Source organism: Glycine max, chromosome 19, assembly GCF_000004515.6.
Source record: "Glycine max cultivar Williams 82 chromosome 19, Glycine_max_v4.0, whole genome shotgun sequence".
Taxonomy (NCBI): Eukaryota; Viridiplantae; Streptophyta; class Magnoliopsida; order Fabales; family Fabaceae; genus Glycine; species Glycine max.
Genome location: NC_038255.2, coordinates 22,474,671 through 22,546,759, shown reverse-complemented (window position 1 = coordinate 22,546,759; position 72,089 = coordinate 22,474,671). Strand labels below are relative to the sequence as shown.

Genomic DNA, 72,089 nt, shown 5'->3' with positions numbered 1-72,089 from the left:
CAAAGGGAGAAGACCACTTTTAGGTCATGGTTTCCTTTTCTTTCTTTTGTTCATTTGGTGACAATTCTGCATTGTTCAGATATCGTCTGGTCCAAGGACCTCCCGACACATTTCTTCTGGTTTCTTTGACCAGGAGCTTTCTTCTTTTTTATTTCTCTTTTTTTCTTTCTCCCATTCTTTGATTGGGAATTTTCTTTCTTTTCTTTTTTCCTTTGATTGGAAATTTTTCTTCTCCTTTTTTTGCTTCCGAGGGTAAGGATTATGGTGAGTCAGGATTTCGGCTCAAAGCTTGTAGAATGGCTAGACATGATACATGTCATGGTTTGGTTTGGTTCAAGGATAAAAGGGATGCCCCACATTATTTCCATGACACAAATGCAAAAATGATGATTTGGAAACTTCATGCAAAACTGGTCATGCATGCACATATGTGGACACTCAAGTGTCAAATTTTTATGGTCATGGGATGCTAAGGCTCAGGATTCATTTCCTCTATTTTAAATCAACCCAATGTTTCCAAAATATGTTCTTTTATCCATTTGTGCATTCATCCGAGTCCATTTCGGGCGTCCGGGGAAATTTCACAGCATTCACCCTTCAGGTGTAGACACATTTTCCAAAAATTGGTTATGATCAATGAATTTTTTTCAAAGAAAAGTTGGAAATCATCTCTTTTCAAAAGCATGTCGGTTTTTCAGCTAGACAACTTATTTTTCTCTTTTTCCCATTTTTTTTCTTACTTGCTTTCTTTTTCCTTATTTGCTCTCTTTTCCATTTCATTTTTTTTCTTTTCTATTTTTATTTTTATCTTGATTTTTGTTTGTTTTGCATATATATTTTTGGACGATGTTCCTAAACGAAGAACTCTACACGGTTCCAGAATTTCAAACATCATCGATAGTAATGATATATAAACACTAACGCAACAATCCAAACAAAAATGTATGCGCTGTACAAATGACAATCGAAACAACAAAAACAAACATTAGTCTCTCAAGTCAAAACAATAACATAACATAAAAAATGATAAAAGAAATATGAAAGAAAAACATGAATCTGGGGATCTCCCAGTCATGTATCTCCACTCCCTCCCAAGAAGTCAAGCAAATCGGCCATCTCCTCGTCCTCGTGGGCCTCTTCTCCACCGCCGGGAGCTTCTGGGGGTGCCTCTCCTGCTTGGGCCTCAGGCCAATCTCCGGGCCATGCGACCTCTGCCCTGAACTGGTCTGGAGTAGGGCATGAAAAAGAAGCGAAGCCCTGGCTCTGCATGCTGAGGCTCATCTGGTACAGACAATCATGGGTCTGCACATGTGCCCGGTGGTTGGCTGCCTGCTGGCGAACCAAATGCCGTAAATACTGCTCCATGTCAAATGCCCCAGCCTGGCCAGCCTGATGAGGTGGTGGTGGCGCGCCTGCGGCCTGTGGAGCATCACCCTGAGCCTGTCTCTGGGTACAGTACTTCTCAATAAAAGCCCGAGTGATAGGCGGCCGAATCACCTTGGTAGGTGCAACGGGAACTCCGAACGACTGGCAGAGTCCTGTGATCAGTGCGGGAAATCCCAGGGCCCTGTTGGACTTATCTGGATCCAAAGGGTGCCTGGTAGGCGCCATACCTGCAAAAATATAAATGGCATCAGCGATTAACTGAGCCACATGGACGCTCATCCGCGTCAGGATGGCGTACACCAGCTAACACTTCGGCAGGGGGAGGTCGGAATTATGATCGCTGGGCAGGATGTTGCTGAGGAGCAACGTCATCCATATCTGGGTCAGGGTGGTCATGTTGGTGCGCATGATTCGCACTCGCCTCCCAGCAGCAGTCCGGGCAAAATCCTGCCCCGGTGTACATAGCAGCTGGGCGATGGCCTCCTCATCGAACCCGTCAGACCGGTTCCTCCTCTGGCCATACTCGCATTCCTGGCCCTCTTCCAACACCAACGGATATCCCAGGAGCTGGCCGATAGCGTCGGCATCAAACGGGATCCAAGCATTGGCATAAAACTCAAGGACTATTTCTGGATCGAACTTGGCCATGGGAGTAACCAGTGATGTCCACCGCCGGCGCCCTATTTCCTCCTGGAAATCAGTATACTCGTCGTCCCTGAGCTGGACGCGTCACTCCCGGAGAAATGACCATCCCTTGATGGCCTCGAAGTGCTGCTGGTGTACAGCGCTCCTAAAGCGGTGACTGTCATACTCCGGAGCGGAACTAGTTCCTTCGGCCGCCTTGTCCTTCCTGGACCTCTTTGAGGCAAGCTTCCTCGGGGCCATTTCCTGCGAAGGCAAACATTTGGAAAGTTAGTTTTACCAAGGGATGCTACTCTTAAAACAAAAATGGCATACAACCTCCTCCGATAAATACAAACATCAATGTAAATTTAGAGCAAGCTTATGCGCATACTTCTTTGCGAACGTTCACTTGCACAAGACATTCTCATAACTAAGAAAAATGCACCCATATACAATCAAGGCACCTTCGTTACCTAGATTATTTATATGTACTTCCAAGGTGTATTTGTTACCTACATCTCATGCACTTCCTTGGCTAAATTTACATACATGCGTACTCAAAGCATTTGGGGTACCAAAAATTGCACATGTGCACATTCCGGTATTTCTAATACTTATGCATATACAAACTTTGTGATGAATCTTGGCTATCTACACAATAAGGTGATACATTTCATGCTTTACTCAAGTTTTTGCTACCTAAAGCCGCATGCAAATTCAAGTATATTTTCTTTTGCTGACTAAAATTGTATTCAAATTAAAAGGTATTCTTGTAAGGTATTTTCTTTACATAACATGCAACGTATATATATTTTTTGTGAGACATTTTGACTACCAAAAATTACATGTACATACATCCAAGTATTTTGCTACTACACCCAAAGTGTAAATTGCCAAAGGTATTTTGCTACCTATTCTAAACCTACACGTTTATGATGAGCAAAATTCCTAAACATCTAGGCGTAGGGAAATTATTGTAGCGTGGCTCATAGCTGATTGATGGCCAAAAAGGGTAACTTTACCCAACATGCACCTCCTCTTGAGTTCTTTTGCATAAAAACTTTGGTTCCTAGGCCTAGGATATATGTGAGGCAATTATTCTAGCCTTTTTCGGGAATGAACGCACGTCCCAAAAAATAGAAAATATGTACAAACCAAAATGCCCCATGGGTTGTTTCCTTACAAAAGTCACGCGCTAATGCCATTGAGGCATTTCACCGAACACTTGGTGGGCGCGCGTTTAGGCATCAATAGCAAGAGAACGGGGACAATGTGGCATGCCCCATTGCTTCAAAATGCATTATAGGCCTAGGGCCATCCCATACAAACCCCCAATTCAACCTAATCAAGCAAGAAAACAAACCAAAATTGCCCCACATATTTGAGCACATTCCCACAATTTAGAGCACCAAAAGGAGATCAAAATACACCAATGAAAAGCTAGAAAGCTTAGGGATGGAACACTTACCTGTTGGTGATGAACAAAGGCACAAAACGGAATCAAAAAATGCGAAAAATGAGGACCCTAGGGCTGCAAACTCGTCAATCCCGTGGGTATGGCTTTTGAAAGGGGGGAAAAGAAGTTTTTGAATGTAAAAACTGATGCAAGCTCCATTGGAGCTTGTAGGCCTAGGATCTTCTTCATCAATGGATTCCTTTGCTTCTTGGAAGATAAATGGCAGCGGAATGGAGAAGGAAGAGAAAGATGAGACGCCACTTCAAGGAGAAGATGAGTCTAGAAGAAGCTCACCACCATAGGAGGCCATGGATAAGAGCTTGGAGGAAGAAGGAGATGAATGAAGGAAGAGGGAGAGAAGAGCACGAAATTTTGTGCTCTAAATGAGCTCTGAAATCTGAAGTTAATATTCAAATGATCAAAGTTGAAAAAAATGCACACACATGACCTCTATTTATAGCCTAAGTGTCACACAAAATTGGAGGGAAATTCAAATTTCACTTGAATTTGAAATTGAATTTGTGGAGCCAAACTTTGGAGCCAAAATTTCACTAATTATGATTAGTGAATTTTAGTTATGGTTCAGCCCACTAATCCAAGATCAATTCCAAGATTCTCCACTAAGTGTGCTTAGGTGTCATGAGGCATGAAAAGCATGAAGGACATGCACAAAGTGTGACTATATGATGTGGCAATGGGGTGTAGTAAGCAAATGCTCACCTCCCCCTCTAAAATTTAATTGGATTGGGCTTCTACCAATTCAATTAAATTTATTTCCAACCACACACATCAAATATCCACTTAGTGCATGTGAAATTACAAAACTACCCCTAATACAAAAACTAGTCTAGGTGCCCTAAAATACAAGGGCTGAAAAATCCTATATTTCTAGGGTACCCTACCTACATTATGGAGCCCTAAATACAAGGCCCAAAAATAATGAAACCTTAATCTAATATTTACAAAGATAAGCGGGCTCGTACTTAGCCCATGGGCCCGAAATCTACCCTAAGGCTCATAAGAACCCTAGGGCCTTCTCTTGCATCTCTGGCCCAATCTACTTGGAGTTTTTCTATCCAATGCCCTTGCGGAGTAGGATTGCATCATTCCCTCCCCCTTGAAAAGGATTTGACCTCAAATCCTGAGGTTCTTGATACTCTGGGCTCCTTCCCTTAACACCTGTAAAAAGAACAAAAACATATGTATTAGTGGTGTTTAGTATGTTGAAGTAAGGTAACGTCTGAAAACTCATTTCCTGGGCATCTTCCCATGAAGGAACATGGTTCCTCACCAACTCAATGAGTGGTGCTACAAGTATAGAAAAATATGGGGCAAACCTTTTGTAAAAGTTTGTTAAGTCTTGGAAGCCCCAAATTTTTCTTACACTTGGTGGAGCGGGCCACTCAGGAATGACTTTTATTCTCTTAGGGTTCATGGGAACCCTTTGATCACAATTTAAAAAATTAAGAAAAGTAAAGCAATAGAACATACCTTTTTCTGTATTTTCATGTTGATTATTCCTACCAAAAAGTATGACAAACCTAAGGTGTCCCATATGAGTGCCTAAGTTTGTATTGAAACTAAAAATAAGAACAAACCTACCTAATGAGTCCCTATGTACACAAATCATGAAGATGTTGGGTGCATGAGTAATTTTACAAAAGAGTGTTGCACCACCCAAAGCATTCATCACACCACCTATTTTAGGGATTTGGTGCCTAATAATACCTATTTTGGGCACCAACAAAGCACAAGGATTTAATCTCTTGCGAACCAAACCCTCATCCAACAACTCCTTTACTTGAGGAATAAACTCAAGCCTAAGAGATGTGGCAATGCTAACAAGTGTCTTTTTACAAAGGAGAAAATGTGGAGGTTGTCTAAGAAGGGAAATTTCTTTAATATTTGTCTTTATTTCAAAATGTCTTTCCTTCTTAGCTAACCTCTTGGAGGAGACACTTACCTCCTTATACTCCTCCTTAACCATTAAAGGTTGTCCTTCTTCTTGGGGGTAGATCTCTTCACTAGATTCTTCCCCTTTTGCTTCTTCACTTTTACTAGAGGAAGGTGAAGTAGTAGCCTCATCTTGGCTACTATAAATGTCTTGGCCCCTCATAATCATGGTTTTTGTGGTGGGGCATTGAGAAGTAATGTGTCCTCTTCCAAGACATTTAAAGCACTTCATGGAGCTAGTCTTCTCTTGCATACTAGCCTTAAGGGGTTGCTTTTCTATTGTCTTCCCCTTATCATCTTTGGGCTTAGAAGGTCTCACCCCTAAGATTCCTTGACCTTGGTCTTTCTTTGGATAAGAGTGAGAGCCATAAGATTTTGAAGTAGACTTCCTTTTAAGTTGTTGCTCTACCCTTATTTCCCAATCTAAATTGGCCTCTACATTGTCCTTCCCATGGAAGTATGGGAGTTTAATGTTAACCTCTTGAGGCTTTCTTTCATTTTCTCTCCTATGGGAGTGAGGTCTAAGATGTGACCTATGCCTTCCTTCATAATAGTCACGAAGTTCTTCACTTAGGTTCTTGCAAGAGTTATGACTACTATAGGAGACATGTTTTTCTCTTTTCATTTCTTTCATTATTTTTCTTCTTTCTTCCTCTCTTATTTTCTTTCTTTCATCTTGACTTATTTCTTCCACTCTTTTTTTTACGTTTTTCTTTTCTCTCTTGTTTTTCTTTCCACAACTTAAGGGATCTCAACTCATCTAATATCTTATACAAGGGGTCCTTAGGAGTAGAACCCTCACCATTAACACTAGATGAAGAATGAAGACTCATGTTGGTTCCTAAGTTATGGTTCTTTCTTGTTGGGGGTTTGAAAACAAAAGGTAAAATAAACTATGGTTGAAACTAGCCAAAATAAACACTAAAAGAGGTGTGAAAGATAAGGTAAAAACTAATTAGTAAAAGGCAAGATATCTAGGCAGTTTGACAATGGAGGGTAAAGGAAATAAGCTATGAAAATAAGCAAGAAATTAAAGTGCAAGAAATGCAAACTAGGCGGATCCTAAGAGTGTTTGGATGACCTCATTTAAGGTTCCCAACAAAACACTCACTATCCTAAGGGGAAATTGCCTAAAATTATTACACACAAATGGAAGTAGGGTGACCTAGCGGAGGCTCCCAACTTACTTCCAATGAAAGGCCTTTTTGTTACAAAATTTGAAAGCAAAGCAAATTGCCAATTACAAAATTACAAAGAAAAAAGTCCTCAATTGTGGTGGCTATTCTCTCTTTAGTGTTTCACTCAATTTGGAGTGCTTCTTAGTCCAATAGCTCTTAAGGTGGTTGGCCCCTTGCTTCTTGACTCAAATTCTTCAAGATATGGCACCAATCCTCCTTTCCAATTCCCTATATGGCAACTCACAAGCAAGGAAACAAAGAGACAAGCAATAACCAAAGACAAAAAAAAATGAAATGAAAGCTAAACCAATAGAGTTTTAACAAGACAAATTTCCAAGGATTATTCAACAATTAAAGCAATGAAAAGCACAAAAAGCAAGCTAGGACTCAAAGAGAAACCTAGAATGGCTCTAGAGTAGAGTAGAAAAACTCTAAAAAAAAAGACTCAAGAAACCTCTAGTTTTGGCACTTGTTTTCACAATAATGTTCAATTGAAATTTCAGAACTAGGATTGGTATAAAATATGCACCAATTATAGAACAAATTTTGAGCCAAAACAACAAGCACACTTTCCTTTCACTTTTCTTTTTTTTCCTGGACACTGATTTTTCTGCCAACTTGTGAGATTTTTATTATGGTCCAAATCGCTTGATTCTTTTTTTATAATTTTGGTCCAGATGTCTAGAAAATTCAGTAAAAGTTTCAGCTCAAAAAACGTAGTTACCAATTCCCAGTAATTTATACAAGTTCGTATGTTCAAGCTGCCAGCACCAGCGATTTCAGCCTAGAAATCAAGAGTAGTGTTTATGTTGCTTAAGGCTTGGATAGTTACAATTTGTGTTTGCTTATGCTCAATTATCTTGAATAACACAATTAAAGAGAGCTTAAGACTTATTTTGATTCACAAATCCAGCCACAACTCAGCACCACAACTCAACTTCATCATAGGCATCATGTAGGAAACTTAGAAAGCAAAAAAAAAAGTTCAAGAACAAGACTACTTCTAGGAATTGATTTAGAACATGTTATGAACTAAATAACATGCATGAATTAGACTCAAAATTCAAAAGATAGGCTAAGAATGACAAGAATACATGAACAAATGTATCTATAATTCAATCAACAAAATAAAATTCAACACAAACTTAGAACATAATGTGACAATTACTATGACTAAACATGACTCTAAGACAACATGGATTAAGTGATTTACACTTAGATTTTTGTGTTTTTTTTTTTCTAATCAATATTTTGGAACAAAATTTAGATCTAAAGGTTCAGAACAAGAATATTATGAATGAAAATTGATAGAACCTAAAATCAACACAAAAACAAGATTCAAGAGTAGATCTACAAAATTTGAACCATAGAAATGCAAGAACAAGTGTAGATCTAAGATTTAATCGGTTTATTTTTTTTTAATCTACTCTAAACAGCACCAAACCACAAGACAATGGAGGATATACATGGAGAATAAGATGAAGAACAAGGAATTAAAGAGAATTCACCGAACAAAAAGATAGAGGAAGCAAAAGAACATCACCTAGATGAAGATGCTCTGATACCACATGATGCAAGCTCCATTGGAGCTTGTAGGCCTAGGATCTTCTTCATCAATGGATTCCTTTGCTTCTTGGAAGATAAATGGCAGCGGAATGGAGAAGGAAGAGAAAGATGAGACGCCACTTCAAGGAGAAGATGAGTCTAGAAGAAGCTCACCACCATAGGAGGCCATGGATAAGAGCTTGGAGGAAGAAGGAGATGAATGAAGGAAGAGGGAGAGAAGAGCACGAAATTTTGTGCTCTAAATGAGCTCTGAAATCTGAAGTTAATATTCAAATGATCAAAGTTGAAAAAAATGCACACACATGACCTCTATTTATAGCCTAAGTGTCACACAAAATTGGAGGGAAATTCAAATTTCACTTGAATTTGAAATTGAATTTGTGGAGCCAAACTTTGGAGCCAAAATTTCACTAATTATGATTAGTGAATTTTAGTTATGGTTCAGCCCACTAATCCAAGATCAATTCCAAGATTCTCCACTAAGTGTGCTTAGGTGTCATGAGGCATGAAAAGCATGAAGGACATGCACAAAGTGTGACTATATGATGTGGCAATGGGGTGTAGTAAGCAAATGCTCACCTCCCCCTCTAAAATTTAATTGGATTGGGCTTCTACCAATTCAATTAAATTTATTTCCAACCACACACATCAAATATCCACTTAGTGCATGTGAAATTACAAAACTACCCCTAATACAAAAACTAGTCTAGGTGCCCTAAAATACAAGGGCTGAAAAATCCTATATTTCTAGGGTACCCTACCTACATTATGGAGCCCTAAATACAAGGCCCAAAAATAATGAAACCTTAATCTAATATTTACAAAGATAAGCGGGCTCGTACTTAGCCCATGGGCCCGAAATCTACCCTAAGGCTCATAAGAACCCTAGGGCCTTCTCTTGCATCTCTGGCCCAATCTACTTGGAGTTTTTCTATCCAATGCCCTTGTGGAGTAGGATTGCATCAGGTATGACCACTTAAATTTTTCTAGAGCTTCCGTTGTTCAAGTTCGAGCATCTCGATATATTATGTCCCCGAATCGGACATAGGAACATTAACCATGTCCCCTCCTTCCTTATGGTTTAGCGTCTTGCTTAACTTCAACTTACTTAAGTTAGAGTTAGGCGTTGATTACTTATTTTTTAAAACAAACAAATAGTAAGACAACTGCGAATACAAAGGATACGGGGCTGCCTTGCAGCGACGTTCTCTGCTTGTCTAGCGCAGAGAAAGGGCAACGATCAGTCGGTCGTGACCCCATCCCCACTTGCATCCGTTCCTAAGTACCTGCAAGTAATAAACAACCAGGTTCGGCTAATCTTGACCGCGTCATTGTCTTACCTTGATTGGTTTCTGCTGTCCACATTTGGTCCTCACCCTAGAAGGTAGCTCAAGATGATCCTGCCCCTGTCTTGCCACAACAATATGCATGCGTATGCGTATGCATGAATGTTTTCAAACGCAGCGAATCTTAGCAAAAGTTGGTTTAGGTTCAGTTTTAATTAAACGCTTGGGGCATCCCACGAACTGAGCGGAAGGGCTCAGGTGATCACAAATCAAATGCAAGGTTTGAAACCAACGTGAGGACTAAAGCCTTGAATCCACGTTCATTTCTTTGAAAGATTGTAACGAGAGATACAGCAGACGGGAAATCCCTGGGGGAAATCTAGAAAACGCATAAAGATAAAGAACATGCAGCGACATCCTTAATTGCCCCAGCTTCTAAGCATAATATCGCTTGACGACATCAGAATTCACGGGTGAAGGTAACTCTTCACCATCCATGTTGGTAAGCACCATGGCTCCTCCGGAGAAAGCCCTCTTCACAACAAAAGGCCCTTCATAGTTCGGGGCCCATTTCCCTCGATTGTCCTTGACAGCATGGGACATTTTCTTTAGCACAAGGTCTCCCTCATGGAACTTGCGCAAACGTACTTTCTTGTCGAATGCATTCTTCATTCTTTGCTGGTATAAGCGCCCATGACTCATGGCCGTTAAGCGCTTACCCTCAATGAGGTTGAGCTGGTCATAGCGCGTTTGAGCCCACTCTGATTCCTTTAATCCGGATTTTGCCAAGATCCTTAATGACAGGACTTCCACCTCAAACGGTGACACAGCCTCCATCCCATATACCAATGAGAACGGCGTTGCCCCAGTTGACGTTCGCACTGAAGTTCGGTAACCGTGTAACGCGAATGGGAGCATTTCGTGCCAATCCTTGTATGACACGGTCATCTTTTTGATAATCTTTTTGATATTCTTATTGGCCGCTTCCACAGCTCCATTCATCTTTGGCCGGTAGGGTGTGGAATTGTGATGTTGGATTTTAAACTCCTCGCACATTTCCCCCATCATCTTGTTATTCAGGTTGGTGCCGTTGTCCGTGATAATCTTCCTTGGCAAACTATATCGGCAGATGATCTCTTTCTTAATGAACCTGACCACTACACCCCTCGTGACACTGGTATAGGAAGCCGCCTTGACCCACTTGGTGAAATAATCTATCGCTATGAGGATGAAGCGATGACCATTCGAGGCCTTGGGCTCAATGGCCCCGATGACATCTATTCCCCACATGGAGAAAGGCCAAGGGGCGGACATGACATTCAGAGGATGTGGTGGGGCATTGACATTATCTACTGTGGCGTCCCTAAATTAATGACTGGTTTAATAGTAATAATTTAAATAACAAAGTCCATGGTAAAATTATTTTTTTTTCTTCTTTTTCTTTTTCATTTCTTTCTCTTTTCACCATAACTAGGTTTAGAAGGAAAATCCTCACCATAAAGTCCTGAATGGCCAGTTCACAACTCTATTCGGAGTCATTTCTTTCTTACCGCTCATAATTCTCTAAATTATTTTGTTGTTTCAAAAGGAAGAATATACCAGCCATTACTTTAGGTCGTCACGTGAAAATAAAAGGATAAAATACAGTCGATAAACTCTTTTACAAATAAAGTTGCTAATGCTTTCTTTTCAAATAACAAGATCGATCATAAATGCATTCATCATTTAAAGCTGTCCAAAATATGGGAGTTTTACAAAATACAGTGTCATCTAGAGCAAAGGTGTCCATAGTGGTGGCTTCAGCCACATGTATACAATCATCAAATTCCTATACATCAGGTCTACCCATACAAAAGCAAAAGAGTAAACCTAACAGTCAGTCCTAGATACACCTACCCTCAAAAAGTATACAAAACTAATCCAAAAAGCTGTCCACTAGGATGAAGAGCCTCCGCTGATCGCCATCTCCCTCGGGCCACTATCCTCCGTAGAGTCTGCCTCAGATGCCGACATGACTTCCTCGGGAGAATCCACCTCAAGAAGTGGATCCTCATCACCCTCTAGAAAGTCAAGGGCATCCACAGCAGGCTCAGGAGGTAGCTCCTCCAGGTCCTCCTCAGGGTCTTCCTCGGATGACGTTACCTCGATCACTTGAACGGGCTCCACTAGACGATATGGTGTAGGCGTGGGTAGTATCCACTCCACAGTGCACTGAAGCATCCGTGCAGGTTCATCTGGATGCACCAAAGAAGTAGCCGTGAATCGAATGGTGCCCCGAAATCGGCACCTCGTGTTGCCTTCGAGGGTCTCCCAAGCTCCCTCTAGGCACTCCATCTCTACTCGATCACAGATTAGCTGCGCCGCCATCACGATCTACAAGAAAGAAGAGAAAGGGGTAGACTCTTTCACAAGAATCTAACTGTGCTGCACACGATGCGTCTCATAAACACTACATGCAATAAAAAGGGGTATTTTAAGGCTTTCCATCTCTGGTAATCGATTACACAGCCTTGGTAATCGATTACCAGAGGCTAAACTTGAATTACATAGCCTCAGAACATGAAATATGCCATAATGCACTGTGTAATCGATTACACATGCCTGGTAATCGATTACCAGTGACCCATCCCTCTGTGTAATCGATTACACAGGCTGGTAATCGATTACCAGAGGCTCCCTTAGCTTCCTGACTTCGTTTTCAAGCCTGGTAATCGATTACATTCCTTGGTAATCGATTACCAGAGACCATCTTAGCCTCCTGTCTTCAATTTTAAGCCTTGTAATCGATTACCCACCCTTGGTAATCGATTACCAGAGGCCACAATCCACATATTACACAAAATTCACAGCTGGCCAGCCACCACAAGCCTCCTTGCTTTGTGGTCTTTGTTCCTTTTATCTGTTGACTGCCAGGAGCTCGCCTGCTTAGGTACATCACAGGTTCTCACTGACCGACTATGCCCGGGTTGGGTCGGGATTGGTCAAGCTTGGTTTTGGGCAATAGCACCCCACCTGACGTCCCCAAGGTCTCCTGACCCCCGCGACATATCTCCAGGTACCACTCTGTGGTCAACAATAAAAGCAGGAAGTTTCACCCTTCAACACTTCCTCATCTCAAGCTTGTAGGATTATGGGGTACCCATCACATGTGGTACTAGGTGGCGGTCGGGCGATGGTGCACAACAAGTTTTCCACATCCACAATGCGCGCATAAACCCACCATCCCCTGTTGCCCACCTCCAACTGAGCTCACGTACTCCCACGTAGCCCATATCCTCGTTTCTCTCAACACCGGGTCCCCATCAATCCTCCCAAGCTTCCACAACATCCAAGAAAAACAACATTCAAACAGCACAAGCTATCACAGCCAAGCAAAACAGAGCAAAGGCAGAAAACTATGCTCAACACATCAACCAAAATCACAGCTTTTCTCACTTAAAGACCACAGTAACAATTCCTTCGATCCAATTCGTTAACCGTTGGATCGACTCCAAAATTGTACTGGAAGTCTATAGTGCATAAGCCTACATTGTGACCGTTGGGATCTACTAGCAAACATCTAGAACTCATACTGCACTAGACTTTCCACAGCCAACCACACACAAGCATTTTCTGCACCAAGCTAAAATCCTGCTGCACCTATTTTGGCAGCAAAATTCTGCATAAGTGCAGATTTCGAAAATCACACTTCCCCTCATCCAATCTTGCTCAAATCAAATCCTACAAGTCCCAAATCATGTATCAAACATGTCTAAACCAAAGCCAAGCTTCAAACCACAGCAACACAAAATCTAGGTGTTCAAAACCCCTCAATTCAATGGATTTTCTAGGTTTGAAAAGCGAAATTTAGAATGAGGTAAATTTGAAGCAAACTCTCACCTCACACCAGTCCATAACATCTATTTAGACTTGTTCAAACTGGATTTACACCTAAAATCTCACCGAATCAAAATTTGGCCCTTCGACACCCAAATTTGCCCTAGAAATGGCTCTTTATTCACTTTGATCATTTGTTTTTCTCTCTAGCACAGTCCAAGCTTTCTCCCAAGTCCTAAATGACATTTCAAGCTAGTATTAACTCACTTTAACCTCCATTTACCACAGAATTCAGACTTAGCCTTCCCACTCTCAAAGCCTCACTCTTTTTCCACTCATAACACCACATTCTCACTTTCCAACCCTAGGTTAACTCTATATTTCATCTCTAACAGTTTTCCTTCAGAAACTTTAGCATACAAACGTCACAAACATCATCACAAAACCCTAAAACAGAATGGGTATGTCTAACTCACCCAAACATGGCAATTTCAACAAGCTTTCAACAAGTTCCTTCACAAATAATCATCACACAGCAGAAAACTAACAAAACCACCCATCATATCTCCCAAACCCCATACCCACGAATTTTAAGAGAGAAAGAAGTCCACCCAAACCTGAATTTTCGAAGTCCCACTCGTAGCCACGCACTTCACGACTCCAAAAGTGCCCTCCTTTCGCGATTTGGAGCAGAAATGAGCACCAAAGGTTGGAGCTTTGTGTGGAGCTTCAATGGTGAATGAGGGAGGAAGAAAAGCAACGTAAGGGAGAGGGAGAGAGAGCTTCTGAAAATGTGGGGCTGAGTGAAGAGAGAGAGAGTTGCTTTTTGGTTCTAAATAAAAGGGTTTTTTTTTCTATTATTTTATTCAAGCTCTGCCACATGTCCCTATTTGATTGGAGCAAAAAGGGCCCACTTTCTCTTTTTGACTGTGACCCATACTCAGTCACAAAAGTGAGAAAAATCTGACCTTTGAAATGCTAAAATCCTGCCTCGGTTTGCGTGCCGTTTCTCTGATTCTAGTTTCTCGCGTTTCTCTGCGTCCGTCGGGGCCAGTTTTCGAAAGCAAGCAATATATATATATCAAAACGCTCAGAATAAAACCCCGAGCGTGGTTCAAAGGTTGGTTTCGTTAAATTTTAAGTTGCACGCAAAACGATGATTTTTAAACTAATTAATTAAGAATTAACCCATAACCTCCCAGTTATGGATTTCTCTTCCTTAATTAGTCTAACCCGCGTATCTTGCCCCCCGCTATTCCTACTCTAACCAAGAACATATATGCATATACACTGAATAATACTTATATATATAATCATTCAAAATACATCGTTTCCAAAAACTCCGGGTAGAAATTTCCAGGATGTTACATCTGCGAACGCTTGACATTTGTAGCATTTCCTCACATGGACACAACAATCACTTTCCATGGTAAGCCAATAATAACCTGCTCTTAGGATCTTCCAGGCCATAGCATGCCCGTTGGCGTGCGTTCCAAACGAGCCCTCATGGACTTCCTCGATCATGTGATTTGCCTCCCTGGCATCCACACACCGCAGGAGTGTCATGTCGTGATTTCTCTTATATAGTATGCTTCCGCTCATGAAGAAACCGGCTGCCAACCTTCTCAATGTCCTCTTATCATTGTCGGCAATCTCTGGCAGGTATTCTTTGCTTACGACATATCGCTTGATGTCGAAATACCAAGGCTTTCCGTCCCGTTCCTCTTCTACTTGGCAACAATGCGCAGGTTTGCCACGACACCAAAATTCAATGTAGGGTAGATCCCCGTGCGGTGTTAGCTGGAACATAGACGCCAAAGTAGCAAGTGCATCCGCCATTTGATTTTCCTCGCGGGGAACATGATGGAAGGAGATCTCATCGAAGGTCTTAGCCAATTCCTTGATATAGGCTTTGTAGGGTATTAGCTTGGGATCTCTAGTTTCCCATTCCCCTCTCAGCTGATGGATTACCAATGCCGAGTCGCCGTACACCTTGAGTAGTTTGACATTGGAGTCAATCGCTGCCTGGACGGCTAGGGCACATGCTTCATATTCGACCATGTTGTTGGTGCAGTCGAATCCTAGCCTGACTGTGAAGGGTACACATTGATTGTCCAGAGAGACCAATACTGCCCCAACGCCATGACCTAGAATGTTTGACGCTCCGTCAAACCATACGGTCCATTTGTCCTGATCTTCGTCCAATTTTTCCTCAAACAAGGCCATGATGCCCTCATCCGGGAATTCAGGATGCATGGGCTGATAGTCATTAAGAGGTTGTTGAGCCAAATAATCTGCTAAGGCGCTTCCTTTTATCGCCTTTTAGGTGACGTAGACTATATCAAACACGGATAGCAGGACTTGCCACCGGGCGATTCGTCCCGTGAGAGCTGGCTTTTCAAAGATGTACTTAACCGGGTCCATCTTGGATATCAACCAGGTAGTATGGCTCAGCATGTACTGCCTTAGGCGATGGGATGCCCATACTAAAGCACAACACGTTCTTTCGAGCAAGGAGTAATTCATCTCACAGGTCGTGAACTTCTTACTTAGGTAGTAAACAGCGCGCTCTTTCTTCCCGGATTCGTCATGTTGCCCCAGCATACACCCTATTGACTCGTCCAAGATTGTCATGTACAAAATGAGAGGCCTTCCAGGTACTGGTGGCATAAGCACGGGAGGATTCATAAGGCACTTCTTGATCCTTCCAAAAGCTTCTTGGCAATCCTCATTCCAGCGATCAGTTTGGTTTTTGCGTAAGAGCTTGAACAACGGCTCACAAATGGTGGTGAGCTGCGATATGAATCTGGCAATATAATTCAAGCGTCCCAGGAAACCTCGGACTTGCCTCTCTGTACGGGGTTCTGGCATCTCAAGGATAGCCTTCACCTTTTCGGGGTCTACCTCTATCCCTTTCTGGCTTACAATGAAACCAAGCAATTTCCCTGATTTGACCCCAAAGGTACACTTAGCGGGGTTCAACCTTAATTGATATTTCTTAAGCCTTTCGAACAACTTCCGCAGGTTGACAAGGTGTTCTTCCTCAGATTTAGATTTAGCAATTACGTCGTCCACGTAGACCTCGATCTCTTGATGCATCATATCATGGAACAAAGCTACCATGGCCCGTTGATAAGTTGCCCCGGCATTCTTGAGTCCAAAGGACATCACCTTGTAACAGAGCGTCCCCCACAGGGTGACGAAAGTAGTCTTTTCCATATCCTCGGGCGCCATCTTTATCTGATTGTAACCGGAGAAACCGTCCATGAAGGAAAATAAAGCGAAATTGGCCGTGTTATCTACGAGGATATCGATGTGTGGTAAAGGAAAATTGTCCTTGGGACTGGCCCGATTCAGGTCCCGATAATCCACACACATTCGTACTTTCCCATCTTTCTTAGGGACCGGTACGATGTTGGCAACCCATTCTGGATACCGAGCGACGGCCAGAAATCCAGCGTCAAATTGCTTCTTCACTTCTTCTTTTATCTTTAAGGATGTTTCGGGCTTCATCCTTCTCAGTTTCTGCTTTACCGGGGAACACTCGGGATTTAGAGGTAATCGGTGCTGTACAATGTCAGAACTCAAACCGGGCATATCTTGGTATGACCAAGCAAAGATGTCTTGGTAGTCTTTTAGCAGGATTATTAATTCTTCACGGATAGGTGCAGTAATACCTGTACCTATCTTTACTTCCCTTTTTCCACTGCCAATTCCTAAGTCTACCAGCTCTGTTTCTTCTTGATGAGGTCCCATTTCTTGGTCCTCATGGGCGACCATTCTTTCTAATTCTGGGGGAAGTCCCACATCCTCGTTTCCTTCATCTTCCGTTTGACTCATTTCTTGCTCGAAGTCGATAGGCGGGTCCCAGGTATTAGTACCTTCGGGGGACTCGTCATCGGATCTGCCGTTTCAGAAAAAGAAGTAAACATGCAAATGAATGAGAATGGGTAGAGACGTAGGAACAGATGAAGAAAGATCCTTGTATTATAAATTCAAAAACAAAAGACACAAAGCCTTAACAAAAGGAAAAACTCTAAAGCCTAGGCCCAACTATAGAGCTTTTAAAAACCGTAAAGGTTTACATTATGCTCGTTGCGTAAATGCCGGGGCGTTCCTCCACTCGCCAATTTCCCAGCTGGAAATCAGGAGGGCATGGTCGTACCAAATCCAATGTACTTGGAACATCATCTTCGCATATCGCGACCACTTGACCTTTGTCTCCCAGACCCGCGATTATAAAGCTTCTACTTATGTGGCAGGGCGGGCTTCCTTCACTTTCTTGTCTCCAACGCGAGCTTTGACCACTGCTCTTCCTTCCCACGATGCTTCTTTTCATATCCGCCTGAGTGGGCTTATAGCCTAAACCATACTTCCCACGATTTCCTTTGGCATTTATCAGGCTAGTTATGCCGCCGTTGTCCTTGCCTAAACCCATTCCGGGTTCGTAACCGTTCCCTAACATAACTCGGGCCATCATTACTGCTGCATCGGACAGGCAAGGCTGCCCAGAGAAGGAGTCCACGGAGGAAATGCTGACCACCTCAAAAGACTGGAAAGCAGTTTCTAACGATTCTTCTGCGGCTTCCACATAAGGCATAGAGGATTGGCAGCTCACCAAGATGTCTTCCTCGCCTGACACGATGACCAAGTGCCCCTCCACTACGAATTTCAACTTTTGGTGGAGTGTAGAGGGCACAAATCCCACTGAGTGGATCCACGGGCGCCCCAACAGACAGTTGTAGGGGGGGTTAATATCCATTATTTGGAAGGTGACTTGACAGGTGTGAGGGCCTATTTGTACTGGGAGATCGATCTCTCCCCTAACCTCTCGGCGAGTGCCGTCGAAGGCACGAACCACCATTGAACTCGGCTTTAAGTGGGAAGCATTGAATGGTAATTTCTCCAAAGTGCTCTTAGGCATCACGTTTAAACTGGAATGTAGCAAACAGGAATCCCAAACACGTCTCCATGTCATGCAGCTCGCCGGAATGTAGCAAACAGGAATCCTCCTTACACCCACTATGGGGAATCACACCTCCCTTTTGTAGGGCCTCGAAGATAAACCTCCTAGGGGTTGCCACATCCCTTAAAGGTTTAGACTTGCGCGGTCTATCGGACTCAATGGCGTTAATTGCTCCCCCTCCATGATTGGCGAGTGGGTTGGTTCTCACATTGGGCCGATCCTCTTGGAAGGTCAGCCATCCAGCATCCATCAAATGTTGGACCTTGTATTTAAGGGCCAAGCATTTTTCAACGGAATGTCCCGGGACACCCCCATGGTACTTGCAAGTTGCATTAGGGTCATACCACTTTGGGAAAGGGGGTTGGAGGACCCTTCCGGGAGTTACCATGGCCAAATGATTGGCGATGAGGGATGGCAAGAGGTCTTCGTACGTCATTGGGAGTGGGGTGAATTCTTGAAATGGCCTCGGAGTGAAGTTCCTTGTCGTGTTGGAATTACCGGCCGGGCGAGTCGTGTTCGGAGTTGGAACTTGGGGAGCTTCCCTCTGGGTGGGTGCCTTAGGCTGCACGGGTGTTGAGCTAGAGGCATTCCCGGTATGAGCCGAGAAGCTCGGGTGATGTTGCGCGTACTGATGGGTACCATGAGGCGTTTGCTGGGGTTTGACCCACGCGGGTGTTGAAGAGACGGCATGGGCATCTCCTTCCTTCCTTTTTGCCCATGTTGCCCCGATTCTTTTGGCATTCGCACTCATGGAGGAAACGTAATCAAACTTTCCTCTTTTCAATCCTACCTCGATTCTTTCCCCGGCGAATACTAGATCCGCAAAGTTGGACGGCATGTAACCTACTAGCTTCTCATAGTAGAACACTGGTAGAGTGTCTACCATCATGGTGATCATCTCTCTCTCAACCATGGGAGGAGCTACTTGTGCCGCCAAATCTCTCCACCACTGCGCATATTCTTTAAAGGTTTCACCCTCTTTCTTGAACATATTCTGCAGTTGAGTGCGGTCGAGAGCCATATCAGAATTGTACTGATATTGCCTTTGGAAGGCAGTAATCAGATCCTTCCAAGTACGGATACGGGAAGCTTCCAAATTAGTGTACCACACTACCGCGGCTCCGGCCAAGCTATCTTGAAAGAAGTGTATTAATAGCTTCTCATCCTTAGAGTGTGCGCCCATCTTGCGGCAGTACATCTTGAGATGGTTTTTGGGACAAGTCGTCCCTTTATACTTGTCGAAGTCCGACACTTTGAACTTCGGGGGGATAACAACATCGGGTACTAAGCAAAGATCTATCATGTCTGCGAACGGATAGTCCCCAAATCCTTCCACGGCCCTCAATCTTTCCTCAAGGAGATCGAGCTTCCTCCTTTCTTCAGTTGCCGGGGATGGTCCTTCCGTGGACAAAACTATTGGTTGTGTTGCGATGTTGGGCTGAGGCAACGTGCTGGGTGCCGGCCCTTCAGGGATCGGGGGATAGAACTCGACATCCCTTCGAGCATAGTCTTGAGGGTCTTTGTGGACTTCTTCGGGCTGTTGAGGGGGCTCTCTTTCAAGGACGGGAGAAGCAATATGGCTCGCATCGTCTTGCAAGACGGGTGGTGAGTAGTTGGGCGGCAATCCATAAGGGTAAGCCGCTCGGTTGTATCCCAGGTGAGGGCTGCCATCGTGCCCCAGTGTGTCCCTTCCCCGTCCTACTATGTTTGAGGGAGGATGGTGCGCAGTTGCCAAGAGAGTTGGGTCTGCTTCGGCAGCCGAACTGACAGCGGCAGCGGTGGCCGCATTCTTCTCCATGAGCTGCCTCATACCTAACATGGCCTCCATCATGGAGGCCATTTGTTCTTTCAGAGCCGACATGTCGGCTTTCATCTGTTCCTGTGTCTCCTCTTGATCACCCATCGTTCTAGATTTGGATCTGGTGCGATAGGGATGCCTTGTGGCGCGTTTAGTTATGGTGTTTTTCCCTAAAAAACCAAACGTGAGGAGTGGGTAAAGAAAGAAAGAAAATGCATGCTAGAGATGAAATGTAGGAGTGATTTGATTTGCACAAGTTTTTTGGAGTAGAAACATGGGACCAACTCATTTTATTTCAAAAAGAAAGTCGTATCTAGTCAAGGTCTGAGAGACCATACAAGTTTCCTAACGATTTCTAATTATGTGGGCCATTAAGTCTATCATATGCTGACAATAGCCGAGAAGCCCATGAATCTCTTCGGGGGCGGAGTAGGTGTCCGCCATCGCCTTGGCCTTGGCTAACAAGCGGGGAAGTTCTTGACTCCCGTTCAAGGTAAGAGCAAACCGATCCATCCACATGGTTGCCTCTTGGTGTAAAGAGTCGATCACCCTTCCTCTAGCCTCTTTTTCTGGGTATACTTGAGCATACTCGTCCGCGATCCTATGCTCGTGGGCCGTGGCTAGACCTAACTCTTCTTGGTACTTGGCGATGATAGCTAGCATGTTGGTCTCCGTCTCGCATAAACGCTGAGACAAGCTTCTTTTGGACCTTGAACAAGCAACTAACTCCTCTTTCAGACCCATGCTATGTGCTCGCGACTGGTCCCTCTCTTCCCTTCGCAGCTTGAGTTCACTATTGCTACCCCATAGAGCTCCGCGAAATTTATTCCGACCATACTCTTCCTTGCGAGCCCTCTTGGTCTCTTTGTTCAAGGGCTCTTGCGGTAATTGCATTCTCTTCCCGTAACCCGGCACACTCCTTCCGAATGTGTGTAGCGGCCAACTTGGACTTCTCCTTTGCAAGTTTCGCCTTTCCTAACTCGCTTTTGAGAGCTTGGACTTCTTCGTCTTCTTTCGGTGCCTCAAAACTCTCTTCGCTGACGACTTTTAACTTGGCGAGCCAATCTAAACCTCGTATATGAACTTTCAGCCATTCATGGTAGCCACCAATGATGCCATTACGAATGCCTCTAAGTTCTTGATCTTTCCTTAACGGGGTTTCCCATGCCTTATGGATTCTTTGTATAGTCTTGGAATTTTGTGTGCCGAAATCCCTCACAAGGAAAGGAGACATGCTTTCTTCCATCGGTGCTCCCCTCATGGGGTACCCTAGTTGTCTTATAGCGAGCGCGGGATTGTAGTTAATACAACCCCTCGTTCCTACCAGCGGAATGTTTGGGTATCCTCCACATGAGAAAAGGACTCCTTCTTTTCCTTCCTTCCATTGGGGGAACCAATTGATTGTTCTACCTCCTATCCCAGCCAAAAGCTGGTCCCAATCTATTCTCTTCTTTTCAGTACACGAGCGATGGCTCAGGAGCGGACATGGATGTCTTGTGTCTTGTTGGAACAAGTGCGAAACCAACCAAACACAGAGGGCGGGCAAGCAACAGATGATCCGTGCGCTACTCTTTTCGCACCTTCGGTCAAATGTTGAAGAACGGTCGAGAATCTTCGCGTAATTACTCACGGAAACGTTACGGAAGCGCCTCGGCTTGGATTTTTTTCACGGAAACAATTTTCCTCAACAAATTTAAGAGAATACGAAATGCCAAGAAGGCTGAACCCTTTTCTTCTTCACTTCTCCCCCTATTTATAGCAAAATAGGGGAGGAGCTTGCCACCCAGCTCGCCCAGGCGAGCAAGGTTGCTTCCTCAGAAGCAACAGCCTTCTGGAGGAAGGATCTGGAAGGCCCAAGTGGGCCAGATGCTATTTGTACCCCCTTTTTACTAAATGCACCCCCCTTCTATTTTTTTGGTAATTCTTTTTTCGTAACGTTACGAAACTTTACGAATTTCGTAACGATACTTATTTTCCTTCCGCAAGATTACGAATCCTTACGGAATATATACTTACTCTTTTTTAGCTTTCGAAGAAGTTACGGAAACTCACAGATTACGCAAAAACACCTCTTTTCGATTTCCGCCACATCACGGAATTTCACGGATTGCGCTAGCCTGCTTCCTTTTGATTTCTGACACGTCTTGGGACTTCATTTATTGTGCAACAAAGGACGTCAAGTATCTCAAAGCGGCTAACCAAAGGTTGCATGTCAACAATTAATAATCCTCGGACGAAATTAGGGTATGACACAAGTCTTTCTTCTTCCTGAACACACATGGTCATGAATTCATTGATAGACCATTTGTCCTTATGTGAGTTGTAGGAAATCTTAAACGGCCCATATTCCGGCAGAAGGGTGTTTAGAATGAAGTGCACCAGGAAGGACTCAGACATATCAAGCTCGAGTTTCTTAAGTTGAGCTGAAATATCTCGCATTTGCATTATGTACTTACACACACCTTTAACACTAGTGAGCCGGAGAGAGGAGAACTTCATGATTAGGGTGCTTGCTAAAGTCTTATATGAAATGATGAACTGGTCATCAATAGTCTTAAGCAAGTCTTAGACCTTTTCATGTTGGTCGAAAGAGCCACATACCCTAGCCGAGATTTTGATCTTAATGAACATCATGTTGAACCAGTTGGATCGCTCCCACCGCTCATATAGCGCAACAACAGCTTGGCTACTTTCATCAGTGATTGTAGGTGGTTCATCTTTCCTTATAGCATAATCTGTGTCCATCCACCCCAATTACAAAAGAATTATCGCCTTCCATATCTTATAGTTATCTCCTTTGAGTTCAGGAACATCACATTGAATATCAGAAAAAACTAGCAGTTTGAGAAGCTGCAAAATCCAAAGGCTTATGTCAAAATTTGAGGCATATTGATCTTAATTGTATCTTTTACCAATGTAAACATACCAGAAAATTGAATCTTGTTGCATAAAAATTGCTTGTGGGCTAAATTTTTAATTCAATAAGAAACAATTAAACTTTCACTATTAGAAAATAGGCTTTTTACATCGGTTATTAAGGATTTTTAACATTGGTTATTAACCAATGTTGAAACTACTGACATAAGTATCAACGATAACATCAGTTGTCTAAAAACCGATGTTGTCAAGAAAGAAAAACATCAGTTTTCCTAAAAACCAATGTTGTTTTTTCCTAAAACTGATGTTGTTTTTTTAGGTTTTTTAATATCCTATTTGTTTTTTTAATTACCAACTTGTAATTATTCATATCAGAACTTATCATTCAAAGTTGTAAAATAAATACATAAAATAAGCTATGCACCAAATGTTATCAACATATGATGCACCAAGAGTAGTTATAAACATTTATAAACAAAATATACTACAAATGTACTTTAATTACAAATGTACACTAATATACCACAAAAAAAGTTATAAACATTTACATATTGATAATAGTAGAGTAGTAATGTACTTTAATTACAAACAAATCCAAAATAAATACAAAGTTAGAAGTTGCATCTGGGAACTCAAATATAATTTAAGTTCCAGCTTGCAAATTCTGTGATTACGCAAAATTCCACCATCCATTTCCAATTTTTGCAGTCTTCCTATAATGATTATAAACTATCATACACTCCGTAGTCCCTTCCAAGTTTAGATGGGTGAATCTTGCAGCTTTCATAAATGAGTACATGGTACTCGGCACATCTTCAAATGAACATGAAATCCATATTAGATATGTATATGATTTTAAAATTTGACATACAGAGGAGTGCTTAATTATTCACTAAACTACTGCAAGTCACTTTATATTCAGTCAATAGGACTTTAAAAGTGACTGAGTTAGGAACTTGGTGGTACAAGGAGTGCCATTTAGGGTAAGCTTTTGGTTCAGATGTGCTTTTGAAGATGGTGAGGAAGAAAACACTCTGTCCATAGTCGGTCAAGGTCACCTGATGATTTCTAGTGAGCCTATATAACTCTCTGAGTTTTATCCATCTAGCAAGTAGAGTTGGGCTCACCAGATCTTGGTTATATGTGACAATGTGCATGTTGCCACTAGAGTGTAGCAGATGCCAAGTAGGCTCTAGTTCATCCTTCCATCTTATAGCAAATGACCTACTAACTTCACCTTAAGGCTACATTTAACAAGCAAAGTAATATAAGCAAAATTATTATATCATGTCATGTTTATTTGAGAATAATGTTGAAATTTCTAACCTGATCCATAACATGAATAGTGTTGAACATTTCCTATACTTTTTTGTTAATCTTCATCATTGTGTAAGCCATTTCCTTCTATTTCTATTGATCTTTATCCATGGTTTCTAAACTACATTTAAAATATAAACATGACATTAAGTAGATTTTGTCAAACCATCTAAATCCACTAACTGATCTATGCAAAAACTGACTATGTAACATGCTTATATAAGAACTAGAACCATGCAAACAAACTAGAATGAGGCCTACGCTGTCGATAACAACCAAAACCAGAACCATGCAAACAACCAAAACACCAATAAATTTGCAAAAAAAACAGAATAGACAATGATTTCACTGGAAATTACTAAGTGCTCTTATTATGGAGGAACTAGAACCATGCAACATTTCCTCTCATATTTCCTTTGATATTTTACCAAAACCAGAACCAGAACCAGAAATAGAACTATGTCACCAAAGCCTATTTTCTAGTAGTGTGTACATGAAGCTACTACCATCACTATTGGAAAATGGGGTTTTAACATCGGTTAAGTATTTTCAACATCAGTTATTAACCGATGTTGAAACTATCGACATTAAAAGTAATAACATTAACATTGGTTTTAAAAAACCGATGTTAACATAAAAATGACAACGTCGATTTTTAAAAAACTAAGTAATTGGAAAAATGAGCACCATGAAAAAGCCAATATTGTAGGTATACATTAACATCAATTTTTAAAAAACCGATGTTGTATAGTAAAAAATAACAAAAAATGAAAGTGAAATCTGTACAAATCAATATCAGTTTTTACCAAAACTGATGTTAATGTATACATACAACATCAGTTTGTAGTAAAACCGATGTTAATATATACATACAACATCAGTTTTTAGGAAAATGTTGTGTTCTAGTAATCAACATTAGTTTTTACTAAAATCTGATGTTGTGGTTTGGTAATCAACATCAGTTTTTACTGACAACCAATGTTGTGTTATGCTAACCAACATCGGTTTTTAGTGAAAACCAATGTTGATGTTCAACAACAACATCGGTTGTTTTAAAAACCGATGTTGTGAGTCCAACTTAACATCAGTTTTTGAAATAACGGATGTTGCTTATTGGAATTTTTTTCTTAATATGTTGTCTGTTTTTTTAATTACCCCAAATTAACCTACAAATTTGAAATCAGAACCACACCAGATTGTTTTCAGTCTATTTTCAAACAGTTTTAAGCAGAAATTCCATAAATTTTAAAACTTACTATGAATTAAAATAATATTTAATGTGCTTACATGAAATTAATTGTAAAAAATGAAAATTAACTAAACTACAATTCTAAAATGACTTAAACACTAATTGTTTCATTTTTAATTTTCAAATAGTATGTTACCCACTGGATACGAAGCGCCTTTATTCTCTGTGATTCCAATGGTCTAGCATCATTGAAATACTGCATGATATAATAAAACATAAGTTAATACCATGCAATAACAATTATAACAAAATGAACTACGTTTGAATTAAAAAATTATCGTTTCCCAATTATTCTTGAAAATTCCTAAGATTATAGTTGACATCTAGTGCATGACGTAGTACCCGCACTCAATGCTTCCTTTTTGTCTATTACACTAAATGTTGGATCCCGTGGCCTCAGAATAATTAAGAAGGGGGGGTTGAATTAATTATTCCTAAACCTTTACTAATTAAAAAATTACTCTTCTAAGGCTTTTACTTATGTTGTTAAGAGATTATGGAGTAGAAGAAAAACTTAACAGAAAGTAAAAGCGAAAATTAAATGCACAACGGAAAGTAAAAGAGTAGGGAAGAAGGAAACAAACACACTAGAGTTTTTATACTGGTTCGACAACAACCCGTGCCTACATCCAGTCCCCAAGCGACCTGAGGTCCTTGAGATTTCTTTCAACCTTGTAAAAATCCTTTTACAAGCAAAGATCCACAAGGGATGTACCCTCCCTTGTTCTCTTTGAAACCCTAGTGGATGTACCCTCCACTAGAATTGATCCACATGAGATGTACCCTCTCTTGTTCTCAGTCAAACCCAAGTAGATGTACCCTCTACTTGTACCACAAAGGATGTACCCTCCAATGTGTTAAGACAAAGATCTCAGGCTTTTAAACCTTTGATACTTTATGAATGGGGATACAAAAGAATTCTCAGGCGATTAGTCCTTTGAACACTTTTGTATAAGTGATCGAGGCCGTACCCGAATCAAATAAACATGATAATGCAGTAACTAGGAAGTGATCCTAGGTTGTTTCCCAACGAGCAATGATAAACCAAATGTTCATAATATACTTGCAGTAACAGTAACGATTGGGGGGGTTTGTTTGTTTTGTGATTTAAGGAGCAGAACAAGTAAACTAGAATACGAAACTAATAATATTAAAAATGGGTTGTTTCCTCTAATTCAGAAGCCATTCTCTTATCCTGGGTTATAGCGAATTCGTCCCTAACAGTTAACCACTTAATCCAACCCTATTTCAATTTACTAAGCGAAAATCAACTTAGGGTTGTCAATACGTGATTAGGCACCACATACACGAGTTAGCCCTTCATCCATTAAGCATGAACGCAAATTAGGCTCAGAGGCAATTAATCGAACACGAAGCGTGCACTGATTAATGTTCACGAATTTGGGTTAACTGGTGAAGGGAAAACTGTCAGGGAACCACATTATAAACGAAACCTCAAAGAGAGTTGGGCTTCGTCCTCAGAAGGAAACAACACCAGAATATTTAGCCTTCCATAGATTCAAACAGAAAACATAAATGAAACATGAAACAGAAACAAGGATGAACAGAAACGTAAATGAGACAGAAACGAAAATGAAAACAGAAACGTAAATGAAAGTAGAAGAAGAAACAAGAACAAAATTGTAATTAGAAGCAGGAAATTGAAAATTGCATTAAGAACGAAACAATAGCATTAGAACAGAAAAACTTCAAAACCATAAACCCTAAGCTCTGAATAATAGTCTAACAGCCTGCTTTGTATGAATCCCAAGGCTGCTATTTAAAAAGAGTCACTCAAAGTCACTGGGCCCTATTACAATACTTTGGCCCAAAACGAAAAAAACACTGAACCACATAAAATAAAATTGCAAAATTTCCTAATTAGAATTTAACTAAGGTAAGCGCTGCTTTATTTGCCCTCTTCAAGTCCACAACCAAAATCCAGATTAAGCCCAATGTTTCTTAATTCCTGAAATTAGATTAAAAACATCAAATTAGCTAAATGAGCCCAAATAATAAAACTGCCTAATTAATTGACAATTAAGACCAATCAGTAATTAAAATGGTGCAAAAAGGGTTTAGAAAATAGAAGAAAATGATGGCACATCAAAACTCCCCATACTTAGCCTTTTGCACTCCTGGGCAAAATGAAACAAAGAAAAAAATCCAAGGATATTAAAGAGAGGCAAACGAAAACATTCACATATTTCTCAATGAACATCAAGGAATGAAAGGAATGGGTAACATCTAACATAAGGAGATCCGAAAAGTCAAGACATTCATGAAAATCATCCAAGCAACCCAATCATGGCAAAATAGTTAATCATCTCAATAATGAAAAGTGATAAAGCCTCACAAGATATACACTCTATCTCTCAAGTGTCTAGGCTATTATTTACCCTCAAAGCACCCATAAAAACAAACACCACATAAACTTGGCAAGATTCTAAAATTGACAATTAACCCATAAACACAAGCACATGAGGATCAAAAGGTCTTTTAAGGTTGTAATGGGACCAAGGACAAGGTATGGAAAAATATGGAATAAGTGGCTGAATCCCAAAGGAATAGAGGAGCAATGGGGGAATAAGTGCATATTTAGAAAACATAAGAAAATAAAAAGAAGTAAAGATAAAATTTAAACATAAAGAGTAGAACCAAGAGTCTCATCATTCTTTTGTCATTTAAGATCTTATTCACTCAACTTTACTGCTTTTCTTTTTTCTTTTTCGATTTTTTTTTAATAATTTTTTTTTACTCTGTAGCCTTTTGAGAAACGACATCATATTCAGCATGTCCAACATTTAACCAATATGCAATGTACATCAAGTATGGCTCAAAATATATCATGAAGCATGGCTAACAAAACATGTTATCCAATGAAACAAAACCCCCACACCTATTCCCAAAACAATTCCAAAGCTCCAAAATTCCTTAAGGATATGGTGATATCATGGTTTTTCACTTAAGGCTTGTAGTGAGCTTCAAAACAAGGAAAGGGAAACAAGGCTCAAAAGGGCTATCAAAGGAATTAAGTCAAGGTAAGTCCATTTGGCTAGAAGCTTATAAGAACAAAATTTCCTCAATCATATCCAAATACGCATGCGAATTAGGAAGCATCAACAAGAATCAAGCCAAGGCTATTGTGCAAGCAATCAATGGGGGCAAAACACACCAAATGATTATGATGATGGATGGCTCAAATTCTCACAAAGGTAAACTCATCACTTTTAAATTGAGCTTTCAAAACTATCATGACATGTAGAGGAGAATCAAGGATTTCAAGTCACAAAATGTCAAAAACTTTTATTTTCAAAACAATTACCCATTTCTTGAACATATCCTATAATTCAAAGAAAAACATGCAAAGTTGTACATGCGCACAGAATTGACCCAAAATATTAAACTAAAAGTCCGACGAAACTAATCAACATTAACAAATTAGCACAAATAACAAATTAACAAAACCAACAAAACTAACAAAAACCAAAGAACACTCCCCCCCATACTTAAACAACACATTGTCCTCAATGTAGCACAATTAAGAGATTAAAACAATTAAACCATCAAATAGAATTGGACAAGTGTAATAAAAGCAAAGAAGGAGATAGGAAAAGAAGAACTCCCTAAGTCATGGTGGAGGAAGAGTAGGGTGGAGTAAGGAAGTCTCTTCCACCACTACGTCCACTAAAGAAGGGTTCGTGAGGAATGGCTTAAGTCGATGTCCGTTGACCTTGAAGCTCTTGTTTGTGGAGTCGCTTTTGATCTCAACTGTACCATAAGGAAAAACATTAGTAACAACAAAAGGACCAATCCACTTAGACCTCAACTTACCACTCATGAGTCCAAGCCTAGAATTATACAATAGCACTTTTTGCCCAACCATGAAGTCCTTCTTAACTATCATGCTATCATGGAACTTCTTGGTCTTTTATTTGTAGAACTTGGCATTCTCGTAGGCTTCTAGGCGGATTTCATCTAACTCACTCGGTTGCAACTTTCTTTCCTCACCAGCTTGATCCGTAGAGAAGTTGCAAGTCTTCACTGCCCAGTATGCTTTGTGCTCAATTTCCACTGGAAGATGACATGCCTTTCCAAAGACAACCTGATAAGGAGACATTCCTATGGGTGTTTTGTAGGCAGTCTGATGTGCCCAGAGAGCATCATCAAGCCTGGTACTCCAATCTTTCCTGCTTGGCTGCACAATCTTCTCTAAAATTCTCTTGATCTCCCTGTTAGAAATTTCTGCCTGTCCATTGGTCTGGGGGTGGTATGGTGTGGATACCCTGTGTACCACCCCGTACTTCTTAAGCATGGCATGCATTGTTCTGTTGCAAAAATGGGTTCCTTGATCACTAACAATTGCTTTAGGTACTCCAAACCTGCAAAACAGATTAGACCTGACAAAATCTGCAACAACTTTAGCATCATTAGTTCTAGTGGGCTTGGCTTCCACCCATTTTGAAACATAGTCAACTGCGAGGAGAATGTAAACATAACCAAAAGAGACAGGAAAAGGGCCCATGAAATCTATACCCCAGACATCAAACACCTCACAGAATAGCATAGGTTGCTGAGGCATTTGTTGTCGCCATGTAAGTGTATTTCCTGCTCTCTGACACTGCTCACAAGTGCTGCAGATCTTCCACGCATCTTTAAAGATGGTGGGCCAATAAAAACCACAATCAAGCACTTTGCGAGTTATCCTTTGAACACCCAGATGACCTCCCGGTGCGGAAGAATGACAGAACTGCAGTACTGAGTCAGTCTCATGATCTGGAATGCATCGTCTAATGACCTGATCACTGCACAATTTCCACAAGTAGGGGTCATCCCAAATAAAATTCTTAGCATCACTTTTAATTTTATCTTTTTGGGCTTTAGATGCTAAGGGAGGAAAAATAGAAGCAACTAAATAATTGACAATGTTAGCAAACCAGGGAGTAGAAAGAGAGTCAGAAACACTATACAGTATATACAAATGATCATCCGGGAAATCATCCCGAATGGGTGAATTCGCATCCGATACATGTTCGATCTGACTCAAATGATCAGCAACTAAATTTTGTGCTCCGCTCCTATCATGGATCTCCAAGTCAAAATCTTGAAGCCAGAGCATCCATCGGATCAACCTAGGCTTAGAATCAACCTTCTTCAACAAGTACTTTAGAGCTGAATGGTCAGTATAAACAATAATGCGGGTACCAAGCAAATAAGATCGAAATTTTTCAAGAGCAAAAACTATGGCTAGAAGCTCTTTCTCAGTAGTAGTATAATTCACTTGGGCAGCATCTAAAGTCCTAGAAGCATAATATATCACCCTGGGAAATTTATCAATTTTCTTAGCAAGGACAGCCCCCAATGCATAATTTGATGCATCACACATAAGCTCAAAAGGGGCTGTCCAGTCGGGTGCCTGGATGATGGGGGTGGTAGTCAGCGCTCTTTTGAGGCAATCAAAAGCCTCTTTGCATCTGTCATTAAAGTCAAACTCCACCTCCTTTTGCAACAAGTTGGAAAGTGGAAGGGCTACTTTGCTAAAATCCCTTATAAAGCGCCTGTAGAATCCTGCATGACCAAGAAAAGATCGCACCTCTCGCACACAAGAGGGGTAAGGCAATTGTGAAATAACAGAAATTTTTGCAGGATCTACTTCAATACCCTTATTGGAAATAATGTGGCCTAAAACTATACCTTGCTCAACCATAAAATGACATTTTTCAAAATTTAGAACAAGGTTGGTTTCAATGCATCTATTCAAAACTTTTTCCAAACTATCCAAACAACCATCAAAAGAGGATCCATACATAGTGAGATCATCCATAAACACCTCTATGCAATTTTATAAGAAATCACTGAAAATACTAATCATGCACCGTTGGAAGGTACCAGGGGCATTGCACAGGCCGAAAGGCATCCTCCTATAGGCAAAAGTGTCGAAGGGGCAGGTGAATGTGGTCTTTTCTTGATCCTCAGGTGCAATAGTAATTTGCATATAACCAGAAAAACCATCAAGGAAACAGTAGTGAGATTTACCTGCCAGGCGTTCAAGCATTTGGTCAATGAATGGCAGGGGAAAATGGTCCTTTTTGGTAACTTGGTTCAGCCTCCTATAGTCAATGCATACTCTCCAACTGTTCTGCACCCGAGTAGGAATCAGCTCCTCCTTCTCATTTTTGATCACTATGAGGCCGGTCTTCTTTGGGACTACCTGGACGGGACTCACCCATTGGCTGTCGGAGATAGGATAAATGATTCCAGCTTGCAAAAGCTTGGTTATATCCTTCTTCACTACATCAAGAATCACCGGGTTGAGTCTTCTCTGTGGCTGTCTTACTGGTTAAGCTCCATCCTCTAAATTTATTCAATGCATACATGTGGATGGGCTAATACCAGGAATGTCCGCCAGAGTCTAGCCTATAGCCTTCTTATTCTTCTTGAGAACAGACAACAACTTCTCCTCTTGCTCATCAGCAAGGGAGGCAGATATAATCACTGGAAAACTTTTGCTATCATCCAAGTAAGCGTATTTCAAATTTGATAACAGAGGCTTCAATTCCGGTGTGGTCGGCTGGATAGTGGTAGAAGGAGACGGTTTCTTAGCCTGTACCTCATAAAGAAAGTCAGAGGTATGTGTACTTCCTGAAACATGGTTAGTCCTATCTGACTCTATAAAATCAATCTCAAGAGGTAAAACACCACCACCAGACATGCAATCAATATCACTTTCAGATTCACTCTCAGCATCAAATTCAGACATATGATCAAGTACAATTTCAGACTCAGTGCATGAAGAGTGAGAGGCATGCAGATTAGAGTAAAGATCAGTCATGTATTCATCAACAACATGGTCAATTATTTCAGCACGAAATACAGAAAGATCTTCAGATGGGTATTTCATAGCATCCAGAATATTAAAATGAACAGTTATATCACCAAACTCCATGGATAGTGTGCCTGCATAAACATCTATCTTAGTTCTAGCAGTTTTCATAAAGGGTCTTCCTAGAATGATGGGAACTGATCCTTGAGAAAATCCATCTTCCATATTCAAAATATAAAAATCAACAGGGAAAATCAGTTCACCAACTCTAACTAAGACATCTTCTATGAAACCAACAGGATAGGCAACACTTCTATTAGCTAAATGAATTACCACATTAGTTGACTGCAAGGGACCTAGAGATAGAGAATTAAAAATAGACAGAGGCATAACACTAACAGAAGCTCCTAAATCTAGCATGGCATTCTCGAACTTACTATTCCCTATAATACAAGGTATGCTGAATGAACCTGGATCTTTACATTTTTCAGGAATTTGGGGAACAGATTTACCAATCAATGCGGAGACATTTCTGCCCATGCTAATTCGTTCACTTCCTTTAAGCTTCATCTTATTAGTGCACAGCTCCTTCAAGAATTTGGCATATTTTGGAATTTGCTTTATTGCATCCAGCAGAGGTATGTGTCGCAACGTGCCCTTGCGGGCGAGCGAGGGTGAGGCTCACGGGTGCGCTTTCCAAAGGAGGAAAGATGCGCGGAGTCGCCACCAACGTTTATTTGTGGAAAACATCGGGAAAACCGAAGACAACCGGTCAAAATGAAAATTCTAAGTTCGGGAGTTGTATTTACGCTTGAGGAAGGTATTAGCACCTCTTACGTTTGTCTCGAAAGACAACAGCCTATTTTTTAGAATTGTAGAAATTGTGTTACCTTAACTTTTATTTCTTTTTATTTTTTAAGGTCGACAAAAGTGGGGCTTTTGCTCCTACGTACCCTCCTTTGGAGAGGAAATCAGACCTACGTAGTTCTTACTTATGCGTGAAACAAGTGATTCTTTTACTTTGAAGGGTGATCATTTTAAGGCGTTGGACCTTAAAAATGATCCATTTTACTTGGTAAGAAACTGAAATGATAAACTTTCAAAACCTTATTTTTTTGTGGACGAGCTTGACTAGGCGAGTTGATTTTAGCCTTAGTTTCACTTTAGTTATTTAGTCAATTCAATTAAGAATGAGAAATCCCAAAGAGAAAACGTCCGATTGATTTTTTGTGCTTCATTTTACTAAAAAATATTTTTGGATTATTATATTATTATTTTACCTCTTTTTTGATTTCCAACGTGGTTACGGCACGACCGAATGGTCGGAATTCATTTCAAACGAAAGTAACGGATGATACAATTCAAACGATCGGTGGAAATTTATTTTATTTTTAGATTAGGCGAGAAATGACTTAAATAAATGGCTTAAGCACGTCAAAAGGGGGTATAAAAAGTAAATGAAAATACATGAAACACAATGTGGACCACCACGGGTACATATAATGAATTGAAAAGCTTGGTTTGAGGTACTTACCTGTTGAAGACTGAAGAAAATGAAGAACGAATGATGAATCTTTGAAGAACGGTCGAGAATCTTCGCGTAATTACTCACGGAAACGTTACGGAAGCGCCTCGGCTTGGATTTTCTTCACGAAAATAATTTTCCTCAGCAAATTCGAAAGAGAGAGAAGTGCCTAAGGGACTGAACCCTTTCCTTCTTCACTTCTCCCCCGATTTATAGCAAAATAGGGGAGAAGCTTGCCGCCCAGCTCGCCCAGGCGAGCAGGGTTGCTTCCTCCATAAGCATCAGCCTTCTGGAGGAATCTTCTGGAGGGCCCAAGTGGGCCAGATTGCTATTTACACCCCCCTATTTACTAAATGCACCCCTCTTTTCTATTTTTTTGTAATTCTTTTTCCGTAACGTTACGAAACTTTACGAATTTCGTAACGATACTTATTTTTTCTTCCGCAAGGTTACGAACCCTTACGAATTATATATTTACTCTTTTTTAGCTTTCGAAGAAGTTACGGAAACTTACGGATTGCGCAAAAACATCTCTTTTCGACTTCCGCCACATTACGGAATTTCACGGATCGCGCAAGCCTGTTTCCTTTAGATTTCTGAGACGTCTCGAGACTTCATTTATTGTGCAACAAAGGACGCCAAGTATCTCAAAGCGGCTAACCAAAGATTGCATGTCATCAAGTAATAATCCCCGGACGAAATTAGGGTATGACAGTTGCCCCTCTTTACTTACCTCTCATCAGAGATAAGAGGAAAGCAAAGATAGGACACTGATTTCGTCCGTCCTGCCCTTTTCGCGATGACGACTCTCATCTCTACTTCTTCTTTTTTTTCTTCTACACAAAACAAAATACAAACAACAACCAGAACAACGAATATAATACAGATATACACATATACACATACTTGGCGAAGGAACCGATCTGGAAAACAACAGAATAACGTGCTTCCCAGTCACCAGAAGCTTCGCACTTGATAATGGAGAACACATGAACAGCGCTAGGCAATGACATTCATGGTGCTCCGAACAAAGGTGGAGTATGGAGGATTGCCTTGAGGGTCCTCTCTTAGGCAATCATGGAACACAGCCCCAAACTCGAAAGTGGAGGACACATGAACAGCCCTAAGCAAGAACATTCATGCAGCTCCGGAAAAGGATGAGAATGGAGGATTGCCTTGAGGGTCCTCTCTTAGGCAATCATGGAACACAACTCCAAACTCAAAAGTGGAGGACACATGAACAGCCCTAAGCAATAACATTCATGTGGCTCCGGAAAAGGACGAGAATGGAGGATTGCCTTGAGGGTCCTCTCTTAGGCAATCATGGAACACAACTCCAAACTCAAAAGTGGAGGACACATGAACAGCCCTAAGCAATAACATTCATATGGCTCCGGAAAAGGACGAGAATGGAGGATTGCCTTGAGGGTCATCTCTTAGGCAATCATGGAACACAGCTCCAGACTCGAAAATGGAGGACACATGAATGACAACACAATTCATTCATGCGGCTCCGGAAAAGGATGAGAATGGAGGATTGCCTTGAGGGTCCTCTCTTAGGCAATCATGGAACACAGCTCCAAACTCAAAAGTGGAGGACACATGAACAGCCCTAAGCAATAACATTCATGTGGCTCCGGAAAAGGATGTTGGCGGGACTGAACGGTCCACCGGGTTTTTCCACCTAAAAGGATAACATGCTTTTTGCAAAGAAAAATAAATCACTCGCGAGAGCACCACATCTTAGAGAAACAATATACTTGTGCAAAGGGTAATCTTCCTTGCAACCGAGAATGAAGGGTAGGACATCAACTTCTAGCTTTCAAATGAACACGCAGGGGAAACATGGGGCTAAGCTGAAAATAAATCACTCATGGTGTATAAAAATCACAAGGCAAGTGTCTTATCCTATTCCCAAACCAATAACTGCACCATGACTCTATTTTGCACGCGACTTCCTATCGAATCATAGATCAAACGTACGATCACGGGCCAATAGGATTTTCTCGAGGTCAGCGTTTTTGGAGAGGAAGCTGGGTGTTTCGGTCTTTTCCTTTTTGTTCATGTGGGATGGGATATTGCCAATCAAGAATGATTCTGAGTGGCAATCTGGCTTTGGGGACTTTCTATCCTCTTTCTTTCATTGATCGAGAATTGCTTTTTTTCCTTTTCGTTTCCTTTCGATCTTTGATCGGGAATCCTTCCTTTTCTTTCTTTTGTTCTTTTCTTTATTTTCATCTTTTTCTTCTCTTCCTTTCCATTTCTTCCTTCTCTTTCTCTTCACTTTTCCTTCCCCATCCCTTTCTTTGGGAAATTGGGTTTTAGCATTCCATTCGCTCTCCCTTGAGAAGGTTTCACTGTCTGTTGCTTCGAGGAAAGGAGGAGGATTCTTTTGATAGGCCAAGGTTCAAAAAAGTCCAAGGTTGTGTTTTAATGGGTCTTTTATCGTGGGAACCCCAATCTTGATATCTGGGGCGAGGCAAATTTGGGTGTCAAGGGGTCGCTCGTGGCCCGATCTTCCGCATTATTCCATAAGGCACACGTGATGATGATGATTTGAAAATAACGTGCAAAATTAGTCATGGCTACAGCCAGGTGGGCCCTCAAGCATCCCTTTTATGGCATTGTGATACTACGGTTGGGAATTTACACAGACAGACCCAACGTTTCCAAGTTATGTTCTTTCATCAGTTCAATGAATTCATCCACCCTTATCTCGGTTCATTCCGGAAAATAAACTCTTAGCATCAGTCCCTTGTTTCCAAAAGATGCGTTTGCTCTTTACGAATGATTTATACTTCTCAATTATAACATGTCGACCTTCGCGGTCTTTCTTTCTTTTTACCTTTTTTTGTTTTATTTTTATACATGTTCACTAAAACTATACACTTGTGGTTCTTTATGAGGAAAACTTTTCTTTGTACATCTATATGACAAACTGCCTCTTTACACACATTAGAACTCTTCTTTTTACGTCACACGGTCTATACACAAACCCTATTTACACTCAAAGATTTTTTTCATTTTTTCCAACACACACTTATAGTTCACAAAAGTTTCTTCATATACACTCGTTGCTCACACACACAAGAATTCTTTTCCACGCATCATTTACATACAAGAATCCTTCTATACACATTTTTTTCTACATATATATAAATAAAAACCTTTTTCTTTTCATTATGAACATGACTTTTATTCACAGCGCTTCTTTCTTTCTTTTTATTAGGATTTTTGGTTCATTTTATTTTTTAGAACGACGTTCCTAAATAAAAAAAACTCTACACGGTTCCGGGATATCAACAAACACTATTGACAACAACGAAACAAGTACCGACGTAACAACTCAAATGATATGTATGTACAAAACAAAAGTCAAAACATGAAACAAACGTCAGTCCCTTAGTCAAACACAAAATAAGATGATATGTAACAGAAAAAAAAAATGGAAAAAGAAATATGGATCAAGAGATCTCCCAATCATGTGGCCCCGCTCCCTCCTAAGAAATCTAGTAAATCGGTCATCTCTTCGTCCTCGCGGGCCTCATCTGCCTCATCGGGAGCCTCTGCTGGTGCCTCTCCTGCCTGGGCCTCAGGCCAATCTCCAGGCCATGCGACCTCTGCCCTGAACTGGTCCGGAGTAGGGCACGGAAAAGAAGTAAAGCCCTGGCTCTGCAGGCTGAGACTCATCTGATAAAGACAATCATGGGTCTGTACATGTGCCCGGTGGTTGGCCGCCTGCTAGCGAACCAAATGCCGCAAATACTGCTCCGTATCAAATGATCCGGCTGGACCAGCCTGATGAGGTGGCGGCGCATCCGCGGCCTGTGGTGCATCACCCTGGACCTGTCTCAGCGTGCAATACTTCTCAATAAAAGCTCAGGTGATGGGCGACCGAATCACCATGCTAGGTGCGACGGGGACGTCGAACGACTGGCAGAGTCTTGTGATCAAGGCGGGAAATCCCAGGGCCCTGTTGGACTTATCCGGGTCCAGAGGGTGCCTGGTAGGCGCCATACCTGCAAAAATATAGATGGCATCAGCGATTAACTGAGCCACATGGATACTCATCCGCGTCAGGATGGCGTACACCAGCTGACACTTCGGTAGGGGGAGATCGGAATTATGATCGGTGGGCAGGATGTTGCTGAGCAGCAAGGTCATCCATATCTGAGTCAGGGTGGTCATGTTGGTGCGCATGATCCGCACCCGTCTCCCGGCAGCAGTCCGGGCAAAATCTTGCCCCGGTATACATATCAACTGGGCGATGGCCTCCTCATCGAACCCATCGGACCGGTTCCTCCTCTGGCCATACTCGCACTCCTGGCCCTCTTCCAGCACTAAAGGATATCCCAGGAGCTGGCCGATAGCATCTGCATCAAACGGGATCCACTGACCCCTCACCCAGGACCTCATATCACGCACGCCCTCCTCTGTTGGCCAAGCATTGGCATAAAATTCGAGGACTATTTCTGGATCGAACTTGGCCATGGGGGTAACCAGTGATGCCCACCGCCGATGACCTATCTCTTCCTGGAAATCAGTATACTCGTCGTCCCTGAGCTGGACGCGTCGCTCCCGAAGAAATGATCATCCCTTGATGGCCTCGAAGCGCTGCTGGTGTACAGCGCTCCTAAAGCGGTGACTGTCATACTCGGGAGCGGAACTAGTTCCTTCGACCGCCTTATCCTTCGTGGATCTCTTTGAGGCAAGTTTCCTCGGGGCCATTTCCTGCGAGAACAAACATTCAGAAGTTAGTTTTACAAGATAATGCTTATCTTAACGCAAAAAATGTCATGCCAATCCCTCTAATTTAGACTAAACTCATATGATCCATTCATGCACACACGCATGTGTAGAAAATACCCTATTATTTACATCAACATACAAGGATATTCAAAACATTCTAGTTACCACACATATATATTTTATTTTCGGAAAAAATACTTACACGCATGCTCAAGGTATTGTGCCAAAATTACATATGTTCCTATCATAACTATTTTACTACCACAAACTACCCGCACACATTTGAAGTATTTTATCAACATACAAATTTTGTTGTTTCACTCATTTCATTTATATGCATGTCGGAAAGCTAATTACATTATGCACACACTTTTGCACTCAAAAGGGACTTTCATGCCATCTAATCTACACTTGAGGGGCAATTCCACATCATATATTCATTTGGGAAGCATTCTCGTGCCATCTTTGGCACGGGTACATTTTTGAAAGACTTCTTATGCTACTTATCCACAAATATACATATTTTGAAATGCATTATTTACTATTCATTCACTTTGCAAGGTATTTTTATGCCATATATTCACACACTTTGCAACACATTTTTATGCCATATATATTTACACATATATCTACACACCCTTGAAAAACATCTCCCATGTTACTTAGGTGCAAAATGCCAATCGTGGGGCAGCCCAAATTCTTACAAACAAGTCCCTATTTTAATGCTTTTCTAATCCTAAAACCAAATTTTGGATTCCTAGCTATAAACATGTTTCCTTGCATGGAAGCTACAAGTTTAGGCTCCTAAGCTTGGGATTGCATTTGGGCATCTATTTTGACTTTCCTATGTTGTCTCTACATATAGAAAACAGCCCCATCACCCCAATTTTGCAAAATCATATTCATTCATCATTGGGGCATTTCACCGAGCACTTGGTGGGCGCATGTTTGGACATAAATTGCAAGAGAAAGGGAGCAATGTGGCATGCCCCATTGCTTCAGAATACAACCTAGGCCTAAGGCCTTTTCATCCAAATCCTCAATTCAAGAAAACAAGCACCCAAGCAAACCAAAAACTGCCTCACAAATATAAGCATGTTCTCCCAATTTAAGGCACCAAAAGATGAAGAAAGCACATCAATGGAAAGCAAAAACACCAAGGATGGAATACTTACTTGTTGGAGTGAATTGAAATACCAAAAACGAAAGCAAAACGCGATCAAAAGGCTTAGGGGAGCAAGAAACCGCAAGCCTTCGTGTTCTTTCTTTCTTGAATGAAGGGGGGGGGGGAGTTTTTGGATACAAAAACGTGCCCCTCCTTCGTTTTTTATATTTTGAGTGCAGGGGTTGCTCACCCAGGCGAGCTAACCTGCTACTTTTTTTTTTTTTTGAGGGGAACATTAACCATGTCCCCTCCTCCCTTATGGGCTAGCGTTTGCCTAACTTGAACCTACTTAAGTTAGAATTAGGCGTCGATTACTTATTTAAAACAAACAAATAGTAAAAGAAACTGCAAACACAAAGGATACTGGGCTGCCTTGCAGCGACGTTCTCTGCTCGTTTAGCGCCGGGAAAGGGCAACGATTGGTCGGTCATGACCCCATCCCCACTTGCATCCGTTCCTATGTACCTGCAAATAGGAAACAAAAATACGCGGCCAATCGTGACCGGTCATCGTCTTACCTTGGTTGATTTCTGCCATTGATTTGTCTTGACTTCGGACCGTGGCCTAAGACGATTCTACTCTTTGCTATCACAAGATATGCATGTGCATGTGCATGTGCATGTATGAATGTTGCTAATGCGATGATTTTATTTTAGTGAAGGCTGGTTAGGTTCAATTTTAAAATAAACATTTGGGGCACCCCATACACTGAGCGGAGAGGGCTCGTGCTTATAAAAAATCTAAAACACAAAGTTTGAAACATCAAAGGGGGGGACTAAAACCCCGCCCATCTTTTCTTTTCAAAGAAACGAGACAAATACAGTGAATGGGAATCCCTAGAGGAAACCAAAAGGAACGAGAAATACTCAGAAATAAAAACGTGTGACGGTCCTCTCGATTGCCCCAGACTTTAAGCGTAATATTGTTTAACTACATCGGAGTTCACGGGCGAAGGCAATTCCTCGCCATCCATGTGGGTGAGTATCAGAGCACCCCCAGAAAAAGCTCTTTTCACAACAAAAGGTCCTTTATAATTCGGGGCCCACTTGCCTCGATTATCTTTAACAGCGTGGGACATCTTCTTCAGCACGAGGTCCCCCTCGTTGAACTTGCACGGGCGTACCTTCTTGTCGAACGCGTTCTTTATCCTTCGTTGATACAAACGCCCATGGCTCATGGTGGCCAAACGCTTACCTTCAATTAAGTTAAGTTGGTCGTAGCGTGCTTGAGCCCATTCTGACTCTTCTAGGCCTGACTCCGCCATTATCCTCTGAGAAGGAACTTCTACCTCAAATGGGAGTACTGCCTCCATCCCATAAACCAAAGAATACGGCGTTGCCCCAGTAGAAGTTCGTACCGAGGTTCTGTATCCGTGTAGGGCGAAAGGAAACATCTCATGCCAATCCTTGTATGACACCGTCATCTTTTGAACAATCTTCTTAATATTCTTATTCGCAGCCTCTACAGCCCCATTCATCTTTGGCCGATAAGGGGTAGAGTTATGATGCTAGATCTTGAAGTCTTCGCACATCTCCTGCATCATCTTATTGTTCAGATTGGTGCCATTGTCAGTAATGATCTTCCTGGGGAGCCCGTATCGACAAATCAACTCCTTCTTTATGAATCTAACTACCACATTCCTTGTGACGTTAGTATAAGAAGCTGCTTCGACCCATTTGGTGAAGTAATCTATCGCCACAAGAATGAATCGGTGACCATTCAACGCTTTGGGTTCGATGGCCCCAATGACATCTATTCCCCACATGGAAAAAGGCCAAGGGGTGGACATAACATTCAGAGGATGTGGCGGAACATTAATGTTGTCTGCGTATGCCTGACATTTATGACACTTCCTTACATGAGCGCAGCAATCACTTTCCATGGTGAGCCAGTAATAACCGGCCCTAAGGATTTTTCTGGCCATGGCATGCCCATTGGCATGTGTCCCAAAGGAACCCTCGTGAATCTCCTCGATCATGAAGTTTGCCTCCTTGGCATCTACGCATCGTAGGAGGGTCATGTCGTGGTTTCGTTTGTACAGGATAGTACCACTTACAAAGAAACCAGTAGCCAATCTCCTCAACATCCTTTTGTCATTGTCAGAAATCCCTGGTGGGTATTCCTTGTTCTCGACATACTGCTTGATGTCGAAATACCACGGTTTCCCATCCCGCTCTTCCTCTATTGCATAACAATATGCCGGCCTGCCTTGAGATTTGAATTCGATGTATGGCAAATCCCCGTGTGGGGCAAGTTGAAACATGGATGCCAGGGTGGCTAGTGCATCTGCCATTTGATTCTCTTCCCGAGGTATGTGGTGAAAGGAAATGTCGTCAAAGTACATGGCTAACCTCAAGATGTGAGTTTGATAGGGTATCAACTTCGAATCCCTAGTTTCCCATTCTCCTTTCAACTGGTGTATCACCAAAGCTGAGTCTCCATACACCTTGAGTAGTTTTACATCAAAATCAATGGCCGCCTGAACCTCGAGGGCGCACGCTTCGTACTCGGCCATATTGTTGGTACAATTAAAACCTAGCCTAGTCGTGAAAGGGATACACTGATCATCCGGGGATACAAGGACCGCCCCTACTCCGTGGCCCAAAGCATTTGATGCCCCATCGAAGCAAACAATCCATTTGTCTAGGTCCTCATGCGTCCGCTTCTCTTCAAACAGGGTCATGATATCTTCATCTGGGAACTCGGGGTGCATCGGCCGATAATCCTGAAGGGGTTGCTAGGCCAAATAATCCGCCTAGGCGCTTCCCTTTACCGCCTTTTGGGTGACGTAAACGATATCAAATTCAGACAATAGTACTTGCCACCTGGCGATTTGTCCCGTGAGGGCCGGTTTTTCAAAGATGTATTTTACGGGATCCATTTTGGAAATAAGCCACGTGGTATGGCTGAGCATGTACTACCTAAGCCGATGTGATGCCCATACCAGAGCACAACACGTCCTTTCCAACATTGAGTAGTTCATCTCACATGCGGTAAACTTCTTGCTTAGATAGTAGATGGCTTGCTCCTTTTTTCCAAAATCATCATGCTGACCCAACACGCACCCCATAGACTCGTCCAACACGGTCATGTACAGGAAAAGGGGTCTTCCCGTTACAGGTGGCATGAGTACCGGGGGATTCGCGAGACTCTGTTTGATCTTCTCGAAAGCCTCTTGGCAGTCACTGTTCCATAGGACCGCTTGGTTCTTACGTAACAGCTTAAAAATGGGTTCACAGGTAGGGGTGAGCTGGGAGATAAATCTCGCGATATAATTCAACCTGCCCAAAAATCCCCGAACCTGCTTCTCCGTGCATGGTTCTGGCATTTCAAGGATAGCCTTCACTTTCTCGGGATCTATCTCTATCCCTTTCTGACTTACGATAAATCCTAGCAGCTTCCCTGACTTCACCCCAAAGGTGCACTTGGTTGGGTTCAGTTTTAATTGGTATTTCCGCAATCTTCCAAACAGCTTACGCAGATTGACAAGGTGTTCGTCCTCAGTCCGAGACTTGGCAATCATGTCATCCACGTAGACCTCTATTTCCTTATGCATCATGTCATGGAACAACGCCACCATGGCACGCTGATAGGTTGCCCCGACGTTTTTCAACCCGAAGGCCATCACTTTATAGCAGAATGTCCCCCATAGGGTGACGAAAGTGGTCTTCTCTACATCTTCGGGCGCCATCTTTATTTGATTATACCCCGAGAAACCATCCATAAATGAGAAAAGGGCGAATTTGGCTGTATTATCTACCAATATGTCAATGTGTGGCAGAGGAAAATTGTCCTTTGGACTGGCCCGGTTCAAGTCCCGGTAGTCTACACACATTCGAACCTTGCCGTCCTTTTTTGGGACTGGGACAATGTTGGCCACCCACTCCGGGTACCGCGCCACAGCTAAGAAACCTGCATCAAACTGCTTCCTTACTTCTTCTTTAATTTTTAAGGACATCTCGGGTTTCATTCTTCATAACTTTTGCTTAACCGGGGAAGATCCAGGATTCAACGGCAACTTATGCTGCACAATGTCGGAATCCAAACCGGGCATGTCTTGATACGACCACGCAAAGACATCTTGATACTCTTCAAGAAGGATTATCAAACCTTGGCGGATAGGCGCAGTCATACCGGTTCCTACCTTTACCTCTTTATTTTCCTCCAGGGTCCCCAAGTTTACCAAATCGGTTTCTTCTTGGTGAGGCTTCATCTCACGTTCTTCCTGAGCGACCAACCTCTCCAACTCTGGTGACAGGACGTCCTCTTCCTCTTCCTCGTTTATCGTTTGGCTTATATCTTGATCGAAATCGATCGTCAAACCCTCGTTGTTAGGATCCTCAATGAATCGACCCTCATATCTATACCAAACAAGGCAAAAGAAACAAAAACATGCAAAATGATATGAGAAAGGGTGGTACTGCAAGAACAGATGAAACAAGATCTCTTTGTTTATTTAATAAGGTAGGTTTCACAAAACAAAAGAGAAAGGAAATCTATAGGCTCTAATTACATTGAATCAGCGGTATAGACTTCTGACTGGCTTATCACGCGCCAGTTCCCCACTTGGGAATCGGGGTGGCACGGTTGCACAAAACTTGGTGGGTCTTGAGGGAACTCCTCTTCTATTGCGGCCACCTCCTCCTCAGACACCATTCCAGCGCTGGTGAAACACTGGCTAATACGGCCGAGCCATACCCTATCCGCCCGAAACCTTGACGGCACGTTCCTCCTCCCCGGCATCCCGGGTTCGTACCCTAATCCATACTTGTATGGATTTCCTTTGATATCGACCACGTCAGCATTCCCGAGGCAATCCTTGCCTAAACCCATTCCGGGCTTAAATCCATTCCTGAGCATAACACGCGCCACCATTATGGCCGCGTTGGAGAGAGAAGGTAGCGACGGACTTGGTTCCACAGAGGCGCAGCTCACCACCTCAAAGGATTGGAAAGCCGTTTCCAACGATTCTTCCGCCGCTTCTACGTACGGTGCGGAGGAAGGGCAGCTCACTAACATGTCCTCTTCACCCGACACTATCACTAAAAGTCCACCCACTACAAACTTCAATTTCTGGTGAAGCGTTGAAGGGACCACTCCCAAGGCATGAATCCACGGTCTTCCCAAGAGGCAGCTATAGGCAGGATTTATATCCATTACTTGAAACACCACATTGCAAGTGTGGGGGCCTATCTGAATGGGAATGTCGATTTCCCCCATTACTTCCCGCCGAGTACCATCAAAGGCTTGCACCACCATCGAGCTCGGCTTTAAATGTGACGCACTAAAAGGAAGCTTTTCCAAAGTGGTCTTCGGCATCACATTTAAACTCGATCCATTGTCAATAAGTACCTTTGCGACAACGTGATCCATACATCTCACCGACACATGTAGAGCCTTGTTATGTCCTCTCCCCTCAACGGGAATCTCTTCTTCCGCAAACGCGATGTAGTTGTTGGTGGTTATATGATTAACGATGCCTTCGAAACCCTCCACTGAGATATCATGTGCTACATGGGCATCGTTAAGAACCTTCATCAACAACGCACGATGAGGCTCGGAGTTTATGAGTAGTTCAAGCAAAGAGATCCTTGCTGGAGTTTTATTCAGTTGCTCGACTACCTTAAACTCGCTTTGTTGGATGAGGCGGAGGAACTCATGGGCCTCTTCCAAAGTCACGGTTTTTCCTTGAAGTCCCTCTTTCCTTTCGGCTCCTTTTGCCATGGGAGGATCTACTTCCTTCGAGGGGGTAGCTATGTCTGTGGGCTCTTGGACCATGGGCGCCTTCCCTTTAGAGGGCAAATCCGCTGGCTGAGGGGAAGCGAACACCCGACCACTGCGGGTTACGCCACTGAGGCCGGTGATGTTGGTTACCTTAGCTGATGGGGAGTCAACGTCGGTTGCAACTCTTTCGCTGGATACGGGAGGGGTATAATTCCACGGAACGGCCTTATTACTTTGATATGCAAATGGCGTTGGCTTGGGTGCCGTCCGGGGGTATATGGGTGTGGAGCCGGTCCCTTTCCTAGTAAAACATATCACTAGGGCCTTGGGGGTTAAAGGAACCTTCTTCTCTTCCGACTGCATGCAAATTTGTGGTTCTTCCTTCCCTCCTATGAACACTTCAAGCTGCCCGCAATCCATGAGCCGCTGAAGCAATTCTTTCACCACGGGACAGGTTTCCATGTCATGCGACTCCCCAAGGTGAAACAAACATTCATCCCTTTCATCTCCACCTCGAGGGACCATGCACGCCGCTTGCAGCGATTGATAGATGAAACGTCTAGAAGTAGTCACATCTCCTAACCTCCTTGTCCGTGGTGGCCCGTACTCTTCGACGGCGTTCACGCTAGCACCTCCATGATTAGCTAGCGGGTTGGTTTTAACATTTGGGCCTTCTTCCTAAAACGCCAGCCAGCCGGCACTAATCAGATGTTGCACCTTATACTTGAACGGGATGCAGGAGTCAATATTGTGTCCGGGAACTCCACTGTGATACACACACTTGGCACCCAGATCATACCACTTGGGGTAGGGTGGCTGGAGAACTTTCCCGGGTATGGCCACCACCAAGTGATTCTCCAATAATGAAGGCCATAACTCGGAGTATGCCATGGGAATAGGAGGGAAGTTGTCTTTCGGGTGCTGTGCATACTTATAAGTCGCGCCGGGGCTGCATTATTAACTGGCCGGGGCGCGACTGGAGCTGTGCGTTGGGCCGACGCTCTTTCTGCCGCGGGTGGTCCTTTTACTTGAGTCGGGAGGGAATTCCCGGCTCGGATAAAAAAATTTGGGGGATTGGGCTGGTATGAGCTTTGGATATTTTGGGGTGCTTTCATCCATGTTGGGGCGGTGGTGACCGCGTGGGCGTCTCCTTCCTTTTTCCTTGCGCCCACTGCTGGGGCTCTTCTGTTGTTGTTGGGGGCCATATTGGCAGCATATTCAAACTTGCCTTTTCGTAGCCCGGATTCAATCCTTTCTCCGGCGAAGACGAGATCCGCAAAGTTAGCTGGCATGTAGCCTATCAGCTTTTCATAGTAGAACGTGGGTAACGTATCTACCATAATTGTGATCATCTCCCTTTCCGTCATGGGCGGTACGACTTAGGCTGCGAGATCTCTCCATCTTTGGGCATATTCCTTAATGGACTCATGCTCTTGTTTAGTCATACCCTGAAACTGATTCCGATCGGGAGCCATGTCCGTATTGTACTGGTACTGCCTAATGAAGGCAGTTGCCAAGTCCTTCCATGATCGGATCTGGGAAGCTTCCAGATTGGTATACCATGCTACAGCTGCCCCGGCCAAGCTGTCTTGAAAGAAATGGACCAACAACTTTTTGTCCGCGGAATACGCCCCCATTTTCCGGCAATACATCCGGAGATGCCCTTTTGGACATGTCGTCCCTTTGTACTTATCAAAGTCCGGTACTTTGAACTTGGGAGGGATGACGATGTTGGGCACAAGACATAAATCTGCCAAATCCGAGAATGGGTAATTGCCGAGGCCCTCGACTGCTCTCAACCTCTCTTCAAGCGCCTCAATCTTTCCCTTATCTTCCGCGAAGGGAACAGATTCTTTTACGGGTGTGGGTGAGGCCGAGATGTGGCGGACTATGTTCGGCTGGGGTAGTTCATGCAGGGACGGATCTTTGAGGTGGAGCAGGGGGCCAAGATGGGTATCTCCTTCCCCATCGTCTTGCCCGGGATAGTCTTCATAAGGTGGGAGTTGCCCCTCAAAGGTCGGGGCTTGGCTTAAATCTTCCGGGGTGGCACGGGGGGTGAAGTCCGGAGGCAGGCCATAAGGATAAGCTTGCGGACTATACCTTCGACCGAACACGGCCGTGTTTCTGTCTAGGCCCGGATTCAAGGCGGGTTGCAGCACCGGCTTCGCTTCCCTAACTGTACTGGAGGCGGTTGCGGTGGCTTTATCCTCTATGGTTTTCTGGAGTTTTAACATGACCTCCGAGATGGAAGCCATTTGATCTTTTAAGGCCGATAGATCGGCCTTCATCTGTTCCTGCACACCCTCTTCATTATCCATTTTTCTAGATCGAGTGTTATAGGGGTGCCTTGGTGTTTTCTTAGTTATGATGAAATTCCTAAAGAAATAAGCAACGGTGAGTATGCCACCAAAACATGAGTATGCAAATGGATGATCGGAACACTTGGATCCACCCTAAGATTTTTAGATAACGTAATGAGTCCAGAACTTCTCAATTTATAAAAAGAACAAAGCTTTCATCTAGTCAAGATTATACAAAGGTGTTACAAAAGAACCTAAGGATTCCTAATTATATGGGCCATCAAATCTATCATGTGTTGACAGTAATTGATTAGCCCATGAATCTCCTCGGGGGCAGTACACACTTCGGCCATGGCTTTTGCCTTGGCTAATAGACGCGGGAGGTCTTGACTTCCATTCAAGGTCAAGGCGAATCTATCCATCCACATAGTCGCTTCTTGATGCAGCGCATCAATCACCCTCCCTCTTGCTTCTTTTTCGGCATACACTTGTGCAAAATCCTCCACTAGCCTTTGTTCATGGGCCATGGACTGGTTCAATTCTTCCTTGTATTGCCCTATGATGGCTAGCATGCTTTGCTTTGTGGCTTCCAAGTGTTGAGCCAAACTCCTTTTGGACCTCGCGCAAGTAACTAACTCTTCTTTTAAGATCATGCTATGCACCCGTGACCGATCTCTCTCCTCCCTTCGGAGCTTGAGCTCATTATTGCTACCCCACAATGCTCCTCGGAATTTCTCTCGGCCATGTTCCTCCTTGCGGGCACTTTTGGTTTCTTGTTCAAGAGCTCTTGCAGTGGCCGCGTTTTCCTCTTGTAACTCAGTGCACTCCTTCCGGATGTGTGTAGCAGCTGATTTGAACTTCTCCTTGGCGAGTCTCGCCTTCCCTAGCTCTAACTTTAGAGCTCGGACTTCTTCATCTTCCTCCGGGGCCTCGAAGTTCTCCTCATCAATAACTTTCAATTTGGAGAGCCAATCTAAGCCCCGCGTGTGAATTCTTAGCCATCCATGATAACCTCCGATGACGCCGTTTCGGATGCCTCTAAGCTCCTTGTCTTTCCTCAACGGACTCCTCCACACCTCGTGGATTCTTTGTATAACCTTGAGACCTTGCGCGCCTAGATCCCTCACAAGGAAAGGCGAGAGACTTTCTTCGGTCGGCGCTCCCCTCATGGGATATCCCAGCTGTCTTATGGCGAGTGCGGGATTATAATTAATACAACCCCTAGTCCCAATCAATGGAACATTAGGATAGTCCACACACGAGAAAAAAACTCCTTCCTTGCCTTCCTTCCAACGAGGAAACCAGTTGATCATGCTGCCCCCTATCCCAGCCAAATGTTGGTCCCAATCGACTCTTCCTTTTTCGATGCATGAGCGATAGCTTTGAAGCGGACACGGGTGTCTCGTGTCTTGTCGGAATAGGTGCGAAATCAACCATACACAGAGAGCGGGTAAACAACAGACAATCCGTGCACTGTTTTTCTCGCACCTCCGGTCAAAGGTGTCGAACAAATCCGCCAAGATAGCTACCACTGGACTTTCCTTGCTATGGTGATATGCGAGGAAAGCATCAATGGCGGCTAAGTCTACCAAGCCGTCAACGTTCGGAAAGAGGACAACCCCAAAAATCAGCAAAGCTAAAACATCCGCAAACGGCCCCCACTTCTCTTGGCTTGCCATATCCCTTGCCTTGTCTTCCAAGTATTTCCGAGGCAGGCCCACTACGCCGTTCCGAATTTGCTTCATGCGATCCAACTCTTTTGCTGAATCTCCAATCACAACTAAAACCTTGCTCAAGGAAGGAAGAAAGCCGGAGAAAAGATACGGTTTTCTCCCCCCGAGAGGGCATCCTAATATCTCTTCAAACTCCTCAATAGTTGGCACCATTTGGAAGTCCCCAAACGTGAAACACCTCAACGGCTGGTCATAGTATTGGGCGAGGGATACGACAGCTTCCGTAAATACCTCCGCTGCGGCCAAATCTAGGATCTTCCCGTACACTTTGCGGAAGGCTTGCCTTTGGAGGGGTCCCATCAATCATCCCAATTCCTTGAGGCTAGTGACATCTAGACCTTTAACCTTGACTTGATAAAACCTTTTGCCGTTTTGACTTGTCCCCATCATTTTACCTAAAAAAGGGGTGGATCAAGACTCCGACATGAATGATGCAATGCATATGCACGAAACCGAAAGAAAACAACACAAAGGGGTAACTCACACATACGAGACCGCAGAGATCCAATTTTAATGCTACGTTTTGGGCATGATGGCGCCTCAACGTAGCATTAAAAAGGTTACGTATTAACTCCAAAGAAAACAAACATTACTAACAAGAACTATAAACCAAAATATGCATGAGAAAGAATGGCACAGGAGCGTGTTTGCTCTTTGCCCTTATTTGGGAACTTATAGGACAATATCTAGGGGTCTCTAATAACTATTTCCCTAACCATTCATAACTCACACGGCTGTTTTCTAGAGGTATAATCTCTCAAGATAATAATATTGTGGCGGTATGGAATACCAGCGACAACACATTATAAAGAGAGAAAGCTCTAGACGAGGTTTCACTATTATCAAGCAAGTCGGAGACCTAGCATGATGATAGATTCACCTCCACTCCTTAAATTCCCATGAACCCGAGTGTAGGGCCCCTTTTTTACTCAAACCCGTGGGTGCTTAGAATGCAGTGTAAAGAATGCGAAATAGACAACAATTATTTACATTTTACACAGTTCAATAAAAGCACACCCAAAGTTTCACAATTCCACAATTCCTAAAATAGGCCTAACTCACAAAAATATCCCCAGTGGAGTCACCAACTGTCGCAACGTGCCCTTCGCGGGTGAGCGAGGGCGAGGCTCACGGGTGCGCTTTCCAAAGGAGGAAAGATGTGCAGAGTCGCCACCAACGTTTATTTGTGGAAAACGTCGGGAAAACCGAAGGAAACCGGTCAAAATGAAAATTCTAAGTTCGGGAGTTGTATTTACGCTTGAGGAAGGTATTAGCACCTCTTACGTTTGTCTCGAAAGACAACAGCCTATTTTTTAGAATTGTAGAAATTGTGTTACCTTAACTTTTATTTCTTTTTATTTTTTAAGGTCGACAAAAGCGGGGCTCTTGCTCCTACGTATCCTCCTTTGGAGAGGAAATCAGACCTACGTAGTTCTTACTTATGCGTGAAACAAGTGATTCTTTTACTTTGAAGGGTGATCATTTTAAGGCGTTGGACCTTAAAAATGATCCATTTTACTTGGTAAGAAACTGAAATGATAAACTTTCAAAACCTTATTTTTTTGTGGACGAGCTTGACTAGGCGAGTTGATTTTAGCCTTAGTTTCACTTTAGTTATTTAGTCAATTCAATTAAGAATGAGAAATCCCAAAGAGAAAACGTCCGATTGATTTTTTGTGCTTCATTTTACTAAAAAATATTTTTGGATTATTATATTATTATTTTACCTCTTTTTTGATTTCCAACGTGGTTACGGCACGACCGAACGGTCGGAATTCATTTCAAACGAAAGTAACGGATGATACAATTCAAACGATCAGTGGAAATTTATTTTATTTTTAGATTAGGCGAGAAATGACTTAAATAAATGGCTTAAGCACGTCAAAAGGAGGTATAAAAAGTAAATGAAAACGAGAATGAAAATACATGAAACACAATGTGGACCACCACGGGTACATATAATGAATTGAAAAGCTTGGTTTGAGGTACTTACCCGTTGAAGACTGAAGAAAATGAAGAATGAATGATGAATCTTTGAAGAACGGTCGAGAATCTTCGCGTAATTACTCACGGAAACGTTACGGAAACGTTACGAAAGCGCCTCGGCTTGGATTTTCTTCACGGAAATAATTTTCCTCAGCAAATTCGAAAGAGAGAGAAGTGCCTAAGGGGCTGAACCCTTTCCTTCTTCACTTCTCCCCCTATTTATAGCAAAATAAGGGAGAAGCTTGCCGCCCAGCTCGCCCAGGCGAGTAGGGTTGCTTCCTCCAGAAGCAACAGCCTTCTGGAGGAATCTTCTAGAGGGCCCAAGTGGGCCAGATTGCTATTTACACCACCCCTGTTTACTAAATGCACCCCCCCTTTTCTATTTTTTTGTGATTCTTTTTCCGTAACGTTATGAAACTTTACGAATTTCGTAACGATACTTATTTTTTCTTCCGCAAGGTTACGAACCCTTACGAATTACATATTTACTCTTTTTTAGCTTTCGAAGAAGTTACGGAAACTTACGGATTGCGCAAAAACATCTCTTTTCGACTTCCGCCACATTACGGAATTTCACGGATCGCGCAAGCCTGCTTCCTTTAGATTTCTGAGACGTCTCAGGACTTCATTTATTGTGCAACAAAGGACACCAAGTATCTCAAAGCGGCTAACCAAAGATTGCATGTCATCAAGTAATAATCCCCGGACGAAATTAGGGTATGACAGTATGTTTACCTCTACTTTTCTGAATGTTTCCAAGATCTCTTTCTTTGCCTCTTCCATTTTTTTGTTGGAAACTGCTCTTGGAGGGAATGGAAGAGGAGGGATGTGCTGCTTCTGCAAATCAGAATTACCAGTGGAAGATTCACCTGCACAGAAATTGTTAGGTAAATTTTTGTCATCACCTTTTTCTGGAGTAGAGTGAAGTTTGGCAGGTTCATTTGCAAATGAAGAAGGTGCTACGGGTTGAGGTCCTTGACACTGCTTTCCTGACCTTAATGAAATGGCATTGACATTTTTGGGATTTTGGATAGCTTGGGAAGGCAGCTTGTCAGAATTCTGGGACTGTTGTTGATTCAATTGTGTAGCCAATTGTCCCATCTGATTGGTTAAGCTCTGAATGGAGGCTCTGGTCTCTTGTTGAAACTGCATGTTCTGCATAGTCATTTGCCTCACAAGTTCTTCGAGGGAAGGTTGTGGAGGAGCCTCAACTGTTGGTTGTTTCTGGGGCTGTTGTTGTTGTTGGATTGGTGGAGGAATGTATGGTCTGCTTGGGCCAGCAACATTTTGGAAGGAGGGAGCAGGCTGCTGTTGTTGTTGCTGAGGGCTAGACCATCTGAGATTAGGGTGATTCCTCCATCCAGGGTTGTATCTGTTTCTAGAGAGGTCATAATTGTTCTACTGTGGTTGATTTTGCTACTGAGGTTGAGGAGGTCTATTGTAAATATTTGCAGCATAAGCTTCGGGCTTCTCAATTTCTCCAAGTTGCTGCATGGAAGGGCAAAGGTCTGTATGGTGGTCAGCAGAGGAGCACAAACTACAGACCCTTGCAACAGGTACAGATTTCTGGTTCAAGGTCAGCTAGGTTACCAAGTTAACCAATGCATCCAGTTTGCCTTCAAGCTTCTTAGTTTCAGATGATGCAGCTGAGTTTGTAGCTACCTCATGCACTCCTCTAATGACTATAGCATCATTTCTGGCGCTAAACTGCTGGGAGTTGGAAGCCATCTTCTCAATTAAATTTCTGGCTTCAGCAAGAGTCATGTCTCCAAGGGCTCCACCACTGGCAGCATCTATCATACTTCTCTCCATATTACTGAGTCCTTCATAAAAATATTGGAGAAGCAGCTGCTCTAAAATCTGATGGTGAGGGCAACTGACACATAGTTTTTTAAATCTCTCCCAGTATTCATACAGGCTCTCTCCACTGAGTTGTCTAATACCTGAGATATCCTTCCTGATGGCTGTGGTCCTGGAAGCAGGAAAATTTTTTTCTAAGAATACTCTCTTCAGGTCATCCCAGCTCGTGATGGACCTTGGAGCAAGGTAATACAGCCAGTCCTTTGCTACTCCCTCTAAAGAATGAGGGAAAACCTTCAGAAATATGTGGTCCTCTTGGACATCTGGGGGTTTCATGGTGGAGTAGACAATATTAAATTCCTTCAAATGTTTGTGCGGGTCTTCACCTGCAAGGCCATGAAACTTTGGAAGCAAATGAATCAGTCCAGTTTTAAGAACATATGGGACATCCTCATCAGGGTATTGGATGCACAAGCTTTCGTAGGTGAAATCAGGTGCAACCATTTCCCTTAGAGTCCTCTCACAGGGTGGAGGTTGTGCCATGTTCTCAGAATGTTCAAAATCAGAATGCTCAGAATCAGAATGCTCAAAATTATAATGCTCCAAATCAGGATGTTCAAAATCACCAATAACAGAATGCACAGATTCACCAGTAATGGAATGCTCAGGATGATCAAAAGGTATAAAATGATGCCTAACTAACCTATGAAATTTCCTATCTATCTCAGGATCAAAGGGTTGTAAGTCAGATGGATTGCCTCTAGTCATACACTACATTTAGCATGCACAACTAGTTGCCTTGTCATGTAAATAAAGGTGCAGGTTTGAACTACAGCTACCCTCAAATGATATCCAAATGACTTGAAATTTTGTGAGAAACCTTATAAAATGATGAGAAGATAGCAGAAAAAGTTTCAGGCAAAAATTCAAAGTCTAACTATGGAAGCTAAAAATGGTAGGTTAAGAAAAATAAGTGAATAAAACTTGAAAAATAAAAAACTTTTGACAGAATCACTATTTTTGGACGATGGAGACCTCAGCCGGCCTACGGCCAACTTCCATGGCGTAGGAAATTTTTTTCTACCCCAAATACATATATAATAATTGTGATTCTGATAACTGGAGCAAAAGTTATGGCCGTTTGAAGTTTCGACAAACACAAAATTTGTTACTTTTTTGGAACTTTCAAATCTGATCAAACTAAAGGCTCTAGCTATTTTTCCCACAAAATATAGATTAAAAGAAGTTACCACAAAAAAATTGATCCAAAAATAACAACCCTAGCTACTAAAACAAAAAATCTCAAATAATTCAGCATGGGTGGTCGCTAAAATCCGTCTCTACTTGATTTCTACTACTACTTTGTTTTGCCGCAAGCAAAAGTGGTCGCTAAGTCCGTCGCAAAACACTATTCACAGCAAAACACCCAAAACTGAAACAGGGGAAACGCTTAATAAGAAAACTGAAACAAAACACACACTAAACAAAATACCAGGACACTAAACAACACTAACACACATACTAACACAATACTAACAATTAAACATAAAACACGAAAGAATTAAACACAACACTAGCTAGCTATTATGAACCTTTGGACACTACTCCCCGGCAATGGCGCCAAATTTGATCGAGGCCGTACCCAAATCAAATAAACATGATAATGTAGTAACTAGGAAGTGATCCTAGGTCGTTTCCCAACGAGCAATGATAAACCAAATGTTCATAATATACTTGTAGTAACAGTAACGATTGTGGGGGGGGGGGGTTTCTTTGTTTTGTGATTTAAGGAGCAGAACAAGTAAACTGGAATACGAAACTAATAATATTAAAAATGGGTTGTTTCCTCTGATTCAGAAGCCATTCAATTATCCTGGGTTATGGAGAATTCGTCCCTAACAGTTAACCACTTAATCCAACCCTATTTCAATTTACTAAGCGAAAATCAACTTAGTGTTGTCAATACGTGATTAGGCACCACATACACCAGTTAGCCCTTCGTCCATTAAGCATGAACGCAAGTTAGGCTCAGAGGCAATTAATCGAACACGAAGCGTGCACTGATTAATGTTCACGAATTTGGGTTAACTGGTGAAGGGAAAACTGCCAGGGAACCACATTATAAACGAAACCTCAAAGAGAGTTGGGCTTCGTCCTCAAGAGGAAACAACACCAGAATATTTAGCCTTCCATAGATTCAAACAGAAAACATAAATGAAACATGAAACAGAAACGTAGATGAACATAAACGTAAATGAGACAGAAACGAAAATGAAAACAGAAACGTAAATGAAAGTAGAAGAATAAACAAGAACGAAATTTTAATTAGAAGCAGGAAATCGAAAATTGCATTAAGAACGAAACAGTAGCATTAGAACAGAAAAACTTCAAAACCATAAACCCTAAGCTCTGAATAATAGTCTAACAGTCTTCTTTGCACAAATCCCAAGGATGCTATTTAAAAAGAGTCACTCAAAGTCACTGGGCCCTATTACAATACTCTGGCCCAAAACGAAATAAACACTGAACCACATAAAATAAAATTGTGAAATTTCCTAATTAGAATTTAACTAAGGTAAGCGCTGCTTTATTTGCCCTCTTCAAGTCCACAACCAAAATCCAAATTAAGCCCAATGTTTCATTAATTCCTGAAATTAGATTAAAAACATCAAATTAGCAAAATGAGCCCAAATAAAAAACTGCCTAATTAATTGACAATTAAGACCAATTAGTAATTAAAATGGTGCAAAAGGGGTTTAGAAAATAGAAGAAAATGATGGCACATCAATAAGGGAATGGGAAGAATCAAAAGAATTCTCAGACTGTGTCGTTTTGAATTCTTTGACAAGGGAGAAGGGAGACACAAAAGAATTCAGGCGGTTAGTCCTTTGTTCTTTTGGAAAAGGGAGAAGAGAGACACAAAAAGAATTCAGGCGGTTAGTCGTTGGCGAATTCTTTTTGGCAAAGGGAGAAGAGAATGAAAAGATGAATAGCACAAGTTTTCAAGCTTTGGAAAACCAGAAAAATTCAGAAAGCTTTTGGTACAAAGAAGAAGAAGAAGTTCAAAGAGATTCAAGGCTTGTAAAGGATTGTATGAATAAGTGTTCAAGATTATTGAAATGCAAAACAAAGCCTTGCTTTTATAGACTCTTCATGTATGGTCAAGACAACCATTTAGAAGAGTTATAACATTTAGAAAAACTTAAAACCAATTTGAAAAAGTCAAAAACCTTTTGAAGAATTACATCTTTTGATTTATTCAGAAATAGTCACTTGTAATCGATTACCAAATCAGTGTAATCGATTACACAAAGCTTTTATGTAAAAGGATGTGACTCTTCACTTTTGAAATTGAATTTCAACGTTCAAATGCACTGGTAATCGATTACCAAAGCATTGTAATCGACTACAGCTTTTTGAAATTAATTGGAACATTCTAAATTCAATTTGAAAACTTTTTCAAAACAATTTTGCTACTGGTAATCGATTACAACAATCTGGTAATCGATTACCAGAGAGTAAAAACTCTTTGGTAAACATGTTTTGAGAAAAATCATGTGCTACTCAATTTTTGAGAAAAACTTTTTATACTTATCTTGATTAAGTCTTCTCTTGATTCTTGAATCTTGATCTTGATTTTTGAGATCTTGAACCTTGAATCTTGATTCTTGACTCTTAACTTTCTTCTTGAGTCTTGAATTCTTCTTGATTCTTATCTTGAACTCTTGAATTGTTCTTGATTCACTTGAGTTGTTCTTTGATTGATCTTTGAGCTTTTTGTCACCACCTTTGTCATCATCTTTTGTTATCATCATTGTTATCATCAAAACACCTTTGAATCACCTTTGATTCACCATGAAGCTTTGCTTCTACACTAAATACATTATGAAATTTAGATATTCAATGTTAAGTACAAATTAGTGTAGACAGTAATAAAATATAATTAGAAGCATTGTTTAAATGACTTACTTTAACAACAATCAACCTAGTAGCAGCCTTGGATTTAGTTTGTGGACCCTCGTCAATCCTTTCAAAGCACTATTCAATACAAACATGCATGTGTGTTGTACAATTAAAATATTGATGTTTCCGACTAATGGTAATGTAAATGTATTGGAAAATATAACTTACCTATTGATAATTCCTTTCAGGTAGTTGTCTGGCCTATTACGCAAGGAACAAAATCAGATGATAACATTTTCCTTAGGCAAAATGACGATTATTTGTCAATGTGCACTACGGTGGAGAACAATAAGTTATTATATTATATAGATTATTTAAATTCATTAGTTTAGTTTAACTTACCCATTCAAGTAGGCTCCTAGATAGACATCCCTATTTGAATTCTGCATCCAGTTCTTAATGTAACTTTCTGATTCAAATTGTGATTACCCAGATCTCTGTATGGACTGCAGCTTGAGGAATTCGTAGACGTTGGCATTCCCCACTTGCATACTTGTCTCAGTCATATGCCTATTGTTGTTAAAATAATGTAAATTAATATTATGTATGAATTTGAAATAATAAGTTAGCTAATAAACAATAATGTAAAGTGGCTTACAGAATCCACAACTATATAATAGAGATGCTGAGACATTGACCATCACGTGCTATTTCATACAAATCTTCATGCTTTATGCACAAGGGGAAGTACACGGTAGCATCCCACATAACCTGCAATGGCTTTAGAAAAAGTTGTTGGATGGTCACTGTATCAGATATTGGGGATCATCGACATTATGATCCGACCTATTTGTAGGTTTCCCCAATCTCACAACTCCCTGTTTATCCAACACAGTTAATTCACATAATTTAATCACAGTGAACACTTTAATTAGAAAAAAAATCATTTAATGATAGTGAAATACCTGTTTTGAGAAACGCTTGACAAGATGTGTCGGCCAAGTGGGCATCTACATCACCCAAAACACAACTCTCTCCAAAAATAATCTCAACGTCATCACATCAGCTTGGCGGCTCCACAAAAGAATCTCACTTCGCATACTCTATTGTTGTCATTCTGATCCCATGGACAAAGGTCCGCGATCATCACAGGTACCAACCACACGATACAAAAATTGTGAGGGGTAAGTTTATTATAAAAGAAATTAATACAAAAATCAAAAACCATAATTAGTAAGAAAACATTAAGAAATATCATAAGCTTATACAAGCATTCATTAGTCCAACACACACTCAACAAATAGTCATCATCCATCCATAATTCCAATCAATCATGCATAGTATGATGCATGCACTTAACCTTAACTCTCAAATGCAATATGGTACCATTCATCAAGGAAATAGCCTAAGTGTGTCCACACGACACTCTCACTTAGGAAAACTAGCCAATAAGTGTCGAGGTCACCCTGTCGTGAAAAGGCAACTCCCCCCCCCCCGGTGATTAGCTTGAGTCTCAAGGGAGTTCCAAACCGAGTGATATGCCCCCAAGTACAAGTATTCCTCCTCATGAGAAACTACAAGTACTTACTACTTATTGACAAAGTTTATACTATTTCCATGCAATATGAAGTATGAAACATGGGATCCATCAATGCACTGGCTCTTAAAACTATTTAACCATTCTATTTCCCCCACTAGGGATATCCAACAAGGTCACTGCACCCCCATGTACATACACAACATACATCATCTCAATGTCATTATCAACATCAACATTGTCTCATCTCAATGTCATTATCAACATCAACATTGTCTCATCTCAATGTTATTCTCAACATCAACATCTTCTCATCTCAATATCATTCTCAACATCATCATCATCTCATCTCAATGACATTATCAACAATAACAACATCTCATATCAAAATAATCATCAATAATAACATCATCTCATATCAATATTATCATCAATAACAACATCATCTCATATCAACATAATCACCAATAACAACATCATCTCATATAAGTTAATATCATCAGTAAATCACATTCCGCATATACATACATATACAGTTCATGCCTAAGATTCATACTCCCCAGGTCTTCAGACAACACTAGTCTAATAAAAACAATAATGTCATTTATTAATAGCAGACATATCGTATCCCATTAGTCAAAACATTGTTTTTCTCGAAAACCAGCATGCAACAGGGACATGCATACATCCCCATAGTTAGGTTCCCTGACCCCAACTATGGTATCAAAAGTCATAAATTATAATAAACTCCCATCACCTATCGTGAGCCCTCCGTTAGTTCCTCTTTGCGTCGCTCAGAGGTCTTTCTCGTTCACGCTTGTCAGTCCAAATGCAAGGTTCTATATACCAAATTGAAGGAAATTTAGTATAGATTTCAAAAACAAGGTTAATAACAATATTCAAAGTCAAATACCCCTGTCAAAACATAAAAGGCTAAGGGGTGTTTCGGATTCTACTAAAAGGAGACGTCATTTTGAAATTTCGCTCACGCCACTTTGACCAGGGTTCAGTGAAGGTCACGAAAATAACGTCAATGTTATATAAAGATAACTTTTACAATGTCTCATTTTCAAGGGTTTTTCAAAGGATGTGTAAAAACACTCTATTACAGTACCCAAAACACAAGAGACACTAAGAGAAACTCAAACTAACTAAGAGAAAGACTTAGAAGTCAAGATAACCTCAAAGAAGCTACGAGAGAAAGGATTGAGGAATTTTTTCTCCACCGAATCCTTGAGGTGAATTTTGAGGATTCCGCTCCGATTAAAATGTTCCTCTTGGAGTGGGGGTTCGGCAACAAGCAACGGCGGCTCATGGTGACCACCAGTTGTCGTGGGTGGTGGAGAAAAAGGTGTTAGGATTTGGGAGGGTGTTTGGAGAGGAGGAGAGTGAAAAAAATGTGTTTTTCATGCTGAAGAACGTATTTATAATCTGTTGATCTCGCTTAGCGAAGCGAGAGTCCACTTTTTGCGCTTAGCGTGACAATTATCGTTCAACGCAATTCCCTCTCGAGTTGGAATTGCGCTTAGCACGCTAATTCCCACTCAGCGCAATTCTCTCTTGGGTTAGAATTGCGCTTAGCGCGCTTCTTGAACTATGAGAGAGATCAAAAGTTGTTATTTTCAAAATCCCAATGGTCAAACTGTGGGGATTTGTCTTAAGAACCTCCGGCCAAACTGTGAAGATGATCCAACAGTTAACAAATCCAGGATCACAATTTTACTGAAATAGGTTTAGGTAAAATTTGAAATCTCATAATTTCAACTTAGCTCAATAAAACTCCACATAACTCAACATCCACATCAAGCAAATCACATATGACTAATTTACACCATACGTCAACTCATTCAAGTCAATCATATAGTCAAATAACACGATAAATACAATTAAACATCGATTTATAATTAGCAATATTTTGGGGTGTTACAAGTATCAATGAGTGAATCATCATCTTCAACATTAACACCAATTGTTTTCCCGTGTAGAACCATTAACCATCTTTCATCACAAGGTTCTTAACATAAAATATTTGTTTAGCTTGTTCTGCCATGATGAAAGGGTCATTCTAGTAAGCGAGTTTCTTAAGATCTACCAACATAAATCCTAAATCATCGGTCCGCACACTGATATTGCTATCAACCCACTTGCATTTGAAAACATAGACAATGAATTTTACATAATTAAGCTCCTAGATTTCTTCAACGAAACCAAAGTAAGGGATGGAAGCTACACGGGGATTGTCATCATGTAGACTCGTGAAGTGTTGAGATTCAACCCTTAGACTAACCCGATTATTTTGCATTGTACTTTTCTCATCTTGTGCTTTTGTATAGAAGGAATTATTGTTTATATCGTATTCTTGCCAAGTTATAACATTTATTTTAGGCCCATATGCTAGCTTTTTTAATGTTTCAGATGCATTATCGTCACTGAAGATTGTATCTTTAAACCAATTTAGGAAAGTCTTATTATGCTTTTTCAACATCTTGTTCTTCGACATTTTTGGATTACTTTCCTTCACTAAACCTTCATGGTGAAGTATGTATGACAAAAATTCATTAATGTTATTCAATACATACAAATGAGCTTGTTGCAAATCTTCCACACTTGGAGTGATAACATGTAGTCCTCTTGTACCCTTACCTCCCACTCTTTCGTCATGTTGAGACTCGGGTAGCCCAACAGGTTTTTCCTTTTCAATGTACTGTTAACAAAACTCAATATCTTTTTTTGCAATGTACCTTTCAACAATAGATGCTTCCAGACGATGTAGATTCTTTGTATACCCTTTTAAGATCTTCATGTATCGCTCAACCGGGTGCATCCATTGCAAATAAACAGGACCACAACATTTGATTTATCTAATCAGATGAATAATTAAGTGAACCATGATGTCAAAGAAAGTAGGAGGAAAATACATCTCCAACTAACACAATATAATGGTAGCCTCATTTTCTAGCTCATCTAACTTGACAGGATCAAGTACTTTGCTATATATGGCATTGAAGAATAAGGACAATCGAGTTATGGCAAACCTGACTTTGTTAGGCAAAATGTCTCGTATGGCCATGACTAACAATTGTTGCATCAAGACTTGACAATTGTGAGACTTTAAGCCTACTAACTTTAGATCTTTCAACTGTGCAAGACTCATAATATTTGAAGAGTGTCCTTGTGGAACTTTGACACGACGTAGACTGACAAAGACTCATCTTCTTCTTTCTGGACAAAGTATGACAAGCTGGTCGCAAGTATATTTTCTTACCATCAGACCTTGGATGTAACTAGGCTCGTATACCTATCTCGGCTAGATCTTGATGAGTATTCAAACTATCTTTCGTCTTGGCTTGAATGTTAAGGAGCGTCCCAATGACACTATCACAAACACTTTTCTCTAAATGCATAACATCAATACAATGTCTAACATCTAGATCGGACCACTAGGGAAGATAAAGCAAAATAGACCTTTTCTTCCATATGCAACTCTTACTTTTATCCTTCTTTTGGGTCTTTCCAAAAATAGTAGAAAACATAACCTGGATCCCAAATGAAAATGGGTGTAAGAATTAGTGCCTGAAGATGATTGTGGAGACAGAGCCCTTTGGCAGTGACGAGAATGATGAAGAGGAGGAGGAGGAAGGGGTGGTTGAGATTTGTGTCCCTGACCGTGGCAGCACACACAACAGAAAGGGAGAAGCGGATGTCAGAGGGAAGGATGTCACGACTAGAGAACTTTGTGTGGGACCGATGACTGGCGACCGGGAGGGATTCGAAGGAGAGTGTGTGGTGCTTGTTAACGGGAAGGTGGGAAGTTGCCATGGGAAGGGGAGGCGGCGTGGTTTCTGCTGTTGGTGGTGGCTTAGCAAAGGAAGAAGTTGGGTTGATTGTCTTAGGAAGCAGAGGCGGCATGGGTGGTGACTTCGCAGAGGCAGAAGATGGAGAGGGTTGTTTAGGTACCATGGTATTCAATATCCGAATAATGGCATCAAGTTTGGAAGTAATGGAAGTTTGGTCTGCAGCAATGGAATTCAACCCGCTGAAAAACCTGCTAACCAATTAACGGTATCGACGCACTTTCGTGTTATTGACTTCCATTAAAAGCTTTTTTCAATTGCTAGTAAGGGTGAAAAGGTGTCAGAAAACGTTGATGCCTGGTGTATACTATTTTTCTACCATGTTTTAGTTGTATGTAGCTTGTGTTTTCTTCACAGATGGGGCATGCACGATGGCCCTTAACATTGTATCCACTCAAATTCCCATATGCTGGAAAGTCATTAATGGTACAAAAAAGCTTTGCACGCAAATCAAAAGTCTCATTTTGAATCCTATCAAACACTGAAACTCCCTCATCCCATAACTTTCTCAAGTCATCAATCAAGGGACTGAGATAATCATCAATCTCATTCCCTGGCTTGGGCCCAATATCATCATAGACAACATAATGTATTTTCGCTTCATGCACAACCATAGAGATAAGTTATAAATAACTAGCAAAACTAGCCACGAGCTGTGTTGAGTGCTTAAACTACCGTATGGGTTCATTCCATCAATGGAAAGTCCAAGCCTAAGATTTCTTGCCTCTTTGTTGAATTTTGGATACAAACGATCAATTTTCTTCCACTGGGAGGAATCAGCCGGATGATGGAGCATTCCATCCCAGTTTCTCCCCTTTGCATGCCATGTAAGGTCTTTTGCGTCATCCCCATTAGAAAATAGATGCTTAAACCATGGAATGATTAGAAGATACCACACCACCTTCGCTGGGGGGCCTTTCTTTAAGTTATCATCACTACTACATTCATCATCATCCTTGACTTTGTACCATGATACCCCACACCGAGGGAATTTGTGCATTTCTTCAAATTCATGTATGTATAGTATGAAATCATTAGGGCAAGCATGAATCTTGTGATACTCTATACCCATCGGACACAGTATCTTCTTCGTCTGATAGTAACTTGTTGGCAGCGTGTTTTTCTCTGGAAGCATATCGTGCACTATTTGAAGCAATGAACTAAAGCTTTTATCACTTCACCCATATCTGACCTTCATATTAACCAGACTTAACACCGCTGACAACAGCGTAAATAGATTGTTGCACCCAAGATACAATGACTTTTTGAATCAGTTTGCAATCTATCACACATAGAGGTATGTGCTTGCTGAAAAGACTATTGTCTAAGATCACAAATCATATCCTTTAGGCGATCTCCCATTTCTACATCAAACAATTCAGATTGGGATCCCCTCTGCATGTCTATCAATTCACCATGTCATATTCACATCGTATAATTCTTCTTAATCCCATCACATAGAAGATGTTCGTGTATGTCGTCTAGTACTTGTTGTCGCCCATTCAAACAATTTATACAACGCCAAAAATATTTTTCATCCTCATCTGGTCGACTTCTTTCGGAAGCAAATTGCAAGAACTGTTCTACGCCTTCCTCATACGTAGGGCTCATGTGACTTGTGTTCATCCAACTTCGATCCATCTATTTAATAACTCCATGATACTCACAAAGTTATTCGATGCATGAAAATCTCACTTTTTCATTAAAGGTGCAGCCCTATCCAATTCAGGAAGACATTTTTTTATAGTAGATTCATATGTCAAGGTTAAGTCTATTTTCTTAAATTTGATGAAATTTCGGCAGTATTTCGCATTGATCTCCAAGTACACGACATGAAAGCGGCAAGATTAGTTCCCCAACAATCAAGTATGCACTCAGAGACTAACTAGAAATGCATTGTACCAAAATTTCATCAAATTTAAGAAAATAAACTTAACCTTTACGCATGAATCTACCATAAAAAATATTACTCTTCCCAAACTATCCAAATAGACAATTCAAGATTCAATACAACGATCAATGCAAACTGTTCGCAAGAATCATTATATTCAACCTCAAACGAGGTTCTAAGATTCACTCAAGATGAACATTAATTACATACAAAACAATAGTCATTAATCACATAAAACAATGTAAGCCACTTTGTTATCACTAACTCAATTACATAATCTTCATAAGCAGAACATTACATAATTACTATTTAATAGTCAAAATTATACACATTCAAACTTGGTTTAAGCTTTCTAAATGGTGGCAAGGGCTTCCCAAAAGCAAGCAGTAAACAAGATGGCTTCTGCTTATGCTAGACTAAAATGAGTTTCAACTATGCACAACGAAATTGGAGAGATCAACACTAAGACACAAAATTTGTGTGAACTAGTTACTATGTAACTTAACAACACTCATTTCAACAAATTGCACAGTGTAAGTACCAATAATATAGAATTTGTAGTACAAAAGACTAACATAGGCCTTAGTTGCAACAGGGAGTCTCCTGTTTTGGACAAAATTCAACACTTTAACACATAATGAATCAAACTTACCAACAATTGCAGCAACAAACTAGTGTCAAGCTGGGTTGGAGTGGGAGAAACCAACTCACTGGACAACTTAAATTGGTCCTATCTGGAAAAAAAAATGATGCATTACATTCTTCAACACTATTAATATATATAAAGTGGAAAACAATTTTCAGTTCCCATGTTGTTCCTATAGGTAAGTGACCCTCTTGAGTGGATACCAAGGGTGTTTTGGTGATTTCATTGTCGGTTAAGTGACACTCTAGTGTTTCTACTTAAGAATATTTTTTCCTTATACCATGCCCTTGTAAGAAGTCATCTACCTTTTTCATTTCCTATAACCAAAGTCATCTACCTTTTATTTGTCGCATAGAATGCAAAAGTTCTTGGGCAATGATAATGTTCTCATGAATGCTACATGCTAGAATAAAGCCAGTTTGAAACGGAGAGATCAACATTGGCATAACAAGCTTCAATCTATATACTATAGACTTTGTCAAAACCTTATAAATTGTCTTGCATAAAGAAATAGGATGAAATTGATTAATAAATTTAACTTTGTCCACTTTGGGGATCAAAAATAGCTTATTTAATCTCTTCCACAGAGAGAGAAATGTGTCCTAAACCGGCTTCAACAATTTCCTTTTCTAGAAAAAGATCCTAAAAAAGGAATTAATATGCAATACAATAGTATCCTCATCCCCCATCCAAACTCTAGAATGAGAGAAATCATGCTAAAATAAAACCTCAAAACTTCATAAGCGTATGCCAGATTCCCAAAGCAACAAAAGGATGTCAGTTACCGATGTTAACGTTAGTTAGTTAACATTGGTTTTTCAGAAAACCGATGTTAACGAATACACATTAGCGAAAAAATAATTTAAATAAGATAATACAACGTCGGTTGAAGCACAATATTGTGCCTAATTCCTTGTATGATCTTTAAACAACTTATATAATTTTAATCAAATTATAGATGTTGTGGCTAATCCTTAATTAATCAAAATTATAAATATCAGTTAGACATAAAACTTAATCATATGAGAATAAATCATATTATGTACTTCAAGATCAAGATATAATGCAATGATGAATAAAATTCTCGTATATAATTTTATAATTGAAACATAATATTATGCATTTGATTTCATATATATATATATATATGCATAGAATAAAATTTTTCCAGAATATATTCATTCATAAAATAAATCAAAACTCCATAAATTGCAAAGGTAAACAGAAACACATAAGAATATAAGATACAAAAAAAGAATAAATTTCATAAAACCTTCAATGACCCGGTGGCTCACACAAATTCTAGTAACTTGTAGGTTGTGGGTGTGAAACCCAGCCAGTTCAAAAATGGTGCATTTTCCTCTTTTTTTTATGAACAAAAACACTATTCATCATCTTCAACCTTTGGCGGGTCAAACCCGACCCATATGTAGACCCGGTCGGTTCTCACTCATTTCGACTCCAGATGAAAATTGAAATATGTGAGCTTAGGGACCAAACACATGTGCTATATATAGGCATTCTACTATCAAGAATGCATTTAGTAGCCATTATCACCAATTAGTAGTCATTACCACTCATTAGTAGTCATTACCACCCATTAGTAGTCATTCAATATTTGGTTTTTCAACTCCAAAACTGATGGAGCATTGATTTTTCAAAACGTACAGACCAAAAATTATTTCAAGGATTTGTTCATAGATATAAATATAGCTGAATTCTAAAGTTATCCTTGTGATCCTATGTATAAGTTAGGTTACATAGGACTCTAGTCCACTTCACTCTAGCCAGAACAATTTGTTAAAAGATAAACATGTAAAAAAAGGATACAAAAAGATAGAGAAGGGTTCATCCGCTTCGTTCTACAAGCCACGGTAGATTTGGGCCGATTCTCGACCAATCCATGCTTCTCACAAGAATGCTAAAAAAATAAAATAAATTACATTGTTAGAATTATAATATAAAATCCACGGTAGACTTATATCATTTCATTAATAATCAAATAACCGATACAACCAAGAATGATATAAAAATGATGTGAACTAGCATATAATTAAAACACCCTTAAAAGTTGATGAGCGATTTGATTTGCTTGTTAGCGAATCAAATTCAAAGATGAGTTGCTAACTAGGCTAAGGTGATGTTTGCATCATTTGACAAAGCACCCATATTCAGAATTGTCGAGGCAATGCTATTGGAGGCTATCAAACAACTGCTTACATTACAGTTCGAAAACAACATTTGCAAAACCCATTTCCAAGATCCACTTAGTTGCTACAAGAAGGCTTGATGCTTCAGCTTTAGCTAGCATGATTGAGCCTTCGCTGCAAGATGTTCAAGCAACCATGAAAGCAGGGATGAATCTATGTACAAAGCAATGGGGACAATCCATAATTGCTCCCCCTTGAGTATAATGAATAAATATTTTTTTTGTTCCCATAAAAAATAGGTGTTGTTCCCATTAGAAAATTATTTTTAAAAAAATGAATGTAAAAAGTTGAAAAAACAAAAAAGAAAATAAATTGGTACTAATTTTTTTCACTTTATCCTTTTAGTTTTTATTATTTTCAATTTTTCTAATACTTTTTTAATAGGTTTATATTATCTTTTGACTGAGAAAATATTTTTTTTTGTCTTAACCCTCTAGTTCATTAGGGGAAAAAGATTCTAATTAAGCAAGAGTTTGGTCAGGAGGTAAGTAAAACCTAACAAAAATTGTTTTAGCCAAAGATTGAACTCAAGTAGTACTCGAACGATTCAACATTAGTTTCAACACATTAACCAGCTCTACCCAATCATTTGGATCTGTCACTTCATAAAAGCGCCATTAGAGTTACGCACACAAGCACCCATATCGAATTCCCAAGCCTCGGTGAAGATGGAGGCATCAACATTACACTTGATGGAGCCCAAATCATATTTCTTCCAACGAGAAATGTTGCTAGGAGGGTGTTGAGACATTTGGCAAGCGTACCAATTGTCGTTGCAAGTTTCACATTTATAAGGAGTTCGTCTCCACGGGGACTTGAGTTACTTAATTCATTCGGATAAAAGTTATCAGTTTAAGAGTTATGTAAAAATTCAATTGAATGTCATTTGGTTTTGGTTTAACTAACTGAAAGTAAAACAATAGTAAAAATAACAGATTTATGGAAATAACGAAATTAACGGAAATCCAGAAATAAGAGAATTCAGTGCGTCCAGAATACAGACATTACGAAAACGATTTAAATTAATTCAAGAAAACATAGGATTGGACTTCATCGTTCATACCCTTAGTCTCTTAATAAGATTAACATGTATAAATCATTTTCTAACATTACTGATGCACACATAATTATCCCAAGTCGATTCCTCGCACTTGGAACCTAAGACCATTTACTAAATATCTATCCCTCGCATATACAGTAAATATCCCAGCATTACAATTATATTCTTTTACTTTTTGCAATCAAAACATTATGCTCTATTCCTAGCAACGTAACGTAGAGAGTAAAATCATTAGGTTCAAATTCTAAGATTACTTTCCGGTCTCACTTAAAATCCAATTTCATGACAATAGTGATCAAATAGAATCAAACAATACGAGTAGAATGAAATTACCAATAATGAGTAGAAAAGATTAATACATATAATATCAAAAGGGATAGATAAGGGTATAAAGATTTCATCCAATCCTTAAGAAAAAATAACTGATCATTGTGCAGAGCACAAGACTAACAAGAGAAATGACGAAGGAAGTGATCCACAGTCACAACTCTGCAGCACCTCGGCTCCACTTGTCCTCTTCTCCTTCTTCTTCTTCTATGTTTTTCTAAGGATTTTAGGCTAGTGGTTCTGGTTCTTCTCTTCCCCTACATGGCTATTTATAGAAAAAGCCATCTAGTGTAGGGGAAACTCGCCCAGGTGAGCTGGAGCTCGCCAAGGAGAGTGGCTTGCTTAGGGCTGAAGTTTTCTCTTTAGCCCTGACGGGCTAGATGCTAGCCTGGGCGAATTTCGGGTCAGAAACCTTCATGAAAAGACCATTTTGCCCTTCATTTTAGCTTTGTTTCTGGATCTAACAAACAACCATCAAAACCTACAAAATCATGGATGAATATTTCATATTTAAACAACAATATTAGTAAATGTACAATATATATATATATATAAACAACTAGATTTAAAGGTAGTTTATAAGAAAACTATTACAATCAAAGGATAAGCGCTAACAATTTAATCCCAAAAACAACTGAAATTTTGCACTTATTAACTCCCCCCAACCTAGAATCTTGCTTCTCCTCAAGCAAAGTAAAGAAAAATTACAAGTAATAATAGTATAAGTACGCTTCAAAAATTATGAACATGCTTTGTAAAGAATCAATCCCCAAACTAATCAGAACAACATTTTTCAAAATGCAACAATGAGAAATGAAAGCACAAAGATGGAATTCACAAAACCAAAAATGTGATTAAGATCATTTCGCATTTTGTTTCTAAAGAACATCATAGGAAACACTGGATCCATTGAAACAGAGGAAAACCTCTCAAAGGTGTATAAATCTCACACAGGCAAGTGTTTCATCTCAATTCCAATCACAGATATGTCATAAATCAATTTTGAAAATCATTTCCCATCAAATCAAAGATAATGTGCATAATCATCATGGATCAATAGGTCTTTTTAAGGTCGGGCCTGGTTTTGAAGGAATCTTGGTTTTTCTGGATATTCAAACATACCCTGAAAATAGGAGAGCGTACTTAAAAATCTAGCTAGTAACTTAAACGAATTATCACTTCCTATCTTTTTTCATTTCAACTAAGTTATCACTTCTTTCTATTTAGATATTTACAACAACTCTGTTCATGATTCAGACATTTATTTATCCATAAAGAACTTGTTTTTCCTTTTCTTTTTCTTTTTCTTTTTTCTATTTATTCCTTTATTTTCTGATAAATATTTAATTTTATTAACACCCAAAAAACAGAGTATTCACATCATATTAGCCACCAAATGATAGAAATCCCCATCAAAAACACCCTTGCTCTCCTAACCTAAGGTAAGGTAGGAAACTTTTATCCAAGGTTAGTGTTCCAAAAATATCAAGTGTTTGGCACAAAGGGCTTGCAAATGGCAAAAATAATATATATTGGGATAGCTATTTGGCCAATGGCTTAAAATGTAAAGAAAGAAAGAATGCCTAGATTGTATCCATGAATCATATGTTATGACAATTAGAAATTCATTGAAAATCAACTGTAGAACATATCAATGAAGACACTCAATGTAAAATCTATGGTTGCACATGTTACTAAAGCTTAAGGCCTGTTTCCATATTCAAATTAAATCAGTGTTTCAAAAGTTGTTCTTTTATCAAGTCCATGCAAAAATATCTGAGTTCATTTGGTTTTTGGGAAAGTCCTTCATTGTTTTTCATTCTCAAATGTTTTCAAAAGAAATCCTTTTGTTGTGTTTTGATCCAAAAATAAGTTTCAAAAATACTGGTTGTTGATTCTTTCCAAAACATGTTATGTTCAAGAAGAAAAAAAATTATTTAAGTCCCAAAAAATAGTTATAATCTATAACTATACTAATAGAATATCAAAGCAGGCGTAAATTAATCAAAATAAACTCGCATAAGTAAATAAGGTAATAAAGTGCTGAATTTTAATACAAACCAATAAATAAACATAAAGACAAATTCACGAATTTTTGAAGGTCATGGCTGAGGAGCTCAGTCTCCTTGATGATCATGGTTTAGGAGCTCAGTCTCCTTCAATGAAATAATCAATAGGATCTGCCATGTCTTCATCCTCCTCCGAAAAAATAGGCATGTCCCTAGGCCATGCAATGATAGCTCTAACAAAGCAAATTAGAAATTCAAAAACATAATTAATGAATAAAGAATCAAAAGTAAAGTTCAGAAATATAAGACATAAGAATAAAGTAACATAAATTAAGACAAAATATAAAACACTGGGTTGCCTCTCAAAAGCGCTTCTTTAACATCTTTTAGGATGGATGTTATTGTTGTGGTTGAGGCTTCACTATTTCACCATCCATAATTCTTTTCTTCTTCATAAGCAATTCCTTCATGAATTTAGCATATGTTGGCATCTGCTCTAACGCCTCAGAAAAAGGAATGTTAATATGCAGTTGTTTAAAAATATCTATAAAACATTTGTATTGCCTTTCCTTATCTTTCTTTTGGGGCATGCAGATAAGGAAGATGCTCAATTGGTGGATGGTTTACTATAGCTTTACCTTTATCAGTGGTTTGTTCATTTGATTTATTCTTATCTTCTTTCCTTACCACTTTTTCACTAGTCACCACTTCATCATTTTTCTCGTTTTCTTTTTCAACTCTTTATTTATTCTTTTTTTCAGCATTATCCTTCAAACCAACCATAGTCCCCCACCTTGTTGTAATTAAATTACAATGTTCCTTTGGGTTGATCTATGTGGTTGCTGAGAAAGATCCACTTCCTTGTTCAAATAGTTGTTTAGCCAGTTGTCCAACTTGAACTTCTAGATTTTAAATAAACGCATCAGTGTTCTTCTGGTTTGCAATGCATATCTGCATAAACTGTGTTAAAGTATCTTCCATCTTTGACATTCTATCTGGCTGGGCTTGTTGTTGTTGTGGACCTCTATTTGAAAAACCTCCATAAGAGTTGTTAGAAGGACCTACAAAAGAAGTATTAGTGGGACCAGAATTTTGTGGTCTCCAGCCATAAGGCTGATTTGAACATGAGCCATCTCTGTAGCCTTGGTAGCTTCCTTGAAAGTTTTGTTGAGGTCTAGCTTGGTTCTACAGATAATGAGCATCCTCTTATTGTTGTCCATCACCAGGTGCTGAACAGTGGCCATTCTGATGGTTACCACCACAAAAATCACATCTCAAAATTTGTTGAACTTGGTGAGCTTGATGTGTTTTCTGTGGTCCACCTTGGTGATATTGCTGAGGAAGTTGGCCTATTTGCTTTGTTAAGGCCTCAATT

General features: G+C 40.7%; 1 non-coding gene across 1 annotated transcript; it reads left to right on the top strand.

The window, feature by feature from the left end:
- The first annotated feature begins 53,335 nt into the window (after nucleotides 1–53,335).
- LOC113000534 (small nucleolar RNA R71) lies at nucleotides 53,336–53,442 on the top strand. Its single transcript, XR_003265867.1, has one exon. It is a non-coding gene; the product is annotated as a small nucleolar RNA R71 (small nucleolar RNA).
- The last annotated feature ends 18,647 nt before the right edge of the window (nucleotides 53,443–72,089 follow it).